The 57,354-nt window shown below is 33.5% G+C and overlaps 2 protein-coding genes across 4 annotated transcripts; one reads left to right on the top strand and one right to left on the bottom strand.

The window, feature by feature from the left end:
- Positions 1 to 3,720: 3,720 nt before the first annotated feature.
- On the top strand, positions 3,721 to 27,726 carry LOC124369319 (somatomedin-B and thrombospondin type-1 domain-containing protein). The gene is made up of 6 exons (XM_046827269.1): positions 3,721 to 3,907; positions 8,120 to 8,357; positions 19,946 to 20,137; positions 21,751 to 21,871; positions 25,463 to 25,539; positions 26,146 to 27,726. The coding sequence occupies exons 1-6, from the start codon at positions 3,752 to 3,754 to the stop codon at positions 26,355 to 26,357; spliced, it is 996 nt and encodes a 331-aa protein (XP_046683225.1). The 5' UTR covers positions 3,721 to 3,751; the 3' UTR covers positions 26,358 to 27,726.
- A 521-nt stretch (positions 27,727 to 28,247) lies between these two features.
- On the bottom strand, positions 28,248 to 49,517 carry LOC124369317. Of its 3 annotated transcripts, none has more exons than XM_046827267.1 (8): positions 49,383 to 49,517; positions 36,997 to 37,340; positions 34,694 to 34,792; positions 34,255 to 34,416; positions 33,481 to 33,617; positions 30,455 to 30,593; positions 29,486 to 29,615; positions 28,248 to 28,394 (listed from the first exon to the last, which is right to left on the bottom strand). In XM_046827267.1, the coding sequence occupies exons 2-8, from the start codon at positions 37,330 to 37,332 to the stop codon at positions 28,291 to 28,293; spliced, it is 1,107 nt and encodes a 368-aa protein (XP_046683223.1). In that variant the 5' UTR covers positions 37,333 to 37,340; positions 49,383 to 49,517; the 3' UTR covers positions 28,248 to 28,290. The 3 variants fall into 3 exon arrangements, with proteins under 3 accessions (XP_046683223.1, XP_046683224.1, XP_046683222.1); XM_046827268.1 differs by lacking the exon at positions 49,383 to 49,517 and adding an exon at positions 46,935 to 47,067; XM_046827266.1 differs by lacking the exon at positions 49,383 to 49,517 and adding an exon at positions 46,920 to 47,027.
- Positions 49,518 to 57,354: the final 7,837 nt, after the last annotated feature.

The following is a 57,354-nucleotide window of genomic DNA, read 5'->3' as shown; positions in this document are numbered from 1 at the left end:
GTTAAATACATATTTATAGTATCTAAGCAAACTTTTTCAGTAAGGAGCTTAATGGTTATAATATTAAACAGTTTTATTTTGAGTGTTCCAGGAAATATTTACTTGCCAAGTTAGTTTGAACCCTTGTGAAAATGGTTAAGCGTGAGACGTATATTGGTTCTTGAACAATGTTACCATTCGGTACTGTGTTAGCTGTATTATATAAGTAATATCATTTAAACTTCTGACCACTGTGAGAGGGAATTTCAAAGCCGGGGCAAAACTTTCTTCTTTGATCATTTGGAAAGCATTGATATTCGATCACAATTTCGTCTTCTAGGTCCAATCCAATCCGTTGTATTGAGGTATAGTATATTTTTCTGAGTTTGTTTTACAAAGACATCGCTAACAGCTTATACGGAGACGCTATCCGTGGTTGTGGAATATGTTCACATTTACTGCCCTGTTGTAACTGAGACACGGGTGGTCGGTATTTTTCCGAGTTGCTGGGTGTTCTGATATGTAGTGTGGTATCATGACTCTTACTCGGACTCTATTGCACTTCTCTGTGAGATGATGAATATGCCAAGAACATGCTGGTGCTTCTAGTTAATTGATTTCTAAGCTTTTGAACAATTTCCCCATTACTTGGCTTATTAAATGTCTTACTACACTTTTGAAACTACTTGTTTACAAGAATAAAAGAAAGTCATCCGTGTTGTAGTGGCTGTATAACTGAAACATAATTATTTACATAAGAGCTTGTTGATGGCCCTAGAACGTCCAAAATTATTCTAAAGCGAGGTTTTGATAATGGGATTTTAGTTTGTAATAAACTGTAATTTTTTGGATTCTTTTCTGCACAGGTCTATCCATATTTTCCCAATAAAATCGACTTAAAACTAAGCGTTAAGTGCCTTATTACCCACTAATTGTGAGTTTGTAAACACTAAAATAATTTTCTTGAGATAGCGGTCTTGTGCATGAAGTAATGAGAACCTGACGTCTGGTGGTAAATTTACGTTTTCTTCATTCCTTATAACTCCTGGTCCAATGAACTTTTCTACTAGATTCCTAATGATAGCGTCAGCCTAGTAAGTGTTGTGTTTGCCAAGTTTGTATTTGATAAGCAGATCATAATCAACCAATGTTAAGGCGTAACGATTCAGCTTAGCGGAGGCAAATCGAGTTTGTCTGTAATGTTATAAGCTTGCACAATCCGCGTACACAGTAACTTGAGAGTGAATTCTCTCCCACATTTCTCACAGAGTGACTTAAGTGGCAATGAGAGCCATTTACTTATGTACATATTGGACTTACGGCTACTGTTATAGAGGGTGGACCAGTACAAGTGTCTAGGTGTTATCATTGAAGAAAAATGTTTATCAGAGACGCCCAGGTTACAAAAAGTAGTGCAATCCAGATGAAGAGGTATTCTCATTGTTTCATCAGGTGCACAATTGAGTGCACTACGAAGTTGACCGACACGATCCCAAAGCACGGGGGAGCAACCTAGTCTTATATACATAACGTATAACTGATGTCGAAACGATGCGGGGGGGTTCGTGTTAAGCTTTTTCGTTCTTCGTCACCGACTATTTTTGGATCCCTTCAGACGAAAATCAGTCCATATTTCAGGAGTCAACCCTGCAACAGCAACAGATTTCAAATGCTGTACGGAAGAGGAAGGTGAACTGGAGCTAAACTTAACATTCGCAATAAATGTTATGCATAAATCAATAATAAAGGCAGATCCTAATAAGCAAAGACATTATTCATCCATCCTTTTATTTATGGAGACTGATTATTCACTAGGACTGTACATGTCTACATCTTCTCTCATAAATATGGTGTCTTCACCCCTGTTGCTCACAGTTACAGTTCTACAAGAAACGCTGTGAGTGTGGGAATGCAGGTTCTTGTTATTAAACTGTTTATTAACCTTACTAACGCATACTATGCCGCCAACACATTGTACAGACATTTGCCCTCTGTGATAAGATACATGCAGGACGAGCCTGTCGGCGGCTTCAAGCGGCTGGTTGCTGCTCGGTTTCGTGTAATCGGTCCCGCACATACTCCACTTATCGTTACCATTGAATACAAAACATTTGCAACTACTATCATTAACCATATAGTTATAGACTGGCACTCATTACTAACATCCAAGCAGAATCGCCAAATTTAATTTCGATTAGTCCATTTTCATTTTTTATGATCTTGCCATATTTTATTTAAATGTGTCATAATATTTAATACAAATTTTATAATACAAATATATATAATAATAATAACATAAATTCAACATATAGTATGATTATAATTAAATATCACATTTTAATTCAGACACAAACTCTACAGTTTTTACTTTTTGTTTGAATTCTGTTTGAACTTGTATTATTATTTTATAATTTGTATACGTAATTTCTTATTTTATTATGATTGTGATTATTATTATTTTGTACTAATCTACTGTAGATTAGAACTGGACAACGCAGGTACTGCTCGTATGCTGTATAGTTTTTTTATATTTTGTTGTATGTACAAACTTGTGGAAATATTTTTAGTATAACATTTATTTCAGTCTGAGTACTACACGGGACAGGAGAGAGTGAACTGTCAACCTCCTTCTTACATAAGGATTACAGTAGTAACTTTGAAAATCCTGCCCCCCTGATACTTCCATTTCAATTCCTTACTCTGTTCTATCTTATTACTTTTAGGTGCATGGAAACGTAACAAGTTAAATATAACTCCAAAATAAGAATAACACAGGCCCAATTTCGAGTATAGAAAAAATATAACAACTTGTTGCGAAGTAAAGGAATTGTTAGCGTGATCTTACATATATATCAAATAGTCTTGAGTTCACCCGTTATCATTTGTACAAATTAAAAACACGATATTGTATAACATCAGTGAATAAACGAAATGCATGAATTCTAGGTACATGACATCATCATTTGATTATGAGTCACATACTTACGTAAATTTTATTTATTTTTTCCATCCCCGCCTTAGTTCTTATAAATAACAATACGGACATTAATGTTCAAGAAACCTCATAAATACCCTATATAATTCAAAAAAATTATTAAACCTAAAATTTTCAATCCGAGACCAGCAAATTGAAGATATATTTATAAACATACGATAGCTTTCTTATTTTCTCCTGTTTATTTATGTTCTTACATCTCTTTTGACAAATACAGTACTTCTTTATATTTGCTCGGAATGTTGATGATTAGCTTTCTAAATTGTGATATGGACTCCTGACACGGAGTGAGACTAAACGACCCGGCTCTCGGTAGTTTCATCGAGAGACACGCGCCGGCGCCGTAGAAATTCGCTAATGGAAAATATCGACCTTTTACTTGACCTTAAAGCAGTTTTCTTTTATTCAGACGAATCTGATTTGAAACCCAGTGGGAAAGTCGGATCCTTCATAGGCTCCGAAGTCTCTTGCCGAAGGACGGTCCAGTTTTTACCCCCGTGAAGGTAGATCGACGAGGACACAGGAACATATGGGGCATCTGTCAGATGACGCAACGGGTCGAGGAATGTAGCCACAATCGCCGTTACTGCCAGCAGCCACTGGCCGGTCGAGGACACGATACAGGGACAGCCTGACCCCGGCAAGGATTGTGACTTGACTGAAGAGAAGTGACAAATTAACAAAGGTAAGGGTCGAAGCTGTAGCAGCGGTCCGCGGCGGGCTCGATACATTGGCGATGCATTGTCTCGGAGGAAAGCAGTCAGACTAGTCCTCAGGATGGAGAAGTCAACCTCAGCCGCTGAACTGAGGTTCAGTCGCTGTCGCCGCGCCGCAGTGGTCGGAGGTCCCCGTCTTGGTGCATGCCCTCGTCTCCGCCGAGTTGCGCCGCCGTCCTCCTATATACGAACATTGTCACTGGATAAAGTATTTCAGGTATATACGATAATTTAACTGAGTCGCTCGTAACTTTTAGTACTTTTTATACACATATTTCCACCGACACTTATTCAACATTTAAAAGAGAATACAACTCAATGAGAGGAAACGATTTACAAATCTGTCTCATCTTTTTTTAAATCATCAAATGTAAATAAACCTGAAGTAATAATTATGGGATTTTATAATTTAAAATCAAAACAATAGTTCCTTGTACCTGTCACATCTGGGAACAGATGTATTAAATCTTAAACAGAATTATACGTACATTTAAACAGACAACAATTTAATAAAGATCGCTTAATATTTACGAGATTATATTTTTCAGAATTTTTCATAACTTTTTAATTAGACACTAAGAACATGTTACGTGTGAATATTGTGGTTAGTCATACGTAATATAATTAATAAAACTTTTAGTCATCATACTTTTTGTTGCACGTTTCATTATATTATATAAAGGCTTTTAATAGTAATTTCCACCGAAATTCTATAGAATTTCACTTTTAATAGAATTCAGCTTTGTATATTCTGACATCATGTCCTCTCAATACATAACTATGCTAGTAATGAGATTAAAACTGAATTCGTTTTGAAAAAGCTTGTAGACGAACTAGCAAAATAATCTAATTTTTCTAATCCTTGGTAGAAACCTATTCAATATCTATCTTCTTGTTAAGAAACATTAAATTTATAAAGAACCTAGAAAAAACAACCGTTATAATGAACGGGAAAACGATAACTGATCTTTTAACTTAAAAAAGTCATTAATGTTATCATTAAAAAGGCTGCTCATAATTAGGCTGTTTAAATGCATGTATTTTATTGTATAGTTCTAAAACATTTTTATTCAATCTTTGAAAAAGTTACACCACAATTAATCGTAAATTACAACACCTGAATATCCAACAACGATGCAAATACTATTATAACAAAACATCCTCTATAGATCTCCCATTTTAATTCGTAACAGTTTCGTATAATAACAAGATAGTTGCATACAATTAATATTTTGTCAAACTATGCAATGCACTTATCAAAAACCGTATAGTGAATAAATCACTTTCATGACCATAAGACAGTATTGATAAAATTTTCATTATTGTTATTTTTAGCGTTTTACGCTATATAACAAAATAAATGAAAACATAAATGGTATATTCTAAACGGAGAAAATGCATACCACTCTTAATTCCATCACAAAATAACCTAACGTTGAGTAAAAACGAGGTTTGTTCAATGATGATTAAGACTCATAGTATAAAAACTTTATTTGAAATATTACAATCTGAAATTGTATTCTCTTCAATAGTTTAAAACATCTATTCCATATTTTCTGACACATATGGAAATCATCAACGCCTTTTAAAGTGTTCGTAAAAAAACCACCCCCAACAACTCTACTACTTCCAGATAGGTATCAAAATCGGCGTACCTTTAAGACCCTTTGTTCAATGGGGAGTAGATAAATAAAGCATGGAGCCGAATCTGGACTATATGGAGGTCACGGATGTATTGAGATCTTTCGGTGAGCTGAAACAGTGTTCCTGTGTTCGCAACTTGAAGTCTTGCATTGTCACTGTGAGGTTTCTACTTTCCCTCTACTTTTGGACGCTTCTAGAGATATGACCTTACATCAGTCTCTAAAACATTCTTGTAGTACTCAACACTGACCGTCTATCCACGAGAAACAACTGAGTGTATATCATTTACGCAAAATCACAAAAAGGGAACAATTTTACATTACATTGCATTGTTGACTATATTTTGTCCTCTACTTATCTGTGTACGGGTCAGTCTCCTGTCTGCCTACTTAATATTTAAGTATTTAATATTAGGGTCAAACCAATGCACTCATCTCTTCTGAAGTAATAACACTTTTCCACCTGTCGCCACTTTCTGTAATACAACTTTTCCATTCCAGACATGCAATTGGCCATTTTGTTTGTGGCTAAGGCTAACAATACGAGAGATGTAACGTACACAATGACTAGGAATGGAAAGACGGGCGAAAAGACACCAGTATCATACACCGATATTTCCATTTAATGGGAAACTGTCTGAGGGTAAAACGTGAATCGATTTCAGTATCAGCCACTGAGTAGAAAATTTCTCCAGTAAGAACATCGCATTCTCATTGGGACTTAAACATTTTTAACCAGCGGCAACATGCTGCTTATCACATAACTTCCTCACCAAATGCACGAGTCAAATCAGCAGAAATTTAAATTGTTATTTTTTCAAGCCATAAATAGAATTTAATTAGTAATACTCTTCATGTAAACTTGCTATTGCAAAAGCGTTTATGCGATTACATAGTAATTCAAGTTTGTTACCGACACAAATATAGGAGAAGTAGATCAATGCAATTTCTTCTAAAAATCAAATTGGTATAAATGCTACTAGATATTCACTGTATATTAATAAAGAGTTATCAATGGGTGATTTCAGAGCTAGTCTAGGTCTGTCCTCATTGAGCAAGACTTTAATAAAATAGTCATTGAATCAGAACCATCAGGAGTGGGTATCTTATTGGAGGTATGTTTAACGTGTTGTAGTAAAAGTAACATCTAATCACTGTAATACTTTAATGTCTATGTGATATACTTCTCCATATGAGAATTTTGAGATACCGTGAATCCATACGAGTTATTTTAGTTTTTCATACAGAATTAGAAAGTTATAAGTGTGTGAAGTTGTTTAAAAACTCGTTACTGCATAAAACTGTTTGTCGAACTATTTTATTTGATAAACATGAGCTACAACCCATGTAAATTAAATACAAACGTAAATCAAGCTTATTTTGGTTTTGTAGTAAAAATGACTATATGGACGAATTAAGTGGTGGGTGGTATGGAGTGCCCCATCTCTATGCTCTTCGTCCACCCTTAAGCGCCTTATATCGTAATTTTCTCGATGAAAAAAACTTTTTTTCACATGGTTATCTATGGTGGTATAGGAAAATTTCCATTTTCAAAAACATTTCAGAGTTAATTGAGGGTCTGAAGTTATCCACAATAACGATTTCAGTAAATTTAATATATATATATTATATATATATATATATATATATATATATAAAACTACTACTAATACCTTAAGTCTACTAATATTTGTATTGTGAGTTTTAATATTGCAAGGCATGCACTACCTTGGAAGGGGTTTCTCTGTTTGAATTTGCAGAGAGGTAGAGGATTTTGCCTTATTAGTACAATACACTTGTTTTACTCAGATTTTAATACGAGTACTGGTGACACCGCTATAAAATCGTTCGGGCGCTCCTCTGCAGTTCCCTTTTATGGCAGGAGGCGCCGTCACTCTTCCAGAGGTCGGCGATAATGTTTGTACACGTTTTAGGGTCCTATTGGCAACTCTAGCGCCATATAGTCAGTTCCTCTTCCCCACCTTTACAAAAAAGGCGTCGTAAAATGCCCAATATGTTGAAGATTAAAACATAAATTTCCGTAAAATATAAAATAGAATTATGTCCTAAATAGTTGAATTGATACGTTTAACGTTTAGACAATTTATAAACAACGAATATTTCATATATTTTATGTTCAATTTATTTATATACAAGTTCGTATTTATACGCACAATGAGGTAGGGCGTACGAGAGATCTTGTCTTAAGGTTTGTATACTATACTTACATAGGTGTATTTACTGTGTCGTACCTTTAGACACGTATGAGAAGGTACGAGTAAGTGGGTGTAGGGGTTATGCTAAAAACTAACTCGAACTGACAACTTTTCCAGACGGATACACTTGCTGTCGCCTGGTTTTAATACCATAAGAATAATGTTACGCCTTTATTTTTGATCGTTCATTGTTCATTTTAAAGATATGACTAATACACATATCAAAGAGATTTTCGATATTTTTAGTGTTATTCAGAGAAATATCTCAAACTTTTTAAACCTCATTGTTTAGATACTGAAAAAGTACATAGGCTACTTTATAAGAACAATTAAACGGTGTTTGGATGTGTATAAGTTATTTGCTTAAAATAGACATATTCCATAATGGTGAGATAACAAATAAGAGCTTAAATGTGATTAAGATCTAGTATTGTTCTTATGGGGTAAATTGTTTATTAAAATGCTTTTCTACAATCCGGCTCTCAAGCTAGCAAATGACTATAAACATGTTTTGTATAAAATATGGTTATAACTATAGTACACGCCCGTGATAAAAATTTGTTCTGGCAGTGTGTTACGATGCCTATTTGGCCTTCGGTATTGTTGCTACTGCCCTTCCTCTGCCCGGTGCTGGGCGGCAGCTGTGGAGAGGCTCGCCTCTGTTGCAAGGGTCGCGACTCCTCCTGCGTTGTCCAGAAGGCGCCCATAAATGCCATCATCGAGGACTTGGACGACAGACCTTGCTACTGTGACCACGCGTGCCTACAGTTAGGAGACTGCTGCCCAGACTTGAAGGAAGCCTGTAAAGGTAAGTTTAGTATTGTTGTATTGAGGGAAAAATAGCCTAAGAAAACCCAATATAATGCAGTTAAAAATATAAAACAAAAAGATCCCCGTCTTCACAAATGTGTCTTAAATATAAATCAATACATTGGGATTATCAGAATAACCCAAGTCAATACGTAGATATTGTAAAATGAAATTATTGTACATAGAAATAAATATTAGTACAGGTATTTTAAAGAAAGTAACATTGATATAAAACATAAAAGAAAAAAAAACAGAATACGATATGTGAAACGAAAGAATTAATAAATGAGATTTGTTTTATTATATCTACCTTAAATCGCAAAGAGTAGAACATAATCATGTAATACACAAGATATTATTAGGGTTTTATTAAATTTAAGATACAAGTTGCATTCTAGTACATTATCGGTGAGATCGTTGTACAACCTCGGGGCGAGCGTAGTTCTGGAAACTCTCACTGCACTGTGGTACTCCAAGGGTGATGACCTTATGAATCATACAGTACGTCATTATCCTGCAAACGGTCCCGGAATACGAAGCTTTTTGGATAGTGTGAGTGACACGATTAGACAAGATGAGATCACTGTCCAACCTGACGTTGACAGTTTTTATCTTGTCACACTCTGACAAGGTCTCGCCACAAGTGCAACCTGCACACTGCTCTCTCCGACGACCCGCAATACTCTTCGTGGAGTACAGCCTGAATCTATTGTTTGCGATCTCGACGGGTATATTAATCAGTTCAGGCTCATAAGTCAATCATCTGCATACTGGATAACAGTGCAGTTTTACACACAATTGGGGGAAACCAGAGGGGTACATGTAAACAATATGGGGTTGGTGCCTCTGGTGTTGGGGCGGCAGGGCCGTGCGCAGAATTTTATTGCGGGGGGGGGGGTTCTATACTTATTTTATGAAATAAAAAAGAAGAAACTTAAGGAGGACTGAGCGCTGCACGCTCCGTCGCTCTATCGCTCTGGTCCGCGCATGCGCGCTCCGTTTTTGGTCCCGCGCGACCAATTGTGTAGTGCGTCGGAGCTCCAATTTTTAAACAGTATATAACACAAATCAGGCGGAAAGCGCGCGCAATCAAACGATTGGAAATATTTGCGCGCGCATGCGCGTTAACTGACAGCGCAATAGAGCACAATTAAACTGATATATGGAAACAATATGATATATCCCAATCTTCAAGGGGGGGGGGGTTTGAACCCCCAAAACACCCCCCCCCCATGCGCACGGGCCTGTGGGGCGGTCTTGATGCCTCACTACCCTCTCCTCACCACTACGATTGGGTAACCTGTACTCGGTCCGTCACATACCAATGATGATGGAATGCTTGGCTCCATCTAGCAATGTGTTGATATCAAAGCCACAATAGTAAGTAAAATATTGTGGCTAATACCATTAAACCTAGATAATAATCGAATTGCCTAATTGAGCTGTCCTTTCTTAAACGTTTTACTTCATAAATGTTGTTTACAAAGTTGACCATACGTACATACACATATAAAAGCAATTTTATGGTGGGACACGTCCTCTGAGAAAAATATGAAAATTACAGGTGTTTACCATTCGATTAAGAAGTTTGTTGGACGTACACAGGCAACATCTGGTATATTTTATGTCGTGTAATAATAACAGTCCTTAAAAAAATTATATTCACAATATAAATTGAATCGCGATCATTAACGCATTTCTAATTAAATAGGTATGCCCCTCATTAAGACAATCACACACATTCAGACTGACAATTCACATATTCATCCAGACACAGTCGGGTGTTTAAAATTTTTCGCTGAAACGTGCATAAGAAGTTAATGGTGAGAAACTTTTTTTGAGAATCTCCCAAGCAGATTTACCTATCACTTGCTTATATATCGCATAGTCCCCAGTCCCTATGATAATAAAAAAGATTCTCGAAACTGAAATGTACTAACAAAACTGTCTGAGGTCCATGTCTCGAAAACATTCATTAGCAGTTCCCTTGAGAGTTATATAGTATAAAGAAAGGACGTCAACAGAGATTGATATATTTGGCACGGTTGAATCCAAGGGGACAATCAGTGTAATAAGTTTTGCTTTATCTAGAATATTATACCTTTCACTAATTTTGACTAAAATTTGTATTTTTGCTGCGTTTTCCTAAACCACGAATTGCTCAGATCTGAAACTAAACTGAATATAGCGTCTACGAAAATAAGGTTTTATCATTGTATTATTAATTTTGTAACTATTTTCAATAAACGTTGAATGAAATAATAACGTTATTGCTTTTTCATTCCGTAACTGTCGAGATATACTGCATTTTACCGTATAGGAACATCGAGTGTACGAGTGTACCCAGGGCATTTAAAGGTGTAGGGACCTAATGTACACACATTTCCGAAATCTTTTACGCCAGTTCGACCCGTCAAGAGTACATTATGATGGTTTGATACGAATTTTCAAGTATTATAATAAATATTATTTCAAACATAATTGGAAATATATTTGTTTAAGGCTTTCAGTCATTAAATTTCAAGGATTGAGGAACCATCTGCTTGTCTTTTTGATGCCATCGAAAATCTTGTTATGACGAAGACGTTACGAGTATTAATGCAATAATTTAAAATTATTCCGATTTTGTCTAAATGAAAGACAAAAAATACACACCTTTTTTGCGGTTATAAATTAGATAAAAGCGCGCTATTTTTCCCATCTTAGAAGTAGTTTATGAAAATAAAGGTAACGTTCTTATCACTTAGCTGTACGTAATATAAATACCACTCGCCTTCGGCTCGCTGGGGGCTACGCCCCCAGGCCCCCAAAGTAAACGCTTGCAAATTCGGGGATAAGCGGAATTCGGTGACTGGTTAAGTCCGGACATTAAGTAAATGACAAGGGATTTAAAAATTGACCTTTTTCATAGATTTTTTTTCCGGATTCGTAAAAACTTTTGACTTTGAGGGCATTTTGCGGTTAAACCGTTAGAGATACGACAAAAAGTGACTGGACCTTTCTTGTTGGAAATTTAATTTTGTGTTTCGATTGTGCCCTCAGATCTGATCTACGACCTATGGTTTAGCCAGAAATGAGCTCGGGAGAAAAGTCTGCACGGGTCAGCTATCTTGAATTGTTTAGTATAAACATAATAAAAACCGACCTCAAGGCAGTATTTTAAGTCGAACAGGGGGTTTAATATCACCAGGAGACTATCTAGTCAAGGCGAGAAATTCCCTGGGTGGGTGATTAATGTTAAGGAGGTTAAGACAAGAGGGGGTTTAATTTCGTCAGGATATTGTCTGGTCATATGAACAAATTCCCAGGGGGGGTTAACGTTACCGGGGGATAAGTCTCCAGGGGGTTATCTGGTCATACCAGGATCTTCCCAGGGGGGGGGGGGTTAAGAGATTTGGTGACTGGTAAAATTCGGACATGAGGTCATGGCAGGAAATTCCCTGGGGGGGTTTAATGTTACCAGGGGGGTTAACACATCAGGGGGTTGAATGTACAGGAGGTTATCAGGTCATACCAGGAAATCCCCGGGGGGGGGGGGGTTAATATTACCGGGGGTTAATGACACACTTGGGCCTTTTTTAGAGGGTATTGTGTCTGTGAACATAATAAATATTCCTCTGTCCCTATCTACTATTGACGCTTAGCTAACGCTCAGCCAACTCCCGAAGTCACTGAACCTTTTCTGTAGATCACGTGATTTCCTAAATCCCGTTTAAAATTTGTTTTGAGTTACGACCAACCGTTTAGCCGCTATCAAGCCCGGAATGTAAATTTTTAGGCGAAAATGTCCAATATTTTCACTTAATCGCGTTTTGCGGTCAAACTAAGGGAAATATAGTAAAAAGTCACTGGACCTTTTTTGTAGGTCATCTTATTTCCTAAATAAAACGTTAGTCTTATTTTGACCTCCGACCAATGGTTTCGCCGCTATCGACCCCAAAAACAAAAGTTTCGCGTAAAAGTTACAACAAAATTGTACATAATCACGTTTTTCGGCCAAACCAATCGAGATAGGGCAAAAGATTACTGGACCTTTTCTGTAGATCGCGCAATTTGCTAATTTGATGGGTCAATCAGATTTGAGCTACGACCAACGGTTCGGCCGCTATCGGGCTTGAAACATTATTTTTATCGAAAAAATCTCTGGAATTTCAAATGTTCGAGCGTTTTGTCGCTTAACCATGGAAGATAGAGCAAAAAGTCATTAGACCTTTTTTGTAGTTCACTTCATTCCTGACCATGAATTTTCCGTCAGATCCGAGCTAGCTCCAACGGTTCGCCCGCTATCGGGCTTACAAAAAATGCCTGCAGGGGTGAAGAATGCGCGATTATTTGGGAATTTTTTTGAGGGGTTGAAAATGAAAAATTCTCACTTTTCGGGATTTTCCTGGTGGTTACACGTGGAAAGCTATCTGTGTACCAAATTTCAAGTCTCTAACTCATCTGGAAGTAGGTTAGAATTAGTATACGTGAGTGAGTGAGTCAGTCAGTCAGTCAGTTACACATGCGGTTGTATATATATTAGATTTCAATATTGTTTCATATTAACATTTTTGGAGGTAGAAAAGATACTTACTAAAAATGTCTTTGTTTTTGACATTTTCCAAAATTAAAACACATTTTACCTTATTCTATTGTGGATTGATGACGAGAAAATCTTTCACAGATCAATGTAAACTTCCTCCAACTGCAATTTTAATGAGATTGGCGATTGTCCAGTTTTCCCATTATTGTGTGTAAGACTTCAGTGCAGAATTTATTACTGTCACTCACTCTCTCGAGTCATCCTCTCGCAAAGCTTTCACTAACCTTTCATCCAAGCAGTTGTACGGATTTACGCTTTCTCACCATAGTTGATCAATTCAAGCCATGACACAGCGAACAGAAATTTAAAACGTTTGTTTGTTTCAAACGTGTCTAACTAACGTACACATTATTTCAATCCATCAATGTTGGTGGAGGATCCATCCATGTTATCTTAATTGATGGGTGGCTGCGTTGGATGAAATCAAGATACCTCTAATTAGTTATAATTCTTCTTCTATTATAAAGAAATTCAAAAGAAGTATCACAAGATAAGTATGCTGTAAAAATCCTTTTCTTAAACTTACTTACTCCGACTTTTTGGGGAGGAGTATATTTGAGATCGATTGAAGTACAATTTCATTTATGTCCAAACGGTGCCTATTTTGGTCACAGTGGTAAGAAATTAGGTTCTTAACATCGTTGGTGTAGTCTCTTCAATTTTAAATATCAATATATGGACATTCAATTCAAAAGTGAGTTGTCCCCTAACCCCATTTGGTCAATTATAAAATTCGTCAAAAACGTCCTCAGAGTATGTGTATATTCCAAATGAGATTTGGAAATTCTTAAACGTTACAAAGTTAATACGGGATTTTTAGGACATCCAGTACAGTAATCGATTCTGATACCTTTTCAAATGATTAATAATTTCATAAAGTAATAAAAATATTAATTTAGTCTGAGCAACATGGCTCTAATATACAATAATGTACAGTACAGCGATGTATAGTAAAAAGTGTTTGGACAAGTGTTGTATAATCCTCGAAAGTTTATTTTTTTGATATTGTGAAAGTCTAAGTACCTACAACCAGTGTGCTGCCGGTTCTATTACTCTATTGTATACGTTACATAACTATAGACACAATCCATATTTTCCAAGGACGATGATTATAAACTAATTCATTTTCGTACGGGTGAATCTCTAAAATGAAATAAGAAGTTTAGTCTATTTCTTAGCCTTATTCATTAAAATCATCAACTTGAGCTCAAGTTATTTTTATGGCGCAAACCATTTGCCCGGCTTCTTAGCGTGGATTCAATTAGTTGCAGTCGAATAAAACTATAGCGTACAATCTGACTGCAAACAGATTAAATATGAGCCATTAAACGTGAGTATTCTTTTAGTATTCTCTTGTATTTACGTGGAGAGGATACCATGTTAATAATACCACAAACTAAAGATATGTTTATATCTTTAGTCTTTGATAATACAAAGCAATCAATAAAAGAAAATGTTCTAACCTGAGAAACTCAATAATGATTACGAATTATTTGTTGTAAATGAGTGGAATTGAGATTTTTTTAAGGATAATTCAATTTATACATTTTTGTCAGTCTGCTGTGGTAAGTATTTGAACACACACACTGTATAGATCCCATGGTTAATGGTACAATGTTTCCGACCATTAACTTGTTCTTATGCGCCCCAAATATGCCAGATTTGGATTTTTTTAGAGGAAATTTCCCTCCATGAGTTTGTGTAAACGATTTGCGTAAGATCAATTTGAAATTAAATGAGTTTAACAAATAAAATGAGCAACTCATCAGCTGGAGCTACTTACTCATCAATTAAAATGAAGCCAGAAGAGGTACTCCCTGAACATAATGAAAACCTGGGAACTGAAATGAAAGACTGGCATAATATAAAATAAATTATTTGATTGATTTCTTAACTAAAATACAAATTACAATTTGTTAGGCTAAGGTAAAAACTGATCGAAAGATCAAATTGTTTATAGTTAATTAATGAAAATAGTTTGTAAACATTATCGTCTACTTAATAATTTCGTGTTTTATAACATTTGAATTACAATCTTGGTACTGAAATCAATCTGTTGTCAATTTATTTCAGTTCCTTCTACTTCATAACCATCTTATATCTTGTTTCATAAAAGCATAATAACGAAATCCTCAATCTAAAGAGCATGTGATATTATGAACTTCTAATTGTTTTCACAACTGATTAAATATTAACAAGAAACGTATCATAACATTTAGACCAGACAAACATTTATTGTTTAATTTGAGAACTCCCTAAAATAAGCAAACTTGGAATAAGACATTACAAAATAGTAAATAATTAGTGTTTTCAGGCAATATTACATTAAACCATCCATTTGCTGCTATTTCACATATTAATAATTTGTGAATATATTAATGATATGTATTAAAATAGAAAATAATTAATATCATAAAAATGTTAGAAATTAATTGCCGATAATTTTTTATTAAGAATATGAACAAAATTATGAATTGGTTAGTAAAATTGTTTAGTTATTAAACTATTACAACTTCATATCACATGATATGAAGATATTTAACATCCGAATTTTACACACTGCTTGGGCCGTAGCGGTTGAGACCCTTTGCAGATTCCTAATAGACTGTCCTCCATAATCCAGCACACTGTGATAGACTCCTAGACCATGGCCACGCCACCAGAACCAACGTACTCCCATTAATGGTTAATATAACTCGTCAATATGTTGGGTGGGGTAAGAAGATACGTCTGGAGGTAGCTATAGAAGATACAGAGATCCCAATAACTCTGTAATGCTTCTTAAGATCATGCACGTGGATATCAATATACGTGGGAATAAAGAGTGTGCAAAACGTCAAAGTTCTGGGTCGAAGATATTTAATGCCTGTGGGAAGTCCCTGAAGGGATCAGAAGATTAGGTTACTTTGGAGAGTTCTACGAAGAGTAAAATGAGATAGCGCGTGTTTTTATGTAGTCTGAGGGAACGGAAGGGTTCGCTCATGAAAAAGTGAAGATATGAATAATTGAAATGTTCCACACTTGTTTTTATGCACAATCAAGTGAGAATTTTCAAACTTCCGAAAAAGTACGCCATATTTTGTCAGTTTATAGTCCACAAATATCTGAATGGAGTGGTATATATATCTGGAATTAATTTCGTCTTTCGTATGAAGCATTTAATTTCGTACTTATAATTATATGAAAGAAACACTGTCATTTACTTCATTTTCTGCTTCAAAGGCCCTATCTCCAAGTTTGTCATGAGAAAATTATTTTGAATACCAAAAAGTACGATTTATTATTTTGGGGCATGGGGGGAGAGAACTGGGAGTTACTAACCTGTTACTCAAAACTAAGAAGCCGAGTTAGTCGTCTAAACTCCATTGGTGGTCAAGTAATAGAATGATTACTATAAAAATAAGATAATACTAATTTAAAAGTTTACTATAAGTTACAATAACGTACGCTCATCTGAAAGTTTTATTGTATTCTATTTGGGGATGGCGGGGTCAGGGCCTCGGTTTTCCCAGCTCAGCTGTGGGTCTGCATAACAATATGTCATAACTAGAAAAATGCTCGCCTGTGCGACACGGGCTACCGCGGCCAACGAACGAGCGTTCTACCAGTGTGGTGCGCCATCGGACATAATACTGCCGGTGCCCGGTGCCCAGTGCCACAATAATGGGCATTGGGTCACTTCGTGCTCGGGCAGTCACTCTATTTGGTAACTCGGGGAATACATTACCGTTGGGAGCGGGTACAGGCAAGTTACATTACAGGCATTGTCCTATTGACGGCCTGCTATGCCACATCTTTGCATAGTACGGGATTACCTGCGGGATTGTTTGAATACTCACAATATATTGGTGAAGCTTGATACAAACCAAAATTTGGTGCTCGGTCAGTCAAGGTTAAACGAGAGCAGTATTTACAATTTCTATTTTTGCTTGTCTGCTTCCTTGAGTATATAAACGAATATCTCTATTCTTCTCATCGGCAATTGGAAGCAAACTCGAGCTTACAAAATTGATCAGAGTGGAATGGTACATAGCACAAATTATCGTTGCGAATGAATACGAACACAGAGGTTAATTTTGTCGAAGAGGATCCCTCCTAGGGATAAGTCCAGAGCAGAAAAAGTGGTTCGCGGCATGCGGTGGCGGCGGTGGTGGTGGCGGCCCGGCCTGCACGGTGACCACTCTGTATTACTCCAGTGTCCAGTGACAGTCCTTGCGGCTGCCATCTCTTCTCTCGACTGTTGGCTAGTCTGAGGTTATTTAATATTAAATCACCTTGCAAGTGGTTCCTATCAACCTAACTGTCATTAAAAAGCAAAAGTTTGATTTCTGTGTAAACTGGTAACCAAGAACATTTATTGAGTAATCGGTAACATTAATATTTGCTCAGAGTCCTGAAAATAGCTGTCCAAACTCATCCAAATTATTCAAGAGGGAAAATAAAGAACTAGAATATCGTATGATGCTTATCGAGATGTGTATCTTGGTGCAATAGCGTATCGGCACAGTACGTGGCTGAACGTAAATGATTAAAAATTACGTAGCCTCTGGTATTCTTGGTTTTCTAAATTTGTATTCTTTAAAGCTTGCTTTGCCAAAAAATCCATTAATAAACACAAAAGAAACAAAATAGATATTGATAAATAAATTGTTGATAGGTACTTAGTTTGCTATAAACGGATGAAAATTACACGGAAAAAGTTATAATTTACGATATTCAATAATTTCACAACACAAAACGTAAGCTATATTTTTTAACAATTCAGTGTGACAAAGGTCTTCTTACATTAAATTAATTTAGATAGCTTACATTATAATATAGTCTTGTTTTTTTCCAGGATAAATGTTAATGCTTAGTTAATTTAGTAATACTGATCTTTACCATGTAAAAATAGGAAGAGTAAAGTAAAAGGTCAAGAAGAAATCCTGCACTGAAATTTTAAACATGACAATAAATAAATGGAGCGAAGCTTTTTTATCGTATCCATTCATGCTAATCTTATTATTAGTATTGTTATATTTTATGTTATTAATATATTACTAGTATAATATTTTTCACCTAGGCCAAGCATTCCGGTTACCTTACCTTATGTTCTTGTTATTTCATTATTTTATAGAAATATAAATAAATCGTGAAACTAATACATAGGTTGTACAAACGAATTGATTGAGGGGTTTACTAGTGATATGTGACTTGTTAATATAGATCGTTGTTATATATGTTGAGAAACAATGATAGAACATTTTCATATCTCTCATCCGTATAAGGGAGAGAACTGTTAGAGATGGCTGAACTGTACGTGAGTGTGCATTCCCTGTTATATATCATATTGTTACTAACTAAGATCGATTAACCTTCCAGCTGAAAATAGTAACCTCCAAAATAGTAAGTTAGCATTTCGGTTCTCGTTGTAAAATGTTTAGACTTAAATAATGCTGTAAGGTTAATAGTATTTATAACATATTATTTAGTCACATGCTGTAGAAAAAAGTACAAAATTGTTACCTACTCAGATCAAAAGGTTTTATTTTCTGATAAAATGGAAGACGTATTCAATTGTCGCTTCAGTACGACTTGAGCTGGCAAGGTAGGCCTACTTCAAACGTATAAAATGTTACAAGTTTGTCGTAAACAAAATATTACTACAGTACATATATACATTTACTTTGTACAAATATTTCAAGAAAAAAGTTTCCTTGAAATTTTATTTTAGTCTACTTGTATAGCTTTTACTGGAAGTGAAAACTTTTAAATCTATTATTTACAGTGTTGTAAAATGAAAAAGTGTTATAACCTATATATTCTTGTTCACGACGCAAACATGTTTTAGATTAGAAATTAAAACTATGAAGAAAAATAACTAACTTGCAGACAGTCTGTCATAGCTGTGTGCCGTGCGGCCTTCAGATCGCTGTCAGCCCGTACTAAACAATAGGCGACTAATGGTTCAAAAATAGTAAAGAATGTTATCTTGTTGGCGACCAATTGCTGGTTGCTATAGCCTATATCAACCTTATTATTGCATACTTATTGCATACGATTGCATACTTATTATTTATCACTTTACAAGTTTATAGCTAACTAATAATTATTAATAAACAGACAGATGCACATTCAATTCTATAAACTTAACGTCTAGCGGTGATTGTGGAATAACGGCGAAACGCTGTGCCGTCTTTATCAGTTCAAAATTGGTATAACAATGGGTGCTTGTTTGGGTTTACTTACTAGGAAGCTTACTTCCAAGTTTCAAAATTAAATTTAAACTGTTAGAAAAGGTGTGTTTTTAATCTGATTGTTTTACAGTGGTACTAATAAACTATAATAAAAGATACGGTACCACTTTTTATGTATAAACGCACAGTAAAATTTTTAAATACACTCATAGCAACAAAATGTTCGATTTACACCATAGCTATTCAGCTAATTTATGTTTACATTTAATTTAATTTTAATTTAATCTGTAGTAGGTTTTGAATCATAACTTTCATGAGAATGTGGTTTGTTAGATGTTTTATACATCTTTTATTATCTAATGTGCTTGAAATCGTTTAAATTGAATTTAAAGCTGGAGTGGTTACCTATAAAATCTTGTATTTGACCAGCTATAAAGCAAACATAACTTTATAAAATAAGTAATGAAAGAGTGATAACAATGTTCATGGAGATTGTAAATAAGTTGATTGTAACCTCCATTTTGTGATAGAATATTGCTTACAGAGGCAAACAACGTTTTTTTTAATGCAAGTAAACTTCCTTTTTAATGTTTTTTCATTTGATAAGCTACTATACAAAGGTTGGCACTTTGAAAATTTGATTTGCTCCATCTCAATTTTATAAAAAGATATTCAAATAATTAAAAAAAAAGTTTTAACATATCCAAATTAATGGGTCTCTAAAATTTGCAGATTTACTTTTATAATTGAAATAGTTAAGAGGAGGAATTATTTTTATCTAGAATATAGTAATGTTAGAATGTTAGTAATATGTTTTATTTTCAGTGGTGGATTGTGAAGTATCAGAATGGAGCAGTTGGGGTGAGTGTAACATCGATTGTGGACCAGGGGTCATGAAACGATCAAGGTCAGTTATCAGACACAACCACAACGGAGGCAAACATTGTCCTGCCCTGGTGCAGAAAAGAGGGTGCTTGGGTACTGACTGTCCTCACAACCCCAGGAGCGCCCTTAAGGGTGAGCCCTTTACACATAAAAACACAGTGCATAAGCGTAAATCTCTCCTAACAACATAGACACACAATGGTAGTAATAGAAATCGTCACATTCTTAAGTTTCTATTGTACTGGAAAGACCTTCAAGTTTGTTTCACAAGAAAAATTTTTTCTCTTATTTTTGGTCAAAACATTTATGAGATGTTCCATTGTATATTTAAAACTTAAACAAGTGTTTTTTGGAGTTCATGGGCAGGTAGTGTGTTTGTTATTGAAATAACTGAGCATTTTAGAGGAAATACTAACTTTTGTGTGATAGCAAAACGTATCATTTAGAAAACCGAAACACATGATTATGTGTTATAGACATGTTAAATCGTAGTATATGCTACCTTTAAAATGAGATGTTGCAAAGGTCTACTGTATAAAAAAAATTGTAATAAATGCTGAAGGATTGCCCTTATAGGTAAAAACCTAAGATGCCTTTATGTACACCCAGCTAGCTAAGAAGGTCAAAAGTCTACTTAGAGTTATGTCTACTAAGAGTACATTCATGTTAAACCAAAGCAAATGCAACAAATTTGAAAATATACGATTCTTGTGAAGAAGGTTTACAATTTTACTAAACTGTTACTTAACATTCAATTATATTTTGATTTAACTAAATGGTATGTTGTAGAAAATGAAGTATACTGTAGATGCACTACTAAAGATACATGCTTACTCTACCACATTTTAGAGCAATCCTACAACTTTGTTCATCAAGAACAAAATCCTGTCAACATGTCGATCAATAACCTAAATATACAGAATTGTTTTTTAATTGAGGTTTGGTATAGTCTGTTTAAATTTTCAATTGATTGACTTTCATCCTCTTTAAAAGATTCCACTATGTATAAAAAACAATTTGATTGAATGTTCTTTTTATTCTGGTTTGTTAAACGCCAGAAGAAAATCTTAATTTTACTTTCATATACAAGGTGTATAAAATAATTATTTCCATTTCAGTCATACCTGTAGTATTTGATATGACCTTTACATTAGTATTTTGCATTATTTATACTTATTCCTTGTATTTCCTTGTCAGGTATTATGGATATAAGATGTTGAAGTGCCACAAGAACATGTAACAGTTTTTATATACAATTACTCGAGATTTCTGGTTTCACTTTATTTCCACTATTACTTTTTACTGAAAGGAATGCACTTGTGTGCTAAAATGTAGGACTTGCCGTCCTCACAATAGGTAATAACTTGTAAACACCTTATGAGTTACATAGCCAAAGGCGGTGCAGATCATCGTCCTCACAGTTCAATCCTGACAGATCAATAGGAGCTGTTTAAATTTACAGATCACAAGATATTCTTCATCATCATGATATAAAAACAGTACCAGCATATTCTTCATGTTTTAAACCTAGAGATTTTAAACTTCTAATAGAACAATTATTGCATGATTTTTCAATAAGAGGAACTGATATCCTCTTTTCTTCCTCATTGCTCACAGCCTGTATGAGAATATTATCAAATTAAATAAGAGCCACGACACGTACCTAACACTCTCTCCCCATTTCTAAATTACTGAGAGTAATTAATAAGTCATAATTTCTAATCAGAGTTGTTTTTAAATTACAGAAACTGCTATGTTGCTTCCTGCTTCACTAGCCTTCAGCAGACGATCCAATGAAACTGCTGATATTACCAAAAATTTGAGACTCCGGTATCCAAAAGATCAGTTAGAAGAGCAAAGACAAGAGTAAGTATTTTTTACATAAATATTAATTACAGGATAATTTATTAAATTTCATACCATTTATAAATTGTTTCATAATAAGTAAGCTCATACAGCATAAGTGTATGAGCTTAGAAGAAAATGTACAATTCATAAACAAAAGGTTTTAAAAGTAAAATTTAAAATAGTACTATTTAACATGATAAGTGAGGGAGTTCGAAAGGTTTGGTTATTATTGAAGTAATTTATTCTGACTGCAGATGAATGTGGAGGCCAATCCGTTGTTTCTGAATGCCATTCAGAGCATTCAGAGAAGCTTGTGAGACCACTGTAGTTAATTAACTAAATTAGTATCACTATTTATAATTGCTTAAGTGGCTCAATTAGAAATTAAACAACATTTCCGCTTTCATTGAGATTGATCAAATAAGTTACTTTACTTTAAAATTATTTCATTAATTTTTATTAAATTAACTAAAGTTATAAATTATCTCACTAAGCAAATTATACATTCTTGTGTTTATAGAATTAAGTATTTTTTGTATATTGATAAATTCCATTTCCAAAACATTTAGGTGTATCTATAGGTTTTATTCCTAAGTATGTTAATAATATTTGTTGATTCCTCAAAAGGAGCAAATATAATACTATATGTAAATAATGTTACATACATCTACAAATTTTAACTTCCTAAAACACATGAGTGATTGCCTGATGTAAAAACAAACATAATGTCTACATACAGATTAGAACAATGTGATCTGTCCATGGGTAGATTACAGTTTTATAGCCAGAGTCAGGAACCTAACTGCGGTGTGGAGGGGGGGAGCTGTTGCCCCGGGTGCCAAATTTTGAAGGGTACCAAATTGGCAAAAATAAACAAGTAAATAAATTAATATTAATCCATAAAATGCAAGACAAAATCTGCAACTAAAAGTAACAACTGCTGTTGTCAGATACAAAAAATGTGTACTTTGGAAAATATTACACATAAAATTAGTATTCATTAATTTCAAGTAGGTTGCAATTGCTCAATAGGGAAAACAATTAACTGAATAAAAATAAGTTAAGACAATCCGGACCTTGAGGACTTGAGTGGCAAGAAGTTCAAAACTCTCCCACCTGTAGCACTCGACAACAAAACGCGTTCCCTCATCCTATTGGTTCCCCCAGCAAACATACCAATTCCATTTTTAAACTCAAGTAACATTTTAATTTGTTCAATGTTGTCTAATTCCTCGAGTTGTATGGCCGCTGTTCATAGACTTCTTTGGCAAATCATAAAGTTTTTTAATTTAACAAATGTAAAAATATTATCACCTTTATTTATTTAAATTGAAGATTCAATCCCAAAATTATTCCAAATTGGAAGATTTATAAAAACTTTGCAAAAACTCAATAAGATCTTATTTATATATTACATCTTTGTATTTGTAATTGAAGTGATACCCTTAAAATTGCTATCTAAAACTACTAAAAGCTTATCCTTACTTACTTTTGTAAGATATGTCATCAATAATAATAAAATCTAAAAAGTTCTTGCTAGCATTATTCAAAATATGTAAACAACTAGGACAAGTTATTGTATTTTGTTCCTCTCCAAAAACAATTCAGCAACGTAATACAAAATATTTTGTTTGTAATAAGTATATTATGGGTCATATAATACATGAAAGTAATTTGTTTTTATAATAGTCCTCATATCCAAGACAGTATGGCAAGACCAGAGTTATTTCGTGTGCCACCCAAGTCAATCTGCTGCAATGTTCCTGAGCTGTACTGAGATAACGGTACATCTGATGAAAAAGACTTGATATACAAAATTAAATATAGTCTTTTTATCTACAACTTTCCCATTGAAAAATGTTTTCCTTTCTAAAAATTAAAAAATAGCTACACTACATTTTTTATCACATACTTGATTTGATTATTTCTATTCACTTACTTCATCTAGATACATTCTCACTTTAGTTTTATTTTTCATTCTATAAAACATTATTTTTACTTTATTTTATTTAATTTTTTTTACTTAATAAGATATAACAAAATTTTTAAGGTTTGAAATACCAATCGAGTACTTTGTGGTGACTCGTTCTCACACACAGGCTTTAGTAGCCCATGTGAGAATATTTCTCAAATAATTAAATTAGAAAAATATAAATTTATTTTACACAATATACGTTAAAACCCAAATATTTATGGTAATTGTATATTTTTAGACAATGAATATATTAATATAATTATATCATTTGTAATTTTTTTTGGAGAATAAACGATTTTTGATTGATTGATTGATTGAATTAAAAATTCGATGAATTTGTTCCATAACTTTTATACTTTTTGCTTAGTACTGTCTCCATGTAATTCTTTAAAACATCATATCAATTTCAAATTTGTATTTGTATGTTTTGAGGGTGAATTATTATGTTGAGTAGTACACTTTTTTATACAAAGGGCTGAGAGAAGAGTAAGACTTGGACTTCTTGCTACCATTCAACGGTTTTGCCAACCGGCTCATTGTTTTGCTCCATATAAGATGGAATTTATTCTTGTTTCATCTGAGGATGCAGCAAGTTCAACTGATGACTTGCATGGTTTAATTAGATCCTACCAATATGCAGTCAGCATTGTGCAAAAACTCAACTTAAAAATTTTATAGAATGTAGAAGTATGTTTAACTTCATATTTAACTTACACATGTTATGGCATTTTATTGCCTCAATTTAATGTTTTGTATTTCAGTAGATTGCTTTATAAACTAGATTGCTGTAAATCTGCATATACACTAGGATGATATATAGTTGGAGTGCAAGTTTGGTCACAAGTGTGCAACTTAAATACAGTTCTATAGCTTTGTTTAGGAGCTATATAGCCAAAATTTGGTTTTCCATGGATGATTGGTAAAGATGAAAAGAATTTATACAGCTTGGCTATAAATCTGTGCAGGCATGTAATGTAAATGTAGCTTAAGAGTGGAGTGCGTTAGTCCCCAAGTATAATGTTAAATTTGCAGTGTAAAAAAAATACAAAAAAAAAGATTATAAGACTTGTGGTTGAGTATTTTTTATAGAGTAGGGAAACATGTGCATTTAGCATTCTCATAAACCCTCACAACTGAAAATAATAATGTGTAATTAACATGTTCACTTATACATCTTACGGGAGCAGATAACATTAAGCTTTTACTGTGTGTCACTTGCTGAAAGCATTAAATGTTATTTTAAGTTTCAAAAGGAGTTTGTTATTGGATGGAAAAATTTAGCCCAATTAACTTTCTCTCCTTCTCACCTTATCAAAGTTCAAAGATAGCTATTTCCCAACACTCAGAGATGGAGAGAAGATGGGCCAGCAGACTGCAGTTATTGCAGCCAAACGATGGTACTCCTGAGACCTAACACTAATATTCTGATTGTACATGACTGATATATGTTCAACATTAAATATCTATCTCCAATAACAGTCAAATGGAATCACTGAGCACTTTAGTACAGTTAAATAGCCAATATCAATTATTCCATGAACAAACTACATTTTGAAAGTGTGTTAATATCATATATAATTTTAAACTATTTAAAAATGCAATAATAGTTCATTAAAAATATTGTTGTGTTTCAGGTACTGTGTGCAGTTTAAAATCATGAAAGCTTCCAAGGGCTGTAGGAAGGTGCCAGACTTTGCCTCATTAAGAGAAGGTATTTCAAAATGAATTAAGCTATCTTGATTACAATTTCTCAACCCAGTATTAATAAAAACTTACTAAGCTTTTTAGAAGATATTTAACAAAGAAGTTTTTTATATATGATTGCTCTGTATTAGACTTACCATAGATTCTTGTTTTTAAAGAATACTTAAGTCAAGAGACAGAAAGATAATTGAACCAAAATTAAAACACAAGAAAAATATCAGTATGGAACTAATTGGTATCTATACAAACTTGGATGGAATGTGAAATGAATATAATATGTTTACTGATTTAAAGAAGTATTTATAGAATGTTTCGATCTTACAAAACAGTGAACTGTAATGTAAAGGTGTAAGTTGAGTAATATATAACAAATTTATATTAAACTTCAATAGGATCAAAATGAGTAATTAATTGCATACTAACTCAAATATGAATGCTAAATATATTGTTGATATAAATTTAACCGAATCTTGGAACTAATTAAAGTTTATTCTTTATTGGAGATAGCCAATAGTTATCATTACGACTTCTTATCGACTTAACTCTCGCAATTCTGTTACTTAAAATTTTTTAACTAAAGGAAGGCTAAGGCTATGATGTGTTGCTTGTGCAGGTGAAGTAAAATGCGTGCGCTGTGAGCTGCAAGCAATGCGGAAACTGCTTGGTTACCGCTGCAAGGGCCATGGCACCATGGAGAGAGCCACAAGATGGATGGCACTCTCGGCTCACCAGTGTCACGGTCAGTGGGTTCGACTGGAGCATCATCATCACACCGATGACTCCTGTTCCAACTGTCCGAGCAGGGGCGACTTCATCTTCATTTAACCACTTGCATAGAACATAAAAAGATGTGCCAATAATAGTAAATCCAAATTTTCTACTTAATATTATTAACAGTTTTCTTGGCTGTCTGTACTATGTTTTCCAGTTTGTTGTTCTCAATAGCCTGCATTGCGGTTTCTTACACCAGTGCGTAGTACCATTAAGTCACTACAGTGTATTTTATGAGATGCGTAGTCATCTATAGTGATCTATACATGTTTAGAGTAAATCATGGAATCGCTCACAGCAACACTATAGCAATAAAAGGGTTACTGTTGATCGTTTGCATACAGCATATGTCCAATACTCACACTGGTCAAGGCATGAGTATCAACACTCTCCGATCTATCTAGATGTATAAATTTTCTAGTAATTCCCGTATTGACCAGAAACATTACTCAGGTATCAAGACAACTTGAGAATACAGCATTCAAACTTACAAAGATTCTCAAAACCGCCAGATCAAAGCTTTTCATCAAGGTTTTATGGTTCATACTGCATAAAAAAATTGCTGTAGAAGTGTATTACTGGTCTTGCCAGTTTGGGTTGAAGATTTGTTGACTCTCCACAGCAAGGCCAAATATTTTCAGTTTGATGATAGTCAAGATGCATATAAGCCTAAGAATTAATAACAGCTTGATTACACAGCAAAAGACCAGAGATTGGTTACCACTCTTTTATTTGATCTATAACTTACTATGTAGTAACATTAAGACAAACAATTTTTTTGTGAGGATGAAAATAAAGGCAGATGCTGAGAAGACTGCAAATAATAATAATTTACTTAAAACTTGCAAGCAGTTGATCTTTTAAGTAATAACAAACCATCAAGACTTGCTCGAATGGACTAGCCAGTAGGTGACTATAGAGTAACACTATAGGGACCAACCAACAATTTAAATCATCAACAATCTTATAAGATGAAAGAAGTCTTATTTGTTGGAATATAGAAATCTTCATTTGTTGGTAAATTGTTGTTCCTATTAACCTGTCGATGCCCTTGGTCTTCGGGCAATATCATATTGCATTATTTAAAAAATCATACCATTTAAAAATATGATAGTATACTGCATATGACATATTGAGGTTAAATGAATTTTTGGCATTAGAACGAATTTGAAACTAAAAAAAGTGTTAAGACAAGAATTTTGCAAGACTACATGTTTACAAAGTTTATGTGATTTACAATTATCTATTTTGCTCTTATATGATTGTCATATAATAAAGTTATTTACAAGATAAAGTATAATTGTATATGTATGTAGTTATATATCTACCAATTACAATCTAAAAGATTATTAGATTATTGTATTCTAAGTTGCCATTTAGTTATAACTTCTTTTGTAATATATTTTTGAAACTTGTACAAACATTGATGTGTAATTTTTTCTCCTTCATTCCTTATATCAATGTTAAAAATACCATACAAGATGGTGTATTTGTTTTTACTATCTTGTAAAAATTATTATTTTCATAAAAATGTTAAACAGTTGAATATTTTTGTCGGAAAAATATCAGTAAGAAACATAATAAAACAGCAATAGTTAAAAATGTAATTCTTCTAGTTATAAAATAAAATAATTATTAAATTTTTAATAATGCTGGTGTAAAAAGATATAAACTAAAGAGATGATCAGGATACCAGTGTTCATTAGATAATATAATACAAAAAGTTTATAAGGAACGGCGATACTCACAACCATCATTGTCAAATACAAGTAGATAAAAAGAAAATATAAAATTGTTTTATTTTTAAATAAATAGCAAAATTTATTTAAAAAAAAAATTAATTATGTCCCTGCCTGTTTTCATAAACTTTCTTATTTTCTTCTAGTTTCGGCTGCATCAATTGTTTACTGGAAATGAATTAATGTAAAAAACAAAACATTGTGCTTAAAGACATTTAATAGCATATTGGCAGAAGCAACTTTAAGGATCAAGACATGTTGTCGTCCCAGACCGTCTCTGTGAGGATGGCAACACTGTCAAGGCGGTGGCCAGGGTAGTACTCGAACGTCCACATGAAGTTGGTGAAAACCACTGAAACAGCAATTTTGCTTTGCTAATTAATCATGCCAGAAATAGTATTTATTTATTTATCAATGGTAATAGACCGTTTTACAGATAAGGATAATAAGATGGCTATTATATTAAGGTTAATTATTAGAATATCATTCAGTATTTAAATAATTGAATGATAACTATAAAAAAACACTAAAATAACTAAGTTCAAATTTAATTTATATAAAATAATATTGATTCACAAAAAGTACTTGTTCCACCAGGACTCAAACCCGTATCTCATACTTACCAGGCGAGCATGCTACCACTACACCACAGCGCCCTTACTTTTTTGGATTCTACTGTTTTGTATTTGACCATTTCTGCCACATATGTGTTTAAATAACCAAACTAACATATGATCAGAAGGCAAAATACCTGTCAAACAACTTTTAATATTCACTAAATTTATATAAATGGCAATAGCATAATTTATTTAAATGAAGCTTGATTCACAAAAAGTACTTTCTCCGTCAGGACTCGAACCCGCATCTCTCAATTTATTACTGTAATAAGTTAATAATGTATTAATCAAATTTTAATAAATTGGTAAAGAATGAATTCCAGAGTTACAGGCCAAATAATAATGCCAATGATCAAGAGTAATACACCTTAGTGGCGATGAAAGTGTAAAATCATTAAATGATAATAGTCTCATAACAGAATTGAATATGCCTATATCACCTTAAACATAAACTCAACCAAATACATGTTATCTTTTATTTGTAACAAACTCTAAACTGGTATTGAATGCAGAAGCATCAAGTAGCTAGCATTTGACTTATTTTTTGTTATCGACATTTTATAAAGTCTATAGTATTCTTATAATTTTATCCATTTCGGTATCACTTAGTAGCTTAGTAAGAAGACATATTATATCTTAATCTAATAATCATATTTACACAAATGTATGAATCGAAATAGAGTTGAGCTAAAATGTAGTAAAATTATTTATAATAAGAAGCCTCCTAAAATCACATTACAATTTTGATTTGGAAATAAGATAAAAACAATTACACATTTTGCAAATTTTCCACCTAAAGAAAACTGTAAACATTGAAACCACTCACACATCTCTCCCTCGTGAAGGTTGCCCAGCAGCTCCTGGCAGGATATGTTACAGGGATTGTGAGGGATTAACTTGAACACTGTGGATCCTCTCAACTGTACCAGCACTATCAGTCCAGAGTCCAGTTCAACCTATTCACCAACAAAATTGAACACCGTAATTTTGTGAAACTTAAACTCTTTCTGACTTAAGATTCTTGCATTGTACTTAAGTGTTATTGTCTTAATGTACTTTGTAAACCTAGAAAATGGCAAGTTTCAGCTATGTAGTACTCTGAGCCAGTTTTTGGTCACTTCTTCGATAATGTATAACTTTTAAAAGCTATCAGGACAAAAATCTTTGTCTTTTCGGATTAACAGGGAAACAGAAAAAAAGTAACTAAGGGAACTGCCTAATTGCTTTCTTATGAAAATTTTAACAGGTGTGGTATTTGCCACAAACCAGTTACTAATTAGTCTGAAGCCTTCAGAGAGCAAGAAACCCTCAGTTAATTGGTTGGAAGAATGCAAACTTCTCCATTCTGGGCCTCCATCTCAGTTGACTTTCCCTTTCTGGATAGTCTCACCTTAACTAGAAGTGCCAGATTCTCTTTCTTTCTCAAGATGAAGGGATCCTTAAATCATGGAATGAGGATGCCATTCTCCCAATTTCTCCATCTCAACAGCACCATACTACAACCCACATTTCCAAACCTCATTCCTATGAAAAGTTCAACCTATTTGAATTGCAAGCACAAATTTCCTATGTACATTATGTGGTATACTGCTGTGGTTTTTCAAGTTTACCTCTTCGGCTAGGAAAGTATTTGTACAAATTTGGTTTGTTTTATCACACGCCATCCTTTGAATAAGCTTATGAACACATTTCTGTAAGACAATTATAATATTTTATACTTTTGTCATAGGAGAATATTGTAAATTTCCTTCATAGTACCAAACTGGACATATCACCCTTGATCAGATTCCGGTACCTTTTTATAGTTGTACGTATTGTAGTCTGAGGACATGAGAACCCAGTTGAAGTGAGCGGGAGACACGGAGTTGGACAGAAAGTATGGCCGTTGGTAGAATTTCCGCAGAGCCTTCACAGCATGGATGTCACAATTCTGCCTGGAAATAATTTAAGTTAGTTTTAAACTGATATTTTTCTGCATATTTTACAGTTTTATAATCATTGAATATTCATAATCTGTATTTGAGTATAGCGTATTTGCAGATGACAATGCTTATACTCTCAAATACTTCAATATATCATCAAACGTTGGAAATCAAGTAGTTTATTTTCCCTCTAAAACTGAATTGGAAATAGGCTTTCCTACAAAGAGAACCATCATAAAGAGTGTCTTTTATATAAGGGAATCAAATGTCTAACTAGGGGAATTATTTTTAAATCAACGGAAACTGATTTTTTATGTATTTATAATTTAGAGGAGTTACACATCCAAAAGGGAAAGTGATATCCTGCTCACTTTAGTGATATATAATTGAAAGGGAATATAAGAACACAACTATTGTTTAACTATTTTAGGTGTTTCTATGTTGATATTTAAGGTAATAATTTTTTTAATTTCACTTGAACAAATACAAAAAAATTAAATTTCCTATTTAAACACTCTGCAGTTATAACTATGGGTGAAAAGAATTCAGGGTTTCTAGAATTCATAGGAAAACTACATGTAGTGCCCATTAAGAAAATTAATTTCCAACAAGGATATCAAAACTGAATTTTGGTATGTGTTTAGATTATTGAACAATTCTATAGCTAAAATAATTTATACATTGTTTCCTTCCAACAATGAACCACAATGGGGAGAAAGTTATTATTTATTAAGTTTGTGTTGGTGGGTTCCACTTTGGAGTGAGCCCCATCAAACTTTAGAATATTGAAGAAGGAGGTGCATTTCTTAGACATATCCTCCAGTTTTCTCTCTGTAGTATCTGGAATCGTTACAAAATTAGCAGAAGAAGGGACTGACTTTTAAATCATCTTACATATGAATATAATCTAAATAGTTTATAAGTACATTTATGAATGTTTGGTTTGTTTTCATTTGATGGTGAATTATTAATACTTACTGTTATACATTTTGAATTTGTTTCATGTAAATATCTCAAAGTATTATAAAATGGCAACACATTTACACAGCCAAAAGAAAGCATACAATCAAAATTAAAATATTATTCATTTACAGAATTCAGAAATTGAAGTAGATAGATAAAATGTAAAAAAATATTATTACTCATGTGGATTCACATTGTAAAATTAAAAGAATAATAAATATATCTTATTAAAAAGTTAAGGGATTGCTAATTATATTGTAAAAAGAAATTGTGTTTTATTAAGAATATCAATACAGCTATTTCTTTGAGGTATGGTTTGAACTCATTGAATAAATACACTAATAAACAATCCTAAGCTTTTAGTTTGTTTATTGCAAACAAAATTATTGATCTTCACTGCATTGTGTTTTGTTGTATCCGCTGTTCTTTCTATGCAATTATATGAAAAGATATTATTTTGAAATCATATTACAACCACAGAGGTAATATACAAACTATCCAAGATTTTCTTGAGACTCTGATTAATAATAATTAACTTCTTGTTGTGGGTGACAATTAAAATGTTAAATAGCTTGGTACTATTTAGTCTACTATTTCATATTTTTTCCATAAAAATAGCACCATTTTTACAATATTAGGCACGTATTGTACAAAGAATACAACTCATTACAAAATGTGTCTTCCTGTTTAAATTATATTTACATTAATAGTAACATCCAGAAAGTGGTGCATTGGTGGGAACACTAATGTAACTGTTCTCAAAGCATTTGTAACACACTAAACAGTTATAAATTGTTCAGAGTGAAGTTTAAACAAAGGCCTCAGTAAACATAGATGGAGTTAGTATAATCTTATTTCAAGAATACTGTAAAGATGAAAAATACACATTTTTCTGCATAATTTACTTGTGCTTTAGGCATATCCAGGAGTTCAGTTTGAGGAGTTCTGATATTTTGTATGGAGGAGTCCAGATGACCTTCTTTTCTTAATACACTGCATTGAAGATTGAAGTTAAAGTTACAGGTTGAGTCAAAAGTATAGGCAAAAACTTTTAATAATGGCTAGATAAATTACATTAAACTAAAAAGCATCTTCTATTATTTTGTCTGTCCCAATCAACTAGACTATGTGGTGATTACAAAATACAGTTGACTATATTTAATCACCCCAATCTTTAATAATTAGCGTTCCTCTATGTGAATACTACTGATCATTTCCAGCTGTCATAAATACCCTTAAACCAAAACCCATGCATGCAAGATATGCTACTCAAATATACAATGAAGCCAGTTTTAGATTCTATGGAGATATAGTTTATACATAGAGAATTCTATTATGTTCATATCAACATGTCTATAAGAGATTCTAACTTAATAGCAAAATGTATGTGTCTAAATTAAGGCTACTCTGATATTCCACTACTGCTCTGATATTCTGATTTCTGTTCAACCACTCAATCAATTGCAACTATCTCTGTGGTTATCCTCATTTTATGAGCTGGCTGAAACTATTCAATATAAATTCGACATTCCCAAAGGTATATTTATCATTTTATTTAAATTCTTCAAGCATAAAATCCATGACATAGACAACTTTATTTAATATCAAAATCAATAGTAAAAGTACCGCATCAAAAGATTTTATTATGTTTCTCCAATGATTTTGGGGGAGAACTTGGGGAGTCGGGCTCTTCATAAGTACATCACTGGTTTTAATTAAACTGATAATTATTTTGTAACTTCTGATTTTGTTGCAGAGAAACTAAGTCTGTAATGGAACATTTACTTCCATTTACTATTCCACAAATATTATTAATGATATATAAAATATGATGTTAATAAAATTATGCCATGCAATGTAGAATTTATAATGGTTATTTTAACAATGAAAACCATTTTATCTAATCCCTTTCACTATCATTAGAATATAAGCTTACCAGTGGACAAACCACTTGTCAACAGCAGGATTATGAATTCTCTTGAGGAAAGCAAGTAAATCCGAGGAACCAGTGCGCAAGTTGGTGGTCAGGATACAGGGCACTGTCTCGATCAGTTTATCATCTTTTAAGTAGAGCTACAGTAGACATAAAAGTTACAAACACTTGTATAGTAAAGACAGTAAATAACTAGATTAATTCTACTAACAAGGAATAACATGTAATGAAGCAGAAAAACCCGTCAGCGGCCTTGTATGAAGGATATTAGTTGTACATAGGTAATCAATGTCAACCATTCCAGTTGAGTATGGTTGTCGAGTGCTGCTTTCTTGCCAGACAACCCACCGTCCAGACCAATAGTGGTTGTTCTAAATCAAACCATTGGTCCTATTGTTACACAGAGCTTTCTTATGGCTTTCCCTCTCTTAACCTCTTAAAAAGTACAATGTTGTATTTATAAAACAGATTCCATTACTGTTCAGACAATGGTCAGATGCTAGTTTGAAAAGTTCTTGACTTACAGTCAAAAATACAAAGATTAAATATTCTTTTATCTAGAAAAACATTATTAAAACCATGCCCATCAATGTTAAACTCCATGTTGCAATACTATTGCTCTTCAGTGACTGGACTTTGCTCATCATCACATTGCATCCAGATAGTTAAATTTGTTTTAATATAAATAATTGTTACAAATATTCAAGGTATACTATGTATATATTATATTCAGAAGTTACTAGTTATATTAGAAGAAAATGTGCAGTGATGAAGTACCTGAGTGATGTTGTCAAAGTAGAATTCGTCAGTGCTCATGACAGGCCATCCATCCATAGCATCTGTCACTATGAATGGGGCATCTCGGTTGAGATATGAATCCAAGAGATAGTCGTAACTCACTTTGTTCAAGCGGTCAACGTGATCCAAAACTTCGCAAGACTGAAACAACAGTTTAAGTTAAGCCCACATAATGGTACATTGACAATCACTTCATTAGAAAACTCTACAATTGAGATTTAATGTTCTTTTTCAGTATCCATGTAATTTTTCTCAAATATTTACAGGTTTGATTGAGTACAATTAAAAACTTAACAGCTTCAGGACTTTGTGAGAGACAGAATAATAGAAAATACAACCCCTAAAGTCAAGGAGTAGGTGTAAAAGTTCTAGGTTTGGAATGATAGATGTTAACACTGTTATAGACAATTAAACTTACCACACAATCTTCCTCAGAAAGTCTAAACCCTTCGTAGAAAGGATTGTTCATGAGGCAGGAGTCATAGAATAGAGGTCTCCAGTCCCATAAAGGTAACATCTGCAAAAAAATAAACACTTTACTACGGTAATTGGGTTCTGGACTCAGGAGGAGTTGTAAACTACCACAAGCAGTAGTTGTACATATACAGATATAAACTGCATGGAAACCAGGGCATGTGGATCAAGTATAACCAACACTGAGATACTTGTTAATACTCCTAGCTACTTCATTATTCATCTAAGGGGTTCACTCAGCCATAACCCTTCTAAATAATAATTTAAACATTTTTTAATATCCATAAAATCTCACATCTGAGAGATTTTAGGATTGCGAAAAAGTCTGCATCACCACAGAAAGATTTTCATTATAGTAGAGGCTTTTGTTTAACCATACTGCTTCTTGCTCATATTTTACAATGTTCCATGCACTTCAAACTTGTTCCATATCCTTGCGATTGTTATTCTTATGAGTGATTGTGCTCCAAATTCCATTTGCCAATGTCTTTACAAAATCCAAATATCCTTAGCTTTCTAGTGCCACTTTACAACCTAGTTATTTTGATCCAAAGACAACATCCTATTTGATCATAGATTAAATGAGGGAAATAGCAACAATGACTTATGTAAAAATCAATTTTAATTATTAACTGATTTTAGTAGATTTTCCAACAACTCATGGAGGTTTTCAATTTCAATCATAATTTAAAAAGTGTATAAATGTTTGAGACACTTTGCAGTTACTTTAAAATACGATATACAAACTGGATGTTAAATTTAAAAGGACATATACACTTTACAGCACAGTGCATGATTTAAAGTGTACTCATATATTTAAATAATTAGATAAAAGTAATAAAATTAGTGAATTCGTCCACTATGATGAATGTATCACGTTCTGAATTACTGTAGTACTATACTTTTAATAGTGTTACTGAAATTTTATTTTTGTACCTCATGTCAAGGCACAAAGAATCTAAAAAAGTTGATAGTGTAATTAATACAAGTCTTTTCAAATTTTTAGACTTGGCAAAATTAACTCTCTCAGCTCTACATGAAGTTTCATTTGTAAGAATATTGACACTTGTAAAGTATCATAGACTTATGGGGCTGAAATTTTTATGTAACAGTACTTTAGCTATTAAAATATTGCTACTAGCAATACTTGAATAGCGAAAGTACACATTTTTAAAGATCACCACAAGTTATACAACTGGCCGTCCCTCTTTTCGTATTTCAATACATTTAACACATTCAATACATTTTCAACACATTTAAATTTTGAATAGACATCGCCAAGGCTTTAAATTATTCAATATTAAATTCTTACAATTTGGGAGTGGGGAAATCACACATACAAATAAACACTCCGTCTTTGTTTCTAAATTAAGCCCTTTAAAATCGTATATTTAATTATAATCATGTCATCGTTATCTTGTAATGATACTCGTAGGGAAGAAAATTTATAAATGACTACCAAACGAGTTTTCAAACCGAATACTTTATCCTTAATATCTCCCGATAAACTTTAATTAAGAACACCTTGTATGTTTCTCTGTTGTATAAATAAATTTTCATTTACAAAGAGGTCCCGAAACGAGGGGCAACTACCACTAAAAGAAATCAACGCCTACGGAGAAGGACTCTATAGGAAGGTGTAACCCAGAAAAAACGACCATATTATGGGAGTCCCGTTAATGGTCGTGCCTCTCGTGTCCCATATGTTACCAAATACAACGATGGGGCCGATTTGATGGGCTTATTCACCTTTTAGGGGCGCTGCACTGGCAAGGCGTGCGTCCCGTGCCGAGACCCCGAACAGATAAATCACCCGTTTCAATTAAGTGCCCCCTTGTCCGTCTGTAAAAGGCATGATTTATTTTTTCCCTGGTAGCACGGGAGTTCAAGGACCTGTCCGGCCGCATATTTGTTGTCTAGGTCTACCTGGCCTGAATGACGCACCGACTCAAGAATGACCGACCATTATTGATTACATCGACAGAGCCGTAAAATGAGACGGGGCCGATGCTCTTTATAGAAACGTGCTCAGCCTATCAAATCTGAAATCCACTTTAAAGTTTTTAAATGCTAAAGTATTTTCATGTTCCCAAAAATACCTTCTACTTGCCTGTATTTGTATATTTCTTGCCTTCACGTCCTAAACACGCGACAGTGACATAAGCTTTTGAGTTATTTAATTCTGTAAAGTAGTTTATACATTATATTAATAAGACTACATTCATTTTGGGGCGTGGGTTTGCAGACCTTGATCAGCAGTATTCTGCCTATGGCAGAAAAGTGGAGTCGCACAGTAGCAAGGGTAGAGAGCCAGTAGAGCGCTGCGCAGAGTACCGCCAGACAGAGGACAGTACTGAGCATGCGACGTAGCGCGGACCTGCGCACTGTTTGCAGTAGAGGTGCGCATATAACTGCCATCTCTGCCTCGGTAAAGCCTGCGCTCTGGCAGTATTGGTAGAAGGACATGAGTTCACTGTCGATCAGCCGCAGTTTCTCACAGTACTCGAGCTCTCGCTGTCGTTTGCTGTTACGAACGTTGTTGTTTCCATTGCTGCTCATTTTCACAGCACCACTCGCCGCCATATTCTCAGCTGGAAATAAATGGATAAATCATTCCAAAAACATGAACATGAAAAGATAAAGAATTACTTCTATTGCTAGTCATAATAATAGTTATAAATTACTGATAACATGTTAGATTTCCTTCTACTAATAAAACATTACAGACGTATATAAAGAACATATTATATTCAAACACTCTGTGATAAGCCTGGTTGTGTGTTTATCTCCTAATGCAACTTACATTAAAACTGCAATATACATTGAACAGTTTTTGTCAGGTGAACCTATTAGTTTTTCCTTGAAATTATGGCTTATTGATTTGTATTTAATATTCGATCCTTTCTATTCCTAAGTTTTCGTTTTGAAGAAGGTGATAATTTACGACTTTGTTAGTAGAAGAAAAATTACTAATATAGTTTATAGATATGTTAATTGTGACGTTAATTTATAACTTAAACCCTTCATTTTTCTTTCCAATTAATGACATGTTAACAGTACTAGTAGGACAATTGAGAAGTGATAAACTAGACATTTCTGCTTCCGATTTCCGATTTCCAACTTTCAAAATTAATATTTTACAGGGTAATCTTATATTATCGCACTCCATGGACTGGCTAGTACTCCATGAATAATCTTTTAGTTTGTGGATTGAGTTGGAAAGATGAGGGTAGGGGGTATATTTATGCATTGGATCTCAAGCAAGATCAGCACTGACAACGAGGATGGTAATAAGTTAAACCACTCATTTGTCTCTCTCCGTGCCATTACGTATGATGCTGAACACATCAGCAACATTTGAGTAACGATTTAAAGATATTTTTTATCTTTTGGGAATAGTCTTGCCAGTTTCCGTAAAACCAAACGTTGATACCCCCATTCAGGTTAATATATCTAAGCCTGAGTAATAGAAATGAACAGAGCTTGCATTTTACGAGTTGAAAACATAGCGCCTAAAAGCTCATTCTGGCATAATAGACTGCATTCCTTTCCTAGGCAATGGCCACAAATCGAGAGCACAGGCTCTAAATGCAGGACTATATACGTAACGACTGTTTTACTACGGCTCGTAAGGTGCTCTCGGTAGGCAGGTGTGTGACGTAGCCACCGCGACATTACATTCCGCACGCACTAGAACTACAGAGTGCCGCTTATGACATATCACTCTCTGCAGATGTTATTAAACGTCTTAAACGAATGCTGTTTCTGTATTTCAATAACTAAGAGTATTAAATGTCCTTTCCAACAGTATGCAAATCCTACTAATTCATTCGTTTTAATATGTTTTGTTTTGAGATAAAGTTTTAGTTATCTCGTGCAGCTGGCAGTATAAAATAAAAAGAAAAAAATAGTTATCGTCTACAAAGCCATATTACGTCGTATAAGAATCATAGGCAAACATATATTAGATTAACTTTGGAATGATGGAGGTTTTCGTAATCGGAGAGGAGGTGAATACATTTTCCGAACATTCTGATATGACAGTGATTACAAGAGATACATTTCTTTGATAACACCCATTAAAGACCACACCAATCAATATTCATTGCCCAAAGTGACATGGGAAGATCAGAGTCTAATCCAGACACAAATATTGTTCTGTCAAAGAAGGCTTAGGCCAGTGGCGGAATCAAGAGGGCTAGTTGTCCCTCACGATCCTCCGGTAGGTTTCTACCCATTGTAATTTGGCGAACTATTGAATTTATAAACTACTACGGCTGTATTGAAACGGTCTTCGGATTTAATACATAGGTAAAGTGTTAAACTTTAATAATTGTTATGCTCTTATTTTTAGTTCTACTACTAGGAGATGTTTCATATTGAAACTATAATTAATACACAGATAAACGCTTTTCAGGTTTCATTATTAAGTGCATACTCTTAAAAAATTTAAATGATAAAGTCTGAAATGATTGAGATTTTTCTAAATTGCCAATTGATCATACATAAAACACTAAAAGAACGTTGGATGCAAACTCGCTATATGTTTCGGACGAAACAATTCTGCTACTATAAATACGGTCGTAAAGGTATGTATTGTTGTTATAATGCTATAGCCAAGATTTCCGAAACTGAATTGATAGTGCAATTTCGGCTCACACAATTTCAAACGAACCGTTAAATTTTTTCAGATAAACTTGTTTAACAGGGCCTACAGAAGAGAACTCATAATTTCATTGATCGGCGCGTCGTAATTCCGGCAGGTACATAAACCCTTTAGACCCATATTAACCATTAGTTCATTCAGTTAGCAGGTTTAATCTGTGAAATTCCAAAACCCCTAACCTTCTATAAACACGGGAATTTCTTTAAATTACGATATCAGTGCAGCATTTCTTCGAGGATTTAACTGAACAAAGTTCGAAAATAAGATCAACATCGAATAACCTTCCACTTCGTAGTAACAGTCCAATGAAAAATAATGACAATTTAAGTATTTTAAAATTATAAACCTACCTGCTGACACGCGCGATTAGTTGCGGTGAAACAACTTCAATTACAGTAGAATCTGCAGTATCAGAGAAAAACAGTGATAAAATTATTGAAAGTACAGGACATATCTAGGTCTGAGAGTTGTAACTATTGTTTAGGGGATATCCTAAGAACAATGGATAGCCGGATAGTTAACATTAGAAGGGAGGACGTAGTTCTGGAATATATTCCAGTACAGTCGTGATCCAGCTTAGTTTTCCTTTAATCTCTATTGACATTATGTATCCTTAAAATATCCAATAAGACACCACATAATGTAAATTAAAGTTTCGTATCACACATTTCGTAAATACACATCCTCATAACAAAAGGGTTGCAAACATAAACGAAATAATCATTTGAGTGAAGAAAAGGGTTTAGAAGAATTTTGTTGAATGGTCTTATTGGTACTATTAGTATTTCTTTAAATGCTGAATGAAATAGCACAAACTGCGTAAAAATCATTTAAAAATCACAATACAACAGATTTTAATTTTGGCAAATATTATATTAAAAATACTGTACGTAATAAGCATGCTTAGAATTATCATTTTGAGTTTAGAAGAAGATATTTTGTTAAATAGTCCTATTGATACTATTAGAATTTTAATACTGGATAAAATAGCTCAAACTGCATAAATGTAAAAATTATCGTTTAAGAATCATATTAGAGTGATTTTAATTTTGGCAAATATTAAATTGAAACTATGTTATGTAATAAGCACGATCAGAAGTGCGCAGCTAGGTTTTCTTATGGAAATCTTTAAAAATTAAGGTTTTGAAAGTTTTTACATGCAGTTTTAAACTGACTTGGTTATGAAGATTATACATCCTAACCATTCTGATGAAAAGATACTTGATCGAAATACGCTTTTATTAATATTTTCGATCCGTTGTATTGCAGGCTCTTATACATGTGTTATTTCCACTCTATTATCAAGAGTAATTAGGATCACGTTTTCGCCATTCAACCGCTTATTAAACAGTTTACAAACAGCAGCTGCATAAATATGTTTCTCTTATTTTGATTTAGTGTATCATTGTATGAAACGAACACAAAATTTAAAACATCTTCTAGTTCAACTCGGGTGACAACTACGTTTTTCCCTTGACGATGTCATAGAAAGTTGCCGAGTAAACTAATCAGTTACGGTGCAAAAACAGCTCGAGTCCTGATCTGATATCATGGACGAGTGGTTGGTTGTATGTTTGTGTGTATGTTACTGTAAGTTTGAATGGGTATGAATGGTTGGGTTAGGGTTAGCTTTAATGATAAATATGACGTTGCAACACAATGTAAAGGTTTCAAATTGCAATAAATTAACATTGTTATGTGAAATTGCAAATAAAGCCGCAGGAATACAAACGACATCCTAACCTAGACCTTCCAGAGCCCTTAGGTAGTATGGTAATGGTATGTTTGCCACTATTTCCTTTAATAGCGGTATCAACAGTCCATAATAATTCCGTAATATTAATTTTCTGTTTTCTTATAAAGTAGTTTAATGGTGGTAACAATCTCTCACAACGTGTATGGTCACGGCAAAACAAACTGTTCCATTTATTATAGCAGCTCAGGGGTAAACATTTCATAACCCAAAAGTGAATGGTCTGTCTCTTACACGTGATCGAGGAAAATATTGGGTATAAATGGATAACAGTTTATCCACTGTGGATTTAACAATGTCACTCCACGAACGAAATGTAATGGGTGTTATTTCACTGTGCACGCCAAAAGTGAAGTCAGCTTACACCAACACATTCAGCTTACGATAATTAATTTCGTACTCTGACTTATGAGTAGCGCTTTTCATCTTTTAGTTCTAATCCGTAACCAGAAATTCGTGTTTCGCTGTAAGACACAATTATATCGGTTGAATTATAAGAAATGTAAGTCTATTAGACAAGCTAACTTAAAAACTATATATATATATATCTTGAAATTATATTTTTTAGTTTGTTTTGAGTCCTATGACTTGCATGAAATCCAATAACAATAAAATAATTTATTGTTTATAAACAAACGTGTGCTACAAAAGAAATTACTAGTATTGTACAAATTCTAATCTAGTTGTAAATAAACAATTTAAAATATACATAATAGAATATGTGAATAATATAATATAAATGTATATGTGAATAGAATATGAGATTATGGATTAACAGTATAATTTAGTTTCTTATATAATTAAAAAGATATTTAACTTTCTTCTGAGAGTGATTACGATGGGCCAGGTAGTGCAATAGATTTTTTGGTGGGGATAATTCTTTTATTTTTAATCATAGTCTTTTCCTGAAGGCAGGAAACGTTTAAAACATTTTTCAAACTCCAAGAGTAAAAACTTTAGGTAATCTTATAATCAGTCACAAGGAAAAATCGCTGAAGATAAAAATGTTAATTTGTTATAGTATTTATATGAGCTATAGCTTCAGGAAATGACGTACGTATTGAATGATATATGAATCAATTAAATTATATTTAAAAATAAAATATAAGTAAAGAATATGATGCCTTGAAGAGCACTTTGAAAAATTGGTAGATATCTATACTGGAACCTTCCAAGGTTGTAATGAAATGTACACGCTTATAACGATTCAGTAGGAAGAACTGAAATCACTGGAAAATAATGTCATTAACATAATAAACTATCAGATTATCGTATATGTCTTGCTACATCTCAGAATATATCGATAGCTCAATCCTAATCATTCACTGCTTGGAAAAAAGCTCCCTAAGAACTTCGGCGGTGAATTTTTTAGGAATACAAATTAGATGTTCTAAAGTATATTGAATCTTTTCAGGAAATCTAACAAGTCTGTCGTGAGGTATCTCTTGAGGACTGTACTCATTATTGACAAGTCCACTTTGTCTTTATTATTAACGTCAAAAACAGTTCATTAGTACCAATAATAGTCCCAAGAATAGTTCTACGACGTTTATTTACAAGCTTACCGATTGATGTACTCACGTCATAGAACCATTCGTCGTCCTCATTATGACATGATGCACCTCTGAACAAGTAGAATGACTAAGAAACTATTCTGAAAGAAACACACGTTTTCAATAGTTATATTTCCACTTACAGCAATATTGGGCTTAACAAGGACATAACAACTGATTAAAAATTGAGACAATTGCCTGTGGAATGTGATGCAGAAATAATTGTATTTAGTTTTACATTATAATTCTTTATGAGCATTTCCGTCTTCCACATTTCCAGTCCTATTTTAGCAGTCCTCGCGAGATACTCGTAGTAACATCAATCAGCAAATAAGATCAGCAAGCAGTATTCTTTGTTTTGATATGATGGTTTAGAGTGCACGCTATATGTCCCCAATGTTCATCAGATCAATTTGGTCGGAAAAAACTATAAGTAAGCAGTATAAGCCTTTTTGCGTAGTTTCCTATTCGGAAAATATTAAATATGAGAAAGTTTAACTATGAAAGAAAAAACTAATGCTCGTATTCCTCACAGACAAGTATAGATTTCTTATGTGAACAACAAAGCCGATCAAAACTAAAATATATGTCAAGAAAATGACCTTGGACATGGCCTTTTACGGACATGATGGTGAAATTCCTCATTTGATGACAATGTGATAATTTGAGCGCAGTGGTCAGACGTGCATCTCTGAACTGAAGTTGATGTCCTTGGAATCAGAGTTAGTTGGGACTTTCTGTAAAAAAGCCATCGCCTGTACTCGGTTGCGTTATGCCTCTGATTAGAATCGAATCGAAAGAGAGAAACTGCCTTTAAAAGAAGAACATTGTTCACGTACTTCTAAAAATGAATATTAAAATCCTCACAGATAAAGCAACATTATTTTACATTTCATGAAAATTCTTACACTCTCGTCCGTCTTTTCAAGAACCAACAGGCGATCTGTACATGGCCATTATTGTGAGACCAGATTGCCAACAGTGCAAACCACATAATCAAAACGCTGTTAATTTTTCAAACAATATGGCACAGTCAGGGACATCATGTAGCGTCGGCACGCAGAAGGCACTTCTGGAGGTCTACTGTACATTTCTGTGACGCTATAATCTAGTAGGAATAACTGCAGAACATGAGCTGGTGACAGCTAATGCTCAATGTGGCAAGCTATATCAAAAATTAGACTGAAAACTTCAAAATCTACAATTTTATTTCAACGGGTTTTTAAAAAGTTTTGCAGTATTTGAATTTGAAGAAGAAAGCTTACATTGTATATATGGCTCTATGTAAAATAATAACGATCAAGGACTTCCTTGACATCTACAGTCTACATGCAGAGAATCGCTAGCCTCCTAATGAACTTTACAATCGTTCTAAAATGCATAATTTTAAGAAGTGGTTTAGGTATTTGTGTAAGAATAAATTGAGTGTTTCAATTAATAGCAAGACCAACAGCATACTGTAATTACTGTCTTGAACAAAATTAAATTATCTTTCTCATTTAGAATTCGTATTTATCATTTATTTAATTGTTAAAAAGTATCTGGAGTAGGGATCCATACAGAGGCAGAGAGAAAGCAGGTAAATTAACCGGTAAAGAATAAAACACAAACGCCTTCAGCTTGTGGCAACAATAAACATTTGCATGTGTGTTGTAGCTGTATCTACAACTCACAGGCGTTACATTATGCTTAGGCCACTTTAATGTTGCACAGGCAACTATATAAGCTGCCCTACTGGCTTAATCCCTACGAAACCCATAAATGATTCCATAACAGCAAAATAAAATATAGTTATTATGTATAAAAACTAAAAACACGAAGATTCGATGACGTTTGTCAGACATACTCTGTGCTAATAGATTACTAGATTTAACATACATTTCCCTGTTCTCCAAGGCCAGGTTTAGATAAAAACACAAATTAAAAGGCATATTATGTATAAACGAGCTCAAAAATGACAAAAATGTTTATATGTAGGTATAATATAGCAGTAATCGTGTTCAGGTCTACTGCGTGTATAAATTAGGCATATATAACTTTAGAATACAGGAGGAAAGAATTCAAAGATAGTGATTGTGCTGTAGGACTTAAAAATTAATTGGTTATGGTTTATGTTATTACTTAAACAGGCCCCTTTCAAACTAGTGGCATACGGATCGTTACAATGGCTTGCACGTATGGAACTCACATCTAATTCTTGCAAAGCGTCACAGACTAGACGGAGTTCCATTAGTCGTTACCCTTGTTTTGGTAATAAAACGTTTTGGCTCCTAAACGAATTCCACCGATGATTAGGTAGGTACCTGGCTTTTGTGAGTATGGGATGTTTTTTAAATAGGTCCAGAGTTGGAGCGGCTCCACATTATAAATATAGCACTCGGATGACGCACCATACGTTATTCCGGTACATGTTTTCCAACATGATTCCGGTATTATGAGACTACAGCAGTAGTGGGTGAACCCGCTCAGTCTTATCACTTTATACAAACATTCCAATCCTCAAAGTCTCCATACTTCTATTTCGAAAATGAAGTAAACTTGTGATGATGAAGATTTATAACATTAGCTTATAGTTGAAGTAGGGAGGATTATCATCGGATATTATAATAGTCTTGTCGCGCTATCAAATCCTGACGAGAATTTTTGTCCGCCCCAATGAAAAACAAATTTCAATGTTGCCAGCCGTATCAAAATCTTTAAGTCATAGCCATAATAAAGACACGTCTTCAGCCATAAATAAATGAATAAAAATGATTTGTTTGTACCTATAATACTTCAACTCTCCAACGGACGCACCACTATTGGCAGATTATTATTACAAGTATCACTGGTCTCTAGTACTGGCTATTAAACTCGGAAGAAAATACAGGGGATAAATACTCTCGTTATTAAAATTATAAAAACAGGAAGTTTCAAGCAATACTGAAAAATATTCTTGTCTCTAGCCGTTATTTTTCTGTCTCTGAATTACTAGGTCACGTTTCCATTTCTATTGTATTAAATAGTGGTGAGGCTAAAGGTGGTAGCAGAAGCAAAATTATCTCACTTGTTATATCATAGTTATCAAGAAACTTTCTCATACATAATGCGTATTCGTAAAAATTAAAAAAGTGGGTGCGAATTACAAAAAAAGTAGCTTTCGATCCATTTAGGTAATGCTCAAAGCAGATTCTGGATTTTCAAGGCAAAAATATCAAGTATAGCTTAGTCTTGTTGATAAGTGGTACATGAACATAACAAACATTCATACAAAAGTGTGATTACCCAAAAACATCATATTGGTAAGAATTGTAATAAAATGAAACTTGATAGTAAAATTAATATACATTTTTACACAGACAAAACGTGCTTTAATATCCTCATATACGTCGGTCTGTTCCACCATATACTATCACTTAATTACACATTAATATCGATTAGGTTACTTAAATCCAGAAAGCAAAACAATGACATAGATAACTACTGCCAGATCTTGTAAAGCACTATTTGGTAAAAGGCCTTTCCTGTAAAAATAGAGTATTCGCTGAAATGAAAATTGATTAAAATCTTGTGAAGGCCTATACGTAAATATATCCCAGAATCGATGTCTCTGAGTCTTGACTGCTAATAATTACTAGGCGTACTAAAAACGGTTTAAAATATTGAAATCTATTTTATTATAGTCTTTGTGCTACACACAACTTTTCACAGGATATCTTATTGACGCTATCATATGGGTAAAATAAATTTAGGTGTTCATATTCTATGTCGAACAATTTTTGTCAACGTTATTGGAAATATATAGAAAAGTGTGGGGCAAATGTATTACTACATACCATGTCAATAGAAGTTTACAAATATATGCATAAGGTTTGACTATAATATTTTCAGATTAACCAATTTCCTCAAATAACTTGACAGCGTTAAAATGACTGCAATGGTTGTTTAACCGGAAAGTGTCAGTATGAAATTTACCATTTAAACTATTCAACATATTGAAGTAAAGCTTGTTATTTCGAGATAATAGTGAGTTCTAAATTTATATAAATTTCAGTTGGCATATTTTTGTTGTTGCGTGTTCGTATACAATAAAATTGTAATTACTTATACAAAATTACAGTAAACCAGTTATAACAAAAATATGAAACAGTCCTGCTTCATGAATAAGAATTGTTAAATAGTAGACCACTTAAAAATGATTATCAGTCGAATTACTTACAAAACAGACACGTACAATGTTGGGCGTACAGCAGTGTCAGTGTGCAAGGGCCACCAATTGTCCTACACAAGATAGGGACGGGAGGGTGCACTATTGATCGGCCCGGCACGCTGAAGGGCTGAGGGCATGCTCTCTGATCGGCTCGGACTTTTACCCCTTTTATCCAAAATAACGCCAATTAAAATGAATTTCAATTATTGTATTGTAATAAGCAATCAGATAATTGTTTGTTTTTGATTAATGACATATTATAGTTTGACGTGCTTATTATAACGGTAATTTAACTGCTTAATGTTAATAATATACTCGTATATGAAAACTATTTTCATATGGTACTTTATATGTACTAAGAGCAAAAAAAAACTTTATACTCTGCATAAATTATTCAAACAGACCAAAAATTGTACGGTACCAAATAACTGACACAACGTTCTCAATTTCTTACACAACATCACTAAAAAACACTTATAAGTTTAAATCCGTTTCATGGACAACTAAGTACGTAAATTAAGCTTTTTCCATGCTTTATCTCTTTATTGCCATCAAAAGCATTGGCTGCATTGATGATTATCTGGATTTTTGTCAAGTAAGAATAAACGCATTCAAACGCTCTTGGAAACGTAGCTGTAGGTGCAGGTCGCCGTAAAATTCATTGTCTTATGGAAGAGCGCATAGTAATAGTTCGCCGCTTACGAGGTCTAGCCAACTTTTTTAACGCTCAATTAGCGGCTTCGCCCGCTGCTTCTACGTCGGCCATCCCTCCCCACATCACACACCTCCGTCATACATTTTTATATTCTATAATGATGTATGCAACGTTTGAGGAATCATTAAGGGGGATAGTACGGCTGATGGTGTTCAATTTTTGCTTTATAGTGTCATATTTTCTTTATGCGTGTTGTATGCTTTATAGTTAAAACAAATGTTTATGGTGTAATTTATAGGTGGAAATACGTAGAGAAATTTAATTGCAATATAATTATCATAACCTATAATAATAAGGACATGAAAGTGTTCGAAGCTTAATATTTTTCTTATGGTGTTAATACCAAGGTAGTTTTATTACAAACAGTTTTTTTTTATTAATACACCGGATTTACCGGTGTAAATATTGTCAATGTCATATTTTGTCACTGTCATGGCGAGATTGGGTAATCCGAATGCACTCTGCACGGCAATATTCAAATAGACATTTATCATCACTTATTTGAATATTAAAATTAATATATTTGGTTTCAATTGCAGCTTCTAAAAAAGTTCATTAAGTTTCACAACTTTAGAACCATATTTTTAGGGTAATGAAGTTTATGGGGTTTTCTTGGTTTAGTAAGAAGTGTTAATATTTGATAGAAAAGGTAAGAATTGTTTCGGACGACGCTTACTTTTCTTTACGAAGCACGTTATTCAAAACTATTAGCAGTTATAAGAAACTGAAAAAAATCATTGTTCATCAGGTTATAAGAGCTAAATATTCACAATATAAATGAAAACATAGGGCTGAAGAATTCAGAAGTTCGAATTATTCCAAATCAGGGCACCGGTTTGGATTTTACATACAGACAAGTTTCCCTAATTAATTTTAATTATATGCTCTCTCGGACAGTAGAACGTGAATTAGAGCACATTGTATGGTCAGACCAAGAGTTATAATTTTCGTAATCGACTGTTTATCTTGTTGATGCAGTGCTACCTACTCTTTAGTTATTAGGTGCATAGGCAGCCAAGCAGTAAAAATTAATTCATAAGCAAGCAGTAATTTGTAATCTATTAATAGTAATTTATATGGTATCCTTTCTCGAACCGAAACTACAAAAAATACGTTCAAATACTGTTGAGTGGCAAAAAACTTTAACTTTTGTATTATTATATTTATACATTAATCATTCTCTTCGATCATTGGAAGTTCTCCCTTCTCCTTGGACACACGGACAAATGTCCTAATTGCCTCCCGTCAGAATTATAAAAATGGTTAGCAAGTTTATTGAAACACGCGTTCCAAATATAAACAAGCTTAGGATGGCCGTGTTGTTACAAGACTTAATCTGCTAATAAGTTAAACACTACTCATTTCTTTCACTTTCACCACTTATACAAAACTGTTAATATTAATCTCCAGTTTGAAAGTAGGCGCGAACATAGCGTTGATTTGTGCGGTCTCAAAGCGCCAAATTATGGTTTTCAATGCGTATTGAGTTCTTTCAAGGTGTTAAAATATTGAAATTAATTATCATAATATTTTTGAACATATATTATTAATTGAAATCAAAACAAAATCACATTTTCAACAGATTTGAATTATTTGATATAAATGATTTAAAACCTGTAGGAGGTAAATATAATTTTGAAGTTTGGATGGTAAAATACATCGTATTCTCAAAAACACTCAGTGCTAAATGAATGCAAGTATACAATATACAATTAAATAAGTTATTGAGGAATAAGCATAATAAGTGAAGAACTTACGAATTACTCAGGCCGTGTACCCGCCGCTGCTACTAAGACTGGAAGGCCTTGGTACACTAGGATACAGACCAGCTGTTCCAGATTTATCTATCAGGTCTCTGGTAATGTCAACTATTACATAACCTCCCATTACCGCTATATACACTCAAGTGTACCCTGGCCGGGCCGGTGTAGCCGCCTCGTCGCGCCGGTGAATAATTAGCAAGGGTGTCGGGGCCGTGTGGCTCGTTACTCGTAAGTTTCACCCACAAGGTTTGAAGAAATGAATTTAACAACTGCTGTTCTCAGTAACTTACCAGGTATTTTGCATGAAAGCAAATCAAATATATACACGGATATATATATATATATATATATATATATATATATATATATATATATATATATATATATATTCCCTGTAAGCCAAAAGTTGTTTGACGTGGTTTTAATTAAACTATCCTTATTATGACCGCTTAAAATTGAATTAAAAACTGTACAGCTTCTAGACGCTTATGGATTGTTGCACGTACTTTTCCGCAGATGATTCAAAGGTGTTATATTTTGTTTAAGTAAAATTGTTGTGTGGGCACATCAAGTTTGATCGTTGGCATTCAGATTAATAATGCCTTTCATTTAAAAGAGATCACAGTATTATACGTACTCAAGCTAAGTTTTGAGTTAGAAATTAAACATTTATTTTCATAACTATATAATATTTTAAATATAGTATAAATTTTAAATGTGTTTGGAACGTTAGGAAATCATAATACAGAGGTTTTGTCGAAAAACAAAATTTGTTTTGTGGTCAAACGCCCTCAAAAACGCCTGATATCAGTTTTGCCCATTTCCCTAGAATCTATCCCGACAGAGGAGGATATAAATGGTAGATGGATCTTATGGAGCTCATGATACCATAATTAAATCAGTCTTCATCATATGTGTAAATAGTTTATTCAATTGCTTTACCATTATTATATGTACAATTCAGTCTTTGTTTTGTGTCAGTTGGGGTACTTTAAGAGCCAGTATCTTCTTTTCCGTACCAAAGTAATATTTTTTTAATTATATTTCTTACTTTTTATAGCAGCGTTTTACAAAATGTAACCAAAGGAATATATCTCCAAACCTCAGGTGCACATGTGACATGTACCTTTGGAGATGTTATGTAGAGTTTAAAGTGTATCAATGTTATGTACTTTAATAGCAAAGGTAGAACTGTACATTAAACAAACTAATAATATTGTGAATATATATATATATATATATATATATATATATATATATATATATATATATAAATAAATGGGTGCCTGCAAATTAGTATATATGTACATTTAAAATGAGGCAACTCACAAAACTATGTGACCAAAAAAATAGGTAAACACATCTGGGGTTTCGAATTATTCAATTTTTGTTAGACAAAAATCAAGATAGACATCATTACTGTTCACTACTTGAAAGAGAAATATAGTTGTCCAACAATGTTGTAATCGTGTCATGTGGACTAACACCACATGCTATTTATATGGACATTTAAATCTAGAATTACAGTTCAAAGGTCTAAAATTTTATTAGGGAATTTAGCTGGATTGAAAATATTTGTTTTACGATAGCTTGATTAACACTTTATGAGTTTCCTAGAACACAGGTTTCTGCAACAAATAAATGTTAATACTCCAAAATAGAAATTCGGTGTTTTACAGCTAAAAGTATAATTTCAAATAATAATTACAAATTTACCTCCACTACTGTTGGAAAAATTCAATAATTTAATTCATATAGATCTATAAAAGAAGAATCTACAGCAGAAATCTAGATAGGTTATGAGAATCATTTGCATTTTCAAAAATGATTGACAATGCAAATGACCATCATTTTAGTGGTTCCTTAATCCAGGATACAATATTATCATACAAGGCACTAATGTATCAAGATCTGTACGTTCTCATATAACAACATTAATTTAGATTAATTATTTATTTATCATAAGAAATGCATAGGTTTACAGTTTGATAAATTTCACTGTTGATTAAGGGAATACGCAGAAAAATTAATATAAATATATTCTGTGGATTCACCTATTTATACTCATAAGAATACTGAGATGTCATATGTAACTCAACGGAACAAATATAGCTTCTAGCCATATGGCATTGTTTAGCTTGGACCGGCAGCCAATACTAATACTGCCGCTTGCAGTAATCCTTTCTCCTAACCACTCTTATTTCACTTGAAACAATTACCAAAATACAATGTAGCTTCAGTAACATTTGATATTCATGTGTTTAGTTTTTGTAGTTAATATACTGTGCCTATGTACATAACAGAAATTTAAAAGCAGTATAAAACGTTGGCAGAATAAAAATTTGGAACTACTGTATAAAGACATTTGTAAAAATCAGGATAGTGAAAGGAATGCAGTTTTGTTGTAAAAAGTGATAATGATCTACGTACAAAATAGATTTATGTTTACTTAGGTTAGATACCATAGATGAGCTAAAAGCTATATCAAATTAATGATGATTGTCTTAAGCATTGAAGGAAATGTTGAATCTGGCAGTTGCAAGAGTTTTAATTCTTGATTGCATGGAATGAATTCATACATAGTTATACAACACATAAATACATTACTAGTACTAGTGACGTAAACGTGAGTGTTTTACACCTTAATTCAATATATGTAAGGAAACATGAGAACACGCAGATAGAACAGTTAAACAATCTATATTATGGTGATTTAATCCTACAATTTACTTATGGTGATATCCCTAGAGTAGATATCTCTAGGGATTATCCATTATGCAGGCAATGCAATGAGCAAGACGAAATTACGGAACGCTTCCTTTAGTGTTATATTATCCTGTGTAAGCCACGGATAGTGTTCCAGCCTTGGCAATTCGGATGAGGATGGTCAGTTTCATATGGATGGTATAGGCTGACAGTATAGGTTATTGGTATTTAATTTTACTGTTATATTTACCTCCAATTGTTACTTTTTAGCTAAAAATCTGATAATAAATTAATTTAAACTTTTATACGATTTATGTCAATGTTAAGAGAATGAAGTTGATAAATTAAAGATCATTTTTGGAATACGATGGGTGGGTGCATAAAAAATTATATTCAATGATGAACTAGTGAGACGAGCTATTTAGACAATATAAAAGAAATTAAACTAATTTAATTCACAGAAAAGCCTGTCTGCATGACTTTGCATAATAAACCAACGGTTACAATCAGACAAATAAAGAATTTAAAGATTATTTTGATAGAATATGAATTAACTGAAAGAAGTTTGAATATACCCCACTTTCCATACCATAAGTAGTGTTTAGTTTTTATTAAGTGCACGTTTTAGGGTGGGTTAGTGTGCATGGAATAGACACCCAACATGGCCGTTGCTCCTGACTTATGTCACAACGCTCTGGTATGTTTTGTTTACTTGTAACCTAGATTTTAGGCATGCATTCATTTAGTCATTTACTTGAAGAAGAGATCAGATTGCTGATCTCGAAACTTAGTGTTCGTTACTGATTGTATTGTGTCACTGAACGAAGGCAAATGTCTGGAAAATCCTGTTTCCTTTACAGATGTCAGCTTAACTACGGCTTTAGATCAATTAAAATATACTGAAATATTTAAAGATTAATAATGCATTCAACGGTGAAGTAATACGTATACTAAATCACCAGTGCACTTTTAACAACTCTAAAGTATATAATACTTAGGGAGGTACCTGAACGAAACTTTTACAATCATACAATAACTGAGAATATTTGAATTAAATAATGTGTAACTAAGTATTTTAAAAAATCCCCTGGGATTAGTAACGTATAATTAAAGTGTGCTATATATGCAATACAATTTCCAATACAATACATACAAATATGTAGAACTGGGAAATATAACAAAGAGTGATGGCCACAATAGTCAACTTACGTGTAGTCAGTAAAAGATTGCTATGCAAGTAGCATTTAACAGTAGTTTTGGTGGATTTTAAATATATAGATATACACTGGAGGGAGGTGCGTTAAAATAGTTTGTACAAAATTAAAAAATTAAGTTGTATAGAGTAAAAAACCTCTTTGTTGCGAAATTAAGGTTCTAAAACTAATAAAGATTTGAAAATTATATATACAAATAAAATCACTATTAATTAAGTGAGAGACAAGTGTATGCAGATTATTAAACGACAATTTTACATACTTCAGTATAAAGTAATTCCTAAACTGGATTAAAGTAAGATAAAAGGTTTTAATAATACATTTTAATGTATTATTTTAAAAAAGATTGAAAGAGAATTTCACTTAAAGAAAATTTGTTAAACGCCTGAAGCCAAAACTACGAGAATTTTGTATTGCTTCTTAAGATTCTTTATAGTTCAAAATCCAGGTGCCTAGAAATTTGTCAGACATTTTTCAACCAAAGAAGAAAAATGTTTGGTAGACTACTAAGTGTTTTGAGGATGTTTAGTTTAAACTGAGAAATAATTTATTTTCAAGAAAACACCTTGATATTTAGTATGTACTTGTCATAAACATTTATTGCAAGAAAATCTAATAATTCCCATTAAAAATAAAATGGGTATAATGAGCAGTTTGTAATGGATAATGTAAATATTAGTTTAGCTACAGTGGAATCATTCCGAATATTATGCCTAGTTATTATAATGCAAATACTGTGTATAATACCTTAGTTCACAACTGCACTATCTGAGTTCACATTTGTTTAAGACTATCCAGGTTATATGAGAGATATAATATCTTCTTTTCTTGATCACGATTATTAATTGAGATAGTAAATTTTAATTGCGCACTTTTGAGCGTATGGTCTGATATACTTTTTAGACGATTTTCAGCGATAGATTAGTAGATCTATAGTCGCATGGTACATTGGCTCTCACACAATTTTCATTTAGTAGTTTAGTATTAAGTAGAATGTGTCTTACAGTATTATTTGGTTTTAAATCTTTAGAGAACATACAATTATCTTACTGCGATTAATAGTATATCTGACTTGTATTGAAAAACGATATTTCTCTAAATTCCCGAGAGTATTTTAAGAGTTTCGTAAATTTTTGTTTGTTTTTGCCGATAGACGATGGTACAATGTAGTTTTGTTTTAAGACATAATTGCGCTGTTTAAAATATATCTTAAACGTAAATAACTTCAAGGTTTTCAGGAGGTACGATTATTTTACATTATGTAGTTCATATTTCTACACTAAATTACTCTACTAGTTATCTTTGAAGGTAAGTTATTTAGAAGTCATTAACTCCTTCTTTTAATCAATCTCCTATAATTATTAATGTTATATGTAATTAAAATATATTTTTTCGATTCACACCGAATCGGAACTTTTGCTAACAAAATGTAATAAAACATTTCGGTCTTGTTCAGTAGAGCCATTTTCAGTTAATAGATGTCAGATCAAAACTATTTATAATTCATGTAGGTAGTAAAAGTAATGTATACGTTAGTAAACCATAACGTATGGTTTACTATACTAACGTATTTGGCTGCCCTGAGTATACTAACGTATACTCAGGGCAGCCAAATTCCTGAGAAATTAAATTGTTGAGATTTTTGAAAATTTGGATAGAATAATCTTTCCTATTTTAATTATTATATAACTCTACATACCATGAATAAGATTAGAGCCTCAACAAACGTTTTAAGGTAGCATGTAAATACAATTAGTATCAAGAAGTGGGATTCTACAAGTGACTTCAAAATTGTTTACAGTACTTTTTATACATGTTTGGTGCATTTTACTATATAGGAAGGCTGAGACTGCTTCAACTATTTATGATAATTTATAGTGTTCAAGGTTAGGTTAAATAAATTCTAATTAGTGTAACTAACTAGATTTTAGGAAAACTTTAAATATGTGCTAATGTTTATTATTTAAGCTGTAAATATTATTATTTGTTTTGGAACGTGCCTGAAACAGAAAGGCTTTTCAAAGAAGGGGAAATGTTAGAAGGCATAGCCTAAGGCTAATCCAAAATAATTATCTTCAAACGTAAGTACACATTCTTCAGGTACGTCTAGTATTATAAAAACACCAAATAAGTAATGCAGTCCCCCTACAGGGATGCTTCGAAAACACTCACTGGAATACATACAATTTGAGGTCTTGAGGATGTGTTTGAAAACGGGGATAGGTTTCTAAATTTATATGGTAGATAAGCCAAGACTGCTATCATTCTTCATCCTCTACTATACAAGGTTGTGGTCAATGAGGTGTTGTTCATTAAACGGGAAAATTGCGATAAAAGCAAGCGTTCCATACCTCGACCTGCAACAATGTAGGTTTCCACATAGTTGAGAGAATTGCAGTAGGACAACCCACCCTTCATTTCTTCAAGGCCCGCGAATCTCACTCGTCGACGTATGTGCAAGTCTCCTGTATCGATGTCAGGTTGAAAACCCCCATGATGAAAATCTTACAGAAAGCAGCGAAAGCCGCTTTACTGTGATGAAAATTGATCTACATAATATCCAACATCACTTTCCTAGATATAATGGAAAAAAGAGTTGCCATAGCCCCAACATTTCCACTGAAGTTTACCGGTTTGATGGTCTGAGCCTGGCCCCATCGCCTAAACAGACAAAGCTGTAGCTTTCTGAATCGGGTTTGGCTGAAAGCGTTGCCCAATACTTAACTTTTAAGTTAGGATTTTCTTAAACGCACACAGAATTTATTCCGGGAACATATTTAGAAGCTTGACGTATGCTTTAAGAAATATCCTTGTAGTCTTCATTATGTCCTTTCTCAGTCCGATTTTTGCTTAGCCTGATCACCAAGCAGTCTGACTCTCCCATTATTGACTACAGTCTCTGTTTGGCAGCATCATTGATAGAAGAGAGATTAAAGATAACTGCCAGAGAAAGAATGGAATAGTTATGTCATCAACGAGCCAGATCACATAAATGAGTGCACCCTCGAGGATTTCTCTCTTCTCTGCTTTTAGCTTAGCCAGGGAGTAGCCATCGATGGCAATTCTATTTTTTGACAGAGATATCGCTGTACGAGACTCCTTTGCCTTCTGTTTTACTGGCAACTGAAGCTTAAGTCACACCCCTTGCCTTCTCTTTCGGTGCCTCAGTCGATAGTAGAGTGGTCAGTTCGCCTCTAGTGCCCCCCATCCGAGCCATTTTACTTCATTGCTTGAATTGTTGATTGTCTTCCTCCTTCTCTAATCCTTTTGAGCCGTTCGCTATCTGACCGGGTATCATTCTTCCCTTATTTTTCGGAGCCTGGCCTTGATGGGTTTACTTAATTAGTTTGTGATGAAGTTTGATCTCTTGACTTTCAACCCGCTTAACTGTTGAGCAGGTCTAATGGACTTTGTAAGACTGGAATTGTTAGAAGCTCTTGCTCTTCTGCACAGTCCATTTTCATTTTAGGTATTAGTCAGCTTCAAGAGAGCATTCCAGAACCTCCAGTGTTCCAGAGACACTCGGTTTGCTGTGGCCTTGAACCTTTACTGTATGGTACTGGTTCTACTAGTTTTCTGTTATCTTTAACTTGAGGATAGTTCGGTTTTGTTTTTGGTTCTCTTCATTGTCCCCGTGTAGTTCTTACGGGTAGCTAGGGATCCAGAATGTCCATTCAGACAGAGCTCCACACGTTTGGGTAAGGCTAGGTTACTTTGGAGTGGTACTTTGTGTTCCGAAGGCTACGTTAAATTCTCTACTCAAGGGATGGAAAACATGCACTTCCTCGGCTCGGGAAGTTCGACACCATTAGGATTGGGCTGACATATGAAGCAAAGAAGAGGGAGAGGAAAAAGAAGAGTACTTCAACATGGAAGTGAAGAGGAGAGTATAGTCAGCTCCAGAGTAATTAGGTGCATAGAATGGAAGACCCAGAACGAGAAGAGAAAGGATCTGGGTAGCAGGGTACCTCGAGAATGCTAAACCCATTTTGCTACATGATAGCTACCCTAGAGAGTTGATGAGTACTCTGGATTATTTAAGTCAT

The sequence above is a fragment of the Homalodisca vitripennis genome, chromosome X, assembly GCF_021130785.1.
Source record: "Homalodisca vitripennis isolate AUS2020 chromosome X, UT_GWSS_2.1, whole genome shotgun sequence".
Classification (NCBI taxonomy): domain Eukaryota; kingdom Metazoa; phylum Arthropoda; class Insecta; order Hemiptera; family Cicadellidae; genus Homalodisca; species Homalodisca vitripennis.
The sequence above is the reverse complement of the archived record's forward strand: the minus strand, read 5'-3'. Positions and strand labels throughout refer to the sequence as shown.

Bases quoted from the DNA above. Each gene is read 5' to 3' on its own strand.
- LOC124369317 (XM_046827267.1), bottom strand. From the start codon at position 37,332: ATGGCGGCGAGTGGTGCTGTGAAAATGAGCAGCAATGGAAACAACAAC. The intron at 33,618-34,254 runs GTACTTCATCAC...TGTCTACTGTAG, and splicing joins ACTTTGACAACATCACTCAG to CTCTACTTAAAAGATGATAA. The intron at 29,616-30,454 runs GTACCGGAATCT...GTTGGTGAATAG, and splicing joins ATACGTACAACTATAAAAAG to GTTGAACTGGACTCTGGACT.
- LOC124369319 (XM_046827269.1), top strand. From the start codon at position 3,752: ATGGAGAAGTCAACCTCAGCCGCTGAACTGAGGTTCAGTCGCTGTCGC. The intron at 3,908-8,119 runs GTATATACGATA...TTGTTCTGGCAG, and splicing joins CACTGGATAAAGTATTTCAG to TGTGTTACGATGCCTATTTG. The intron at 20,138-21,750 runs GTGAGCCCTTTA...TTTAAATTACAG, and splicing joins CCCCAGGAGCGCCCTTAAGG to AAACTGCTATGTTGCTTCCT.